At 38.3% G+C, this 72,089-nt stretch overlaps 1 protein-coding gene and 1 long non-coding RNA gene across 4 annotated transcripts in view; both read left to right on the top strand.

Annotated features, from left to right (window-relative positions):
* The window catches only part of LOC131737426 (uncharacterized), a 6,915-nt gene extending 5,352 nt beyond the window's left edge, over positions 1-1,563 (top strand). Inside the window, exon 3 of the long non-coding RNA XR_009329024.1 lies at positions 1-1,563. This exon is cut by the window's left edge and continues 995 nt beyond it. This is a non-coding gene — a long non-coding RNA (uncharacterized LOC131737426).
* Positions 1,564-40,138: 38,575 nt separating this feature from the next.
* LOC117415480 (beta-TrCP) lies at positions 40,139-69,903 on the top strand. 3 transcript variants are annotated; one of them, XM_034025914.3, is made up of 14 exons: positions 40,140-40,353; positions 42,182-42,289; positions 50,794-50,871; positions 59,219-59,450; positions 60,841-61,027; positions 61,614-61,710; positions 61,987-62,124; positions 62,351-62,469; positions 62,972-63,221; positions 63,618-63,736; positions 64,087-64,197; positions 64,403-64,481; positions 65,977-66,174; positions 67,329-69,903. In XM_034025914.3, exons 1-13 carry the CDS (start codon positions 40,309-40,311, stop codon positions 66,136-66,138), a joined length of 1,725 nt encoding a protein of 574 aa, XP_033881805.2. In that variant the 5' UTR covers positions 40,140-40,308; the 3' UTR covers positions 66,139-66,174; positions 67,329-69,903. The 3 variants fall into 3 exon arrangements, with proteins under 3 accessions (XP_033881809.1, XP_033881805.2, XP_058882121.1); XM_059026138.1 differs by lacking the exon at positions 42,182-42,289; XM_034025918.3 differs by lacking the exons at positions 64,403-64,481; positions 67,329-69,903 and having other exon boundaries at positions 40,139-40,353; positions 65,977-66,162.
* Positions 69,904-72,089: the final 2,186 nt, after the last annotated feature.

Raw genomic sequence — 72,089 nt, 5'->3', positions numbered from 1 at the left:
TACGAGTTACTTATACTGGGGGTGGGACCTGCTTTGTAGGGACTGTTTCCACATCCTGAAGGGGTATCATTCAAAAGCACATTTTGGTCCATTTCCAAATGATTTGTAATTGCATTCAATAGACAGATAAAATCAAGAAATAAATCAGCTGCTAACATAACTACAGTGGCACTCCGAGTTCCCTTTGTGGAGATGTTATTAGTTTGATTGATACCTGTTATTATCTGCTATTGTTGAACTGAGGGGGTTATTTTGTTACTGGTGTTCGTCAGCAGTGCAAGCATCACCTCTGAGGGTCTTTAAAGTTTGTCTGTCTGGCTGTGAGTCGTGATTTTGTGTGCATGTTTATGGTAAGTGCACTTAGGAGTTGCATAGTTTACTTATTAGGTACTGCCCTACAAAACACTGTTTTCTGCTTTTTTATTGACTCTGCCTTACATGATAACTGTGTAAAAAAAATAATGTGTATGTGTATTAATGTGTATGTGTATTTTTTCAAGCCAGATTGCATGGGCATATCCCTTCCTTCATGACAGTCTTGACCCCCCCCCCCCCCCCTATCAACAAGCTATATTTTACAAGGGAATGATGCACTGTATCTATAACAGAAACCTCAAAACAACCTATTACCGGGCATTCATGGTAATATCATTGCCGCTTGGTCAACAGGTTGAAAATAAATAATGGGGACATGCAGTCCTCACTGTACTGTACAGTTGTATATGAAAAAAGGGACATTTTTATTGTTGTGAATTAGCCTTAGGCAGGACACACCAGTATACTATATCATATTATGTTTAATATTTGCTGTCCAATTAACCTAGTCGAAGAATTACCAAACTGTGAAATGCTGTAACACTGAAGCAGTGTACTTTCAGAGATCTCCCCAATCTCCATGTCAGAGAAGCAGAGTACTCCACTGGGGGGTTTCTAACAGCTGCATACCAGCGGATGGCAGTAATTGAAGGGGTGTGCATTCGCTCTAGACAGTCTGATAAACTTACCTGCCACACCTTGTTTGGGGCTCCACATGGAGCACTAAACTTCCCTGACATGCAGTTTAGGGAGAACCCTGATACTTCATAGCCATGTTGTTTATTACAGGCTTTTCTTAGATCTTAGCCTAGGTTGGTGTGCTCGTGAGTCACCACCGGCTGTATCACATGTACTCTGTTCTGATGCTTTGCAATCTGACGGACACAATTCAGTATGGCGTTTCCATCAAGCCTGATATTATTTCCTCAGTAGGAATCACATGACTGCATTTATCATTGAAACTATCAAAAGGCAGCAGCATAATTTCCCACAAACGGCATGTTGACATTTTACACCAAGGTCCCTAGATAACTTTGAGACCTTGGCTACAGCCGGTCATGTTGAAGGGGATTGTGAATTATGAATGCAGCTCATTTTACGATGAACCGAATTGTAAACAGAACATCAAAAAATAAATGGTGACCCACAAACCTTTTGCCCTTGGTCATTCATTTGGAGGTCTCCTATAACATTTTTATAGACAGTATTTAAATAATGGAACCTTCTTTTATAACTGATATAGAAGGCTCTGACCTTTAGCCCTTGACCCTAAACTGTACTAATTGGAGGGAATAATGTAGAGACTGTTTACTGTCCAAGACAACTTCAACAGAGAAAAGAGCTGATGTCAGGAATAAAAATGGGGTTTTTACTTTCACATTTTCTTAGTATTACATGTGAAGTATTCGGTAGTGTGCTTGTCCAAGAAATTGGGAGGTGTGGTTGTTAGCATCATTAAATATGTGTATACAAAATAAATAAATACACTACTCTCAATATAAACAAGTACATGTCATTACAGTGTGTACACAAAATCCACATCATACGTCCAATACATTCATTGTTATAAAGCTGGATTTCTTTTATAACAAATTTCTAGCTACGCCTAAACAATATACATTCCAAATACAGAATTAACAATGCCAATGCACTAACATTTCCTTCTGCGTTTGACAAAATACAAGCATCACAGCAGGAGCGTAAACAAAAATCTTACACCTTTAAATCCTCACAGGAGGCATATTTTCTCCTTGGTGTAGCCTGGAGTGCTCACATCACCTGAACGGCTCAAGTCTCTATTGTGAAATCTGCAGCAGACGCAAAACGAGAGATTTATCTGCCTGAGATTAATGGAGTGACCCCAGAGTGTCAGTAGCTATTTACAAACATACCCTCCTCTCTCGTAGGCGTAAACACTTCAGCTAAACCTCCACTGCAAAGCATTCGGCTTTAACAAGAGAAAATCATTGCAGATCAACGAGGCTAAGGATTATTGATGAGCAACCTATTTATGAGATATATAACAAGGACGCAAAGGGGAGACTTGATTAATGAGCATATGCTCTTTGCAACAAAATGCAAAAAAAAAGACAAAGCATTTTAGAGTGAAGGGTGAAAGCAAGGTTTTTCCGTCGTGCAAAACATTTTGAATTACCACATTAACTTGTTTGTATCTGTGGATTTGTGAACGTATGGGTTTTAATGAGTAACAGACTTGCGGTCCACAAACCAGTCCTTTGTTGTGGCTGGGCCATCAAAGGAAAGGAGATGGGCTCTGTTTGCATTTCAATTGGTAACAAATAAAGCTGAGCACTTTTTAATTTGTTACAAGTGTTCATTAACAAGATTATTCGCAGCCCTTGCTAGGAATAATTAAAAGACAAAGCCCCCCCCCTTCCCATACAAGGAGCACCTGTAGGCCACCACTGCCTCTCTCTATTTAAGTGAGAGTGCTGTCAGGACTCAATCTCCGTTCTCATCACAAAAGCTGCACTTTACAACAGCTTCATTGCTCTTCAGTTCTCTGACATGCCACTCCCCTTCCATCTGTTGATAGACAATGGCATTGCTCATGAAAGGTGAGGGACAATAGTAATGTCTCCATTTGATCCCTGAGGTGCACAACAGTCCTGACCTGAGCACCAGTCTTGGACCGCTCTCAAGAAGAAAGAGGCTTTTGTGCTGAATTGTGTGATGTGGTGGTAACTAAGACCTAGTGTGAGACTACCAGACTCGTTTCACTGGATCTGCGTTTGAACTAGGCCTCCACAGGTGAAAAGAATAACAGGCAGTGAATTAGCCTGCTGTGCCAGCTAGCCCTTTTAGCAAATATAAACGTTTTCGTGATAATGACTTTATTTTTCCTTGGCTGCATATTTACACAAATACATGGGAATGCCGGATTAGAGAAAAAGCAACCGAGTCCCAGTATTAATTAAAATGGATGTTGAGATTTTGATTTATAAATCATTCACAGGCCAAGATTAAATTAAAATTGAGGCACTGCCATAACCATGGTGCCTGGACCAAGAAGGTGTGAACCTAAATGCAGTCCCATCATCAGAGAATAAACTTGATAAGATTAAAAATGAAAACGGATATGTGGAGTGAAGTGTTGTAATGAATTGGCATGGAATTGGCTGGAGTGAATCGCAAACCAAGCGGCTCAAAGACAAATGTCTTACCATTCAATCAAGCAGCAAGCTCCGTAGTTTGTTGTAGGAGTTCAGACAGGCAGATATGCAATTCTGACTCTGTCCTAGAAATTGCAGGAAAAACACCAGTATTTTTAGCATTAGTGTTTTTACCATTCACATCTAGTATGTTCTCTTATATCAGTACAGGTCACCACCCAACTCATCTGGCTCCCAATCACATAATAAGTGACAACTCCGCCGTCATTTGCAATCAAATGAGAGGGTTTGTCCTCTGGCAGGCAGCTCAGTGAATAACATGTCAGCCACGGCGAGATTTAGGAAGATGTACGATCCGGGGGGGGCCAGGCGCATGGAGCAGATGTTAGTGCACATCCGATTGAGCCGTTAATTTAACGGGAGTTTATTGAATAGTAATTAGAAGGAGCTCACTTACTATACAGAAGCGAGTGTTGTTTTCAGGTTAGCTGAATCTGCCGGCTTCCTTTTCCTGTGTTCATTGGGCAGTGTGGCATAGTTTGAAAGAGGTGCTGATTTGGAATCCCATCTCACCTTATCCAATGGAAGCATTGCATTGAGCTGCGCACACAATATCAGTAACATTTCATGCAAAGCATTGGTAATCCATATATCCTGTAACTATGAATGAGCTGAGCAGGATTTGTCATTACTAACTACTAGAAATATCAATTCGAAATGTTCCATATGAAATATTACAGTACTATAGTATATCTTTGTCATTTGAGGAACGATAGTTTCTCATTCTTATTTATTCATAAAAAACCTACAGGTACAACTTTCAATTGAACTTAATCCTAGAAGTAAAGGAATGTTTTCTATAGTACTGTCATATGCTTATTCCCAATGTAAAATCAATATATTTCAGTATTGCCCTTGTCTCTTTCATCGCACATGCATCCTATGGGACTAAAGATTCTTAGATTATCATTGTGTGCCCTTATATAGGTTTTTTTTTTTTTTTTAAGTGGCTGCTTATTTTGAGACGTTTAATATAACACATAACATTGTGTATCACATGACATATGTTGATAACCTGTAAAAGCTGATATTTATGGAATATCTAGGAAGTCATCTGGTTTGGTGTTATGCTGGTCAATGGACAGCAGCTCTCTTTTAAAATCAGCATTCAGCACACTTATTTTGTCACTTAAAGCACAACTTTCCCTTAATATAATGAAGTGTACAATGTATAAATCTGTTAGATACTGTAGATAGGCAGATAGATGGATAGATAGATAAATGGATGGCTACGTTTGCCCATGTAAATGATTTGTGACCATTGTCCCAATGTGACATGGAGCACCTGGTGTGCCTGCACTGAGGAATATGGCTGCTGCCTCCCCCATGGAGTTAAATACATGCAAACATATGCTGCCATTATTGTGAAAATGAGTTCTGTAAACATGAGTCTCTCTTCATTGACGTAGCAGCCTGCCTGCCTCCCTGAAGGGCCTGGGTCAAGTGGGAACATACTCATCACCTTCCCCAGTGGGACCTGCAGAGGGAAAGTGAATTAGCTCCATCAATGAGGGGTTAACCTGGGGCAAAAACTATACTGACCTTTCATGATTTCTTAATGTGATGGCTTTATTCCTCACACTTAACCAAATGTGCGTGAATGCAAATACTTTTCAGGGGCAGGACAAAGCTTTTGTTTAACTACACTCAAGGCTTGGTATCAGACTGGTTCTTCCAAACCAGCTTTAGTTATTTATTTAGTTAATTACTTCTATTTTTCCAGGATGTGTACTGAACTGAAGAAATGAAATATAGTTTTGATCATTTAAACCTGGATTTATTATTTAATAGTCATTTCTAATATTTTAGATTATTTATTTATTAAAGGTATTTATTTTTTCTAGCTTGCTTGCCTGATTGTTTATTTAATATATAAATATATAGATTATTAATGGTAATCAAGATAATACATTGTAAAATGGCTGCGCTAGTTAGGTAAAGACCAATGCTAGCCCTTATGAGATATTTCAACAGGAATAAAAAAAATACTCGGAATTCATGAGGGAATTCATCTTTTAAGTTAAAAAAACAGACCCAAAAATAACTGAATGTTAATGAATCAGGTTGACAAATACAGGCATTGTTCCAGCTGCAACAGTAATTCACATCAGCTTCCCAAGCTGTGGGTCTTGAATCTATTGAATCTATTGAACCCTCTTTAACATGGGTTGCCATTCTTGTATCATTCCCAGTGGTTCACCATGCTCACTTGTGCTTTTCATGTTTTCACTACAATGTAAATCAAGTGATTCAGGACTAGACATACATCGTATGCAACAGAAACTCATTTTAGTAAGTATATACTTTACACAGTAATGTTTTTATTGGTAACACTTGTGGTTTTGTGCATCTGGTCTAAACTAATTTAAATAAACACTAATATTGTTTAGTGCTATACAATGTTATACTATATTGTGTTTGTAATCAGTCCTACAGCATTAAATTCTTAAACATTTGGTTTTAAAATATATGCTTTCCTCTGCTTTACTACACTTTGCTATCCTTTGAAAATTTAATTTTATAAGTGACGGTATACATGTTTAATGTGTCACTGTGTTACAATTCTATAACACAGGGTGGGGGGGGGGGGGGGGGGGGACCTGATTCCATCTGCACAGCAACCCAGTCCTCTGAACAGCACTTTGCACACTTTATCAGAGATTTATCAGAGAGTCCGTCATTCCTTTGGAAAATAGATTAAGTTCAGCACACAACAGTGAGCAAACTTTTAATACATGCCGAGCATTCGGACATTACGTTGTGACCTGGCCTGTCAGACACTAACAAAGTGTTGTGTGCTGGACATCATTCAGTTCCACACAAGCAATCAATAATTATTGTGTCATGGCTCAGGGTTTTAATATATAAAAAAATAAGAAGCGCTGTTGACGAAAACCCATTTTACTTACTGTTATATCATTCCTTAACTCATTTAAAGTTAGCTTTACCCTTTTTCTGCTCTTGAATTTTGAGAAATTGTGCCCTGTGGTAATTTCAAAATAACAACACACTGGAGGGTAAAGAGTGAGGTCTGTGACCTTTAACCCTGATATAATTGAACAAAAAGGTCAGTGTGTGCTTTCTCAGCTGGATATTTGAGCAACGTGTCCATTGCCGTCTCTTGCTCTATCATGTACTGCTTATTCTTGCAGCTGGATATTGAATTGTAATTTTTATGTAATATTACATCTGTCAGCAGTAGATATTAAATACCGGTACTATAGACTGATGAGGATCTTTTAGCCAATCAGAGTGCATGTTTCACCTGCTGTATTCCATGACAGGTCACAGAGAAACACAATTCATGACATAAACTGTACCATTTAAAAAAAGTAAAAATACGTGCTGTAGTCTCATTATTGGTATGGTTGACGTCATCTGCTTTGAAAAATCATACCTGAGGCACTTCTCAAAATTCTATTGAAAAGTCTATTCAAAACAATGACATATTTTCCTGCTTTACAATGAAAATCACAATGGACTCAATAAAGGAGGGTCATGTACAGCACTGTATAATAGAGGTGAGCCATTGCTTTTTAACCTTATTTCAGAAAGCGCAAATATTTCAAATACAACACTATGAACAGCAGCATCCTGGTGCTTTTCCTGTGGGTCACCTGGTCTGATTGCTGTTGGATTATTGGAGTGAGTTTGAATTTCAACACTTGAAGTGATTCAGGACCATGAAGGAGCAGCAACTTTCTGTGTTGTCTTTGAAATATCAGCATATTCCAAACTGATATATAGAATACAAGCAATAAATCAAAAGATCTTCAAACAAAGAAAAGGGAGACTTGTGATATGGGCACCTAGACCTTTTTACGTAGAAATGTGTGGTCAGATTCTCCGAGCTATTTACTCCAAATCGTCATTAACATGTGTTTTGTTATTCCAGATAGCAAAAACACACCCAATAACGTTACCAAACGTGAAATAAACAGCTCACACATTATTATAATGTTTTTTAATAAACAGCTCATACTTATTATATATATATATATATATATATATATATATATATATATATATATATATATATATATATATATACTGTGTGTGTATGTATATATATATATATATATATATATATATATATATATATATATATATATATATATATATATATATATATATAGATATAGATATAGATATAGATATATATATAGATATATAAATAAACAGCTCACACTTATTATTATAGTGGTTTTTTTTCCCTTAAGACAAAAGTTGCTCTGATGACAATTTGGAGTATATAGCTTTGAGAATCCACACTGTCGTGTTTGTTTGGTCCAGTTAGATAAAGTACCAGCCCTCGTTGAAACTCCCTGTGGGAAAAAAAAGCATCGAAGCCCTGCTCTAAATTACGTAGTTAGGTAGATTGATAGTTGGCACGTAAGCATAAAAATGTTTGAGGCAGGTGATTGAATGCCTCGGGTTTGTTGTTGATCCAAGCCTGCTGGTGGCAACCTTAAAGTCTAGAAGATGTGCAAAACGTTTATTCTTTCAGAGTTAAGGGGTAACAGAGTCTGGCATTTGTAACTGGACAAAGAAACAGACTGACACGCCAACATGTGAAATAACTGAAGGCTTAAAGCTGCTGATAAAATAAGTTAACCCTGAAAATATTGTCATCTCTGTAGCAGCTTTCTAATTCAACCATTGTAAAGCCTTACCAGGTATGCCACCAAGTAGGCTGTCAAGATGAATAAATAGCCATTCAAACTAAAGGGCAGGGATTGCATGCAGATAGGTTAGGGAACTGCACCATGTGGCTATGGTATTGTAGCCACACAGCATAGTCCTATACATGGAATCTCTTGTGTGCTATCATATATAACCTCAGCAGGATGCCTGCTGCCACTCAGTGGTGATCTGGGAAACACAAAGGGAATACTGACTGGCTCACAGTCAGTTATGTGGGGCTTACTCCACCCACAGTACTGCTTACTGACTAGAAAACGTGTTTAAGAGGCTTTACCTTCTAGGACAGCTATACTTAGGTTACTTAAGGTTCCTTTTTTTAAAATTGGATTTTAAAATGTGTTTTCTTGAAGATTTTCTGCAAGCTAAAAAAATCTAACTATAAAAGAAATATATACTAGTACAATATATGAATTAATATGTTAGTTTATAAATCAAACTTCTCCAAGTATAGTAATCAGCCCTTCATTTCAGATTTAATGTATGAGCTTTTAGTTCAATTACATGTGTTAATCTTAGAAGACATGGCCCTTGTGAAAATGTACTGTCAGTAGTGTTTGGGTAAAAGTAGAAATGGGTAATTATAGGTGCCTCAAAAATGATTAGTTCACATTAGCATAGTATCAGTACCTTGGACAGAGATGTCTGTACAATCTACCTGTCTCAGTGCATACAACGTAATTGTACCGTATTGAGAACCATTTCATAAGAAACAATACCTAGTTCTGTATTCATGAAACATTAGCATGCCGATAAAAGTTTAAGACCCAAATGCATTTAATGACGTCCTTATGCTTCGGACAGATGCTTTAATGACCTTGTAACCCAGTGAAAACTCTCTTTATTGATATATCCTATCCTCTATCAAATTCAGTGGTTTATTTTTCATAGTGCAATGCTGTCTGCTGCAATATTCTCCACTACACAAGGTTCCTTGGTTGGCCAAGCAGAATCCACCCAGATAAAAGTGTCCCTCTGCTGTTTAAGCGAGAACAGGCAGAGTAAAACAAATGCGACAGGTCCTGGCACTGGGAGCCAAGCTTAGGGGGACTGCTTTAAATTCTTCTCTGATTGAGCCCAGGCCATTCCCATTCAGCCGAGGACACAAATGCGTGCACTCTCTCTATATAAATATCTCTGCTTCTCTGGATAGCTGGGAGATTTATTCCACTGCCAAGCCTGCAGAAAATTGACTTGTTTCATGGAGGCAGGCTATTGACACATTACCGTGAGGAGGGTTAAGAGAGAGAGAAGCAACACCAGCTCCCCTCTATTATACGATAATGTAATCAGCAGTGTGGGAAATGGCTATGAGTAAAATGGCACAGCTGACATTTATATTAGAGGATATTGATGGCAGGAGCAGAGACCGCATCCATCCTGCCTCCCGTTTTCCCAGATTGACATAGAAGCTCTTGTTGAGTCCTTATTTTTTTTTATTCTTTTTTATCTCTTTTTTTTAAACTTGCCCACTAGCAACCGCTGTCAACTGCAGGTAGGTAATTGAAAAATTGATCTTACCTTCGTCTTTTTTTGTTGTTGCGAGGGAGAAAAGAAATAGAAAGAAAGGGGTTCATGCAATTACTAAAAGGGTTAGCCACTCAATCTCAAGGCATGGAGACCGAATAAGAGATTGAGAGGAAATTGGATTTTACATGGCTCTTTTATTCTGCCAGCCTTGACATAAATAAGAGCAAAATAGTTGTTTTTTTCTCTCCTCACTAGCAGGGTTAGGGGAAGAGTGAGTGAGCCAGCGAGCAGGAGAGGGAAACATGGTGAGGCGTGCAAGAAAATACTGCTGGAATCAGCATTTGGGCCTTCAGTGGGTGAGGGTAGGGGGGGTTATTACTTAGCCTCGGCTAAGCCCAGGGCCAATATCAATCTTGAATAGAGGCCCTGGGTGTTTATTAAAGAGGAATTCTGACTCCAGCACAACCATTTCTGCAGGCAACCAGCATGCTTTTGCGTTATCAGCTCTTTAAATATCATGTGGCAAATTAAAAGTGAGGGGCACTAATCCCTGTGTGTCAGGAGTGTGCTGTCCATTCAGAGATTGGGCACAGCTCAACAAAACACCATGTTCATTTCTGAATCCCTGTGTCCGTACCCGGGTTTACACACCCTTGTATAAAAGTGAATTAATGGATTGGATTAGAACTCAATCGGCCCACATGCAGGCATGCCTAATTCCACTGTGGTACACTGAACCGTTACCTTGCGTGTGTGGAAACTACAGTTACAACACAAAGAAATGTTTTATTACAAAATGTATTTAAAACTGAACCTTTATTTACATCATACATTTACAGTCAAAGCATGTTTTATTTTGATGGATTTGAAATTCAATATTTACTTGTTTAGAATATTTTTTTTAAATAACTTGCAAGCTAAAGCTTTTAGCTAAGTGACTAATGTAACTGGAATATGTAGTAGCTCTTAAAATAGCTTACTGTTTATAAATATATATATTAGGATTTTGGAACAATATAATGTTGCTTTTCCTTTTAGGAAAAAGGGATCAATGTGCTTGACTTTAGTTAATTGAATGCATCCTTTCCTCCAATTAAATTATTGGGAGTAAATTAAAGTAAATCGCTGGTTTTATTTAATTGCTTTTGTATCTCAGGGAAGTATAGAACAGTATACAAAGAGATTATGAATGGCTGTTACTCCAAGCACATCAATCAGCTGTATTATGTGGATGATGACAGATTGTCCGTGGCTTTGGAAGCTCATGAGCCACGTTCCCAGGGAGGAGGAATCCAGTTTCAGCTCATGTGGACCACTTGTTCACGTCTGGAGGTCACATGATCCCTGCATTTCGCCTTGATCTATGTCACCGTCCCCCAGGCCGTCCAATCAGGATGCTCGGTTCCACGCAGGGTGTCAGGAATGAGGAGATCTCTGCAGCATCTGGTGCACCCGTGATCCCCCCATAAAACACAACACCATCTTCTGGAGGGGCTCTGTTTTCAGCCACCTGTACTGACACTGCCCAGCCCGCATGCTGGGGAATGAACAAAGCATGCCAGACCTGCATTTCTGAACCTGTTTTTTTTGCAGTTTTGATGAAAAGTCATTTTAGTTCTGCCTATCAATGTAACTAGACATTTCAAAGCAAAAAAAAAATGGGACACGGTTTAAAAAGGTGTCAAAAAATATATTTCCCCTTTAGTTACACCAGAATGAGCTCTGTATTGGGAAAATTCCTTTCATGTTTTTTGCTAAAGTTTTAGAATTGTTTTTGACATCTGAATAAAAAAAAAACCATGCACTTGCTTTGTTTAGTTTTTTAATATTGCATATAATATGTTGGCTATATAGAATAGAATATATTACAATATGTGGCACCTGGGTATTCAGGAACTCTTGTGGTGGTTTCTTTGATAAATTCACAGACTTCGATTCTCTGTACTGCTGGTTTTTGAAGGAATATTTTCACAAGTGGTGTTCTATCAATGCAGAGATTCTTAAACCCAAAGAAATGCAGCCTGTATGTAAATGCTATTATCCCAAGTCTGTATTCATTGCTTGTCCCTAAAAGATATTCATTACATTTTTAAGGTTGCATGCAAAAAAACACATGTTACTAATACATTTTTTTTTCAGTGGCCCCCACTTTCCTTGCATGGCCATATGAATGGCACAAAGGGCTGCCCTTTAGCCCTGTCTACTGTAATTCAATCAGTGCTTGAGCCATGACACAATAACCCTGCTTGGCAGGAGCTGACCGGACACCGGCGCGATACAAATACGCCTCTAACAGCCATGACGGGCCCTTTCTCATATCCCGCAGCTGATTTTTATAGCAATAACACAGATTTATTGCAGCCATTTCTAAATGTTTGTCTAAAAAATGTTCATAGGGCAGCCAGCTGACATGTTACATTAAGTGAATGAATGACTTGACGTTTGTACACGTTCATTTAAAGGGTAATGTGTATCCAGGTTGGGAGTTTGATTACCAAAGACTTTGTGTTTAGAGGAGTAAATCAAAAAGAAAGTTTGTTGGGCCACTCATCAGCATATGCAGGGTGAAGAGCTGTGCTACAGTATCGGGAAGACATGTTGCTTTGAAACTGTCATTTTATTTGGAGATAGAATGGAAACATTTCTTCCAAGATTATTTAATAATAAATAAAGATGCCTCCGTGCTGAGCTTTAATGGAGTGTTGATATTAAACTAGAGAAATGGTTTAATTTGCACATGGATAACGTGCTCTGAAAATGTCTAATCAATTTAAAGTAACCAGCCCATTCATTTTCTACATAAACTATGCACATTGGGAGGCCTAACTTGTGTAAACCTAGTTCCAATGAGAAATCAAAACTAGTTTTGTTCTGACACTTTTAGAACAAAACTAGTTTTGATTTGTGCAACAAACTATGACAGCTGCAGTCTAGCTCCAGGGTCTGCTTCAGCATTATAATTCAATATCTGTATGAAAGGAGATTCAGTCATCTTCTACCTTCTAGGTTTATGAGCATTTTCCCCCTTCTAGTCCTGGGAGGTTTATAATGTATCCCATCACTGGAAGTTGTATATGATATGTCAAGTTAGCTAGCCGTAACCCATGCATACGGTATCAGGAGCTTCCTGTAACTATTACCCGATGTACAAATAACGTCAGAAACATATTACCAAACAAGGAGCTACAAAAAAACACATGTCAGTCAGTTCCTTGGAAGACCATTAACAGTATGTGGAATAAATAAATGTCCCATGGCAAATTTTAATTCAATGCCGATTGAATAAGCTGTATTCAAAATTAAAAACTCACAGCTATGGCCAAATGTTTTGCATTATCTAGAATTTTAGGATTGAGACATCATTTATTTTAAAAGCTATATGAACATAATTTAGATATTTTATTTAACAGCAGGTAATCAAAGAAACTACAAAATGATATCGCAAAAGTCTACCGGAAGCCATAATAGTAGTACAGTATTTCATGTTAGATTTTGAAATGTCACATTTTACCATTTTTGTCAGTTTTTCATTAAGTATATGGAAAACTACAAAGAGGTATGTAATTCAATATGTTAACATAGCATTATTCAGCAAGTTTCATTGGATTTTATGAAGCAAAATTAGTTAATTCTATAGGGTAATGCAAAACTTTTGCCCATAGTTGAAGGTTTGACATACATGGACAGGTGCATCTACCATATCCCCATCGTCAGGAATTCATTGTTTGTTGTTACTAAGCTCAACCATCTTGCTTTTGTTTTTGCTTCAGTGAGAAAGCTGATAAGGGAGAGTGACCAGACAGCAACACCAGGGTGACTTAACTTCCTAAAGCCTATCTGTGCCAAAACCGTGTTATTTTTTTTAGCTGTGTTGTGCATACTGCCCACGAAAGACTAGAAGAGACATTCTAATCATGTCTAAGTCTCCATCAATCCCAGGAACACCTGCACAAAGGCGACAATCCGGGACCAAATCCAACTGATCCCCCATGAGTTTGTGGAGAGAGGGATTCTATAGCACCATGCTGAGGCCGCCATGGAGATCAAACATCCAGACGGGATAGACTCTGGGGCATAACGCTCGGTTTAGACTGTCCACTCCACCACAGAGGTGTTTATTTGCCTGGTATCGCTGTGATATGTTTGTTCCATGTCATGCCTGGTTGTCCTGTCTGGCCCTTGGTCATGGTCTTGGCTGGAGAGCGTGATAATGGGATTATGGTGGGTAACTGGACACTAGTTTTGATCAACCGACCTCACCTTTGTCCCTGACTTTGATTTGTTGATCCAGTTGCGAGTCGTGATGTTCCATGTTATTCAAATAATTCTCCCTCAAGCAGGCAGAAGAGTGGATGGCATGTATTTATTTGAAATCCACGGCTGTCAGTTTCACAAAGTGGAGTTCAGAAGGTAATTTTTAGCTTTTATAAAGCTGTTACTGCTTGGCACTTTGTTTGCAATAGGTGTTCAGAGTTTGAATATTCGTCATTTCTTTATGCTCTTCTTGCGCTGATTAATTTTTGCTGTTGTGAAAGATAACACTACTTGTTAGCATCTGGTTGGGTTATTTCCAGTTCTCATACATTAAGGTGTTCTTTCTTTCCAGAAAGCCTACACTGCCACTGTGAAGACAACAGGGGTCTGCATGTATCTCAAGATAACTGCTTCAATATTGCCTATGGTTTCTTTAACCCAATTCAAACATGACCATTGAAAATCTGCTTGGTAATGTTGTGGTTCACCATACTATTCCCATGCTTACACAATACATTTACCAAAGTTTATCAAGGTTGGTCTCTGTTCTTTAACATACTTACCTATGCTTGACCATGCTTTAACTTTCTATGTTTAATACTGTCTGCTACAGTACCTCCACATACAAATACAGTATCTCTGAATAAATCTAGACTTGTGTTGTGTGGGAAGTGAAGGACGTTTTAATTAAACCATGATACATTTTTCATCTACAGTATATGTACTGAAAAAGCACTTTAAAACAAAAATAAACATGATATAAAATGTCCACTAGATTTGACACGGATGAAAGAATTGGGCAGAATGTTTGTTACTTGATTTAGTTTCATATATTCATAAAGTCAAAGGCAAATTAGTGTCTGCATCATAGACAGACGCTTATTTCTACAGGTTGGAAAAGGGTTAACCAGAAAGATACAAAAGGATGTAATGAAAAGCTCTCAACGTATTGTTTTAACTGTTGTTATTGTCTCATCTCTGGGGAAAATACTTGAGGTGGCTACAGATGACAATGACTAAATAGCCTTGAGGAAAAAAGAAAACTGCTTTTGCCATATAATAGGTTACCGTCAATCTGGTGGCAGATGTTAAAAAAAACGAGTTATTATTCATTCTGATGAAACCTATTTTTAAATACGCTTATTTATTGTGCTGTTTATGATGTCAGCATATTGTCAGCAATCTGTGTGCTCCACATTTATAACTTACTGTACCTTTCGAAATGTGTCTCTCTCTTTTACACATTCTCTCTCTCTCTGAGGCATTCAGGATGAAAGCTAATCAAAAGAAGCATTGCATCTGAATCCTTATGAAGGGGAGGATGGAGTTATACAGTAGTTATAGTTTTAGGAATAAAGTTGTGGTATTGGGTTTAGGCTACTAATATCACATACACACCACCAAATATGTTGTGTTTTATGGGCTAATACAGGGAAACTGAGTGAAGCTTATTTTCGTTAGTCATTCATGCATTACTCCACTAAAGACATTACTGAAAAGAAAGTTACTGAAAAGATTTTGTTGATGTCTTTCGTTTGTTAGTTTTTGACTAATACAATAAAATAGAAAGATGCTGCTCAGCAATAAGCAGGTTGCACGTCGACAAAGCTGCCTTGTCAATCAGAAACGGATGCTTACCGTGGATCATGTGCAGGCATGCTTTTACAATGCTTTCCTCTGCTTATTCAGCCTTTAGTCTTGGTTGTGCTTTAAAGTGCTTGTACTGTACCTAAGCTTCATCATATACTGTACCATGTTGTACTATGCAGCTATTGTACTATTGTCCAAATAAATATCTACATTAAAACCATTGGCAGTTTTCTCTTCTGTGTCAGTGTACAGAGGTTGTTAAATTCCTCAGGGCCTGAGCTGTGACTCCTGTGCGGATGAAGCTCCTGCGTTACTGATTAACATTTTAGAAAGAATCGAAAACTCTGCTTGGCTGCTGATAGCCATTGAGTTTCAGGTCTAATAGGGCAACAGGACAAAACATGAGGACCCCCAACTAAAGTGAGGATCAGTAAATCTACCAAAGGAGCCTGTCAGTGACGGGAGTGTAGGGTTTAAACTTATGGAAGTCCCTTGCATATCAGTATCAAAGGTGGTCTGGATGACGCCGAGAAATAAACTGACCCAGAGCTCTGAAAGGGAGCCAGAGTGGCATAAATAACCAGCATGGGATACAAATCTTATCATTTACATGGGGTGAGGAGGCATGTTTTTGAACTGGGTTTTATTTGCAGCTGTGTACATGACAACAGCATGGGATGCCCCAAGCTGTTCTGTAGAATTGTAAGATATATACTGTGTATATATATATATATATATATATATATATATATATATATATATATATATATATATCTTACAAAAAAAACACAATAATATATATATTATTGTTTTTTTTTAATGTACTATAGCATCCCAAGAGGCAAATTATAAAATATTTCACACACACATAATTGAAAAGGCTAAAACAATATTTCTTATATGCATTTCACAAACTATTATTATTATTTATATTTTTCAAATGAAATTTTCGTACTGTAAACCAGTATCTGATTATAATGTTTTGTTTTTTTTTTTGGTCAAGGAGTATCAGGGTTACCATGCAGCCCTTCAGAGGGGCTTCTGGAAATCTGATAGAAGATTAATTTATAGCAATGTGTAGTAAACTAAACACAAAGGACAAATATTTAAGTGTAAAACTTCACAAGATTGTGGGACAGATTGAATGAGTTAATGCAGTGAAACTGCCCTGCTCATTTGCAACCCTGTGAGTTAGGATCTGGAACAGGATTTCAGTTACTTACCACTGACATCTAGCAGCACAGAAAGGCATAGCAGCAGCTCACAGCCATGCATGTCTCTGTCTGTACAGTATGGCAGACTTAAATGTAAACATTCATCTAGAGAAATACTAATCCATTTGTGATTAAACTTGATAAGGGCCTTATTTAGTATCAGAATATATGGGGAAACTGAGGTTGTCTGTCTGGAAGATCAACTCCCCAGTCCAATTCTGATGAATTATTTTTTATTGTGTTTTGTTTGTTTGTTTGTTTTCATTCATAATTTTGGGGGTTTTATAGGGGCTGTCTTTCTGTTTAGATGACATACTATCATATATTAAAACATTCTTTATCACAGCTTTCATCTGTATTATAATTATAGCTCATACACAATGCTTATATTTGGCGCTGGGACCAATCAATCGAAAAAGCATTTTAGCCCCAAGAAGACTATAATATATAATATACATAAAAAATAAAAAATAGAGTGCTGAGGAGAATAAGAGTTAATTAAAATAAGCGATTAATATTAAAATGAATTCCATGTTCAAGTGCAATGTTTCATGTTGTTAGCTGGCTGAGGGGCACTTGCACAGATGCAGCCCCCTCCTCAAGGTTCACCGTCAGTCAAACTCAGGACCCCCCACTCCACCCCTGAAGGGAAAGAGATTTGTTCAGGGCCAAAGTTCACCAACATGAGGCTCCACTGTTAACACTATGGCTTGGCCCCATGGTGGGATCACAGCTCTGGGGTCTGTAAGTTGGAAGAGGAGGCCAGGAGAATGCTGAGAACATCCACACTGCAAGAGCGCTCAGTGACAGACAAAACCACAGGGGCTGAACTATTGAGCTCACAAAGCAAACACCTACACCATGAGCTTGACCAGCGATCTTTCATACAGTGGGGTTTTTTTTTTCAATTGGTCTTTGGTGTTTGCACTTTTTTTATAGGTCATTTAATTTATGTTTGGGGGTAAAGAGCACACTTATTATGAGAAAGGATTGGGGGATGTTTGTAGTGTTACTTAGGGTATTCAATAACAGATGTTTTGTAGTGTGACAGGCCTGACAGAACATTGATATGAGTGGAACATTGATATTTCTTGTTCACATCACATTTTGCTCATGCGTATTTGTGTTCACTTACTTCCCAAAACCAACTCGAGATATATATTATTGTGTGATAATATATTCTGACCAATTCAGTATATTATTCTACTTATGTCCATACTATTATATATCTACTGTTTTTTCTTTTCTTTTGCTTTCGTTTTGCTTGTGTATTGTTTTTTATCGTGGGCTTGTTTTGTCACCGAGGGTTAGGGAGTCCTGCCCTGAACCTATTACAGTCGTCCCTGGAGTGCTAACTTTACGGTCACTCATTCTGCAACAGACTCCTTGCCACAGATCATCATTTAGAAATTAACTCTGTGGTTTAATTCCAGGGCAATTATTTGCTCTCATTTTGCACTGGGTAATAGAGCTGTTATCCCTGTTAATTTTAAGGGCTGTTTGAATTCTATTAGAATATCAAATTACCCAGTGCCTTGCTCAGGGCAAGAGTCTGTATGTTACCCTGACAGAGAAGCTGTCATTGGCTGTCCAAGTTAGCCATGTTTAAAAGCAAATGTCTTTGTTTTATTGTGGAGGAGAGAATCGCCTTCTCTCTTTACAGAGCCTCTGTAGAGAATTGCTGACAAGCTAATCCAGACTGCACTGAAACATGGCCCCAAATCTTCACAGTGCTCTTTGTGCTTACGCTACTTATTAAACTTGCCCTTGCGATCAAGAACAAAGTTACAGAAAAACAAATCAGAAATTATAAGTAAAATGGTAAGCTGTTAATAATAAGTAGAATACTCTTCTAATAATCTAAATTACATTTTCAGATAGTGTAAAAATGCAAAAAAAAGTCATTTTTCTTAATTTTGTGAGGGTGATTATTTTCCAAATTTCCTGTGGGGTGCACAAACACTAGAAACACCCCAAGGGTGAGATCTTGTTTTTGCTCTTGTTCCAGCATTTAATAACTGAATTCACCCCACCAACAAAATGCAGTCGTTTTTTCTGTGACTCTGTAAACAGTAGTAATTCTAGCAGTAGATAAAATGAGAGTATGCTAATTTTTTTGAAATATCACACTAGTCTTTCCTCACCAGATAGTTATGAGCTGCTACTCCTCAGGCTCACGCACACATTCATAACATCAAATTTATAATGTAATCTCACCTCCTTAACATATTTATGAGATAACTTGATGGGTGTTTCTATGCAGGAATGGGGAGTGGGGAGTCAACGCATCGCCCCAAACCACTGTAAATCCGCTTTGGTTACATCATTGACAGCAACACTTTTCTTTCATTACACAAGATTTAGCAACACAAGTCCTGGAAGAACTCTGGGATAAATGACTCTCAAGGACCTGCTCATTAACAATTGAAATCGGCCCCTTTGCTTCCTTTCCTGCAGTAATCTCTTTCCTTTTCCTTTTGCTTTTGACGCAATGAAATAAAATGAAAGCCCTGAATGGAATGATTTTGAATTATTCAGGCCTAGTTAAGCTGGGTTTTCACAAAACCGAGCCATCTTTACCATGAATTATGACCATGCCAGCCTGCACCGGCTCCACAGTCTTTAATCACAAACCAAGTTCTGCCAGGTTGGAGCGCATTCATTTTTGATTGTTTAATTAGGTTCAGATAGAGGCTAAAGAAGGGAGAAGTTGGCTAGGGTATGAGAAGGCTCAGACCTTCTGCAACAGCAAAACAACAAAGTTCTGCACCAAGGGTTCATATACACGGGCAAGTTCCTGTTTGTATTTGCAGTTGTTCTGAGTAGTTCTGAGTGCTATTGCTTGAATATTTTTGTTGGAGTCAAATCTGTCGATTTATTGGTTGAGCTGATGGCTGGACCAAATATAGATCCCTTATTGACAATTAAGCATATGACTTACAGAAACTGTCACAAGAAATTAGGTTAAATGGGTTTCTCATATGTTTTTGTAGCATATATGTTTATAAGTAGTAGTAGTAGTAGTAGTAGTAGTAGTAGTAATAGTATATTCAGTTATTAAATTATATATATATATATATGTATGTATCCAGACTTGCAGAGTGTGCAATCTATTAAACATTTATGTTCTTGCTGACTTAATTTTTATATATCATTCATAATCAATTTGAGTTTCTGGTATGTATTAGTATCTCTTGCTATATTGCCTTCAGTTTAAATTTTTCAGAGCAATGGTGGACTGTGTGATGTCCAGTTTAGTCTATCCACTGTCTATGGTTTTGCCACCTCCAACTGGGCTAAAGATGTTACTGGCTATGGGATCAGTCAATCAGTTTTAATAGGGAGCCAGAAAGGAGATGAATGGCTGCGTTGAACCCATTAATGAATCAAACACAGCCCTGCTATTTACACTAATGAGGTCACAGCACATTACCCTCTCAGTACACAATGGTGCACTCCTGTGATTCTGCTTGCCAGTGCTGGGCATCAGAGCAGCGGAATAAATCGAGGCGCTTCTGATGCAAACACATTTAGATCAGGTCCATTCTGGTAAGACCTTTGGATTTTTTTTATTACAGTATCTTGAGGGGTTTTATTATTATCATTCTCTGCCTTCTGTTAAAAATGTGGATATGGATGTGGAAGCGAAGTTGTTAATCAGGTAGGTTTTTGCAGTTTATCACGTCTCAAACCTGTATGTGGCTAATGAAGGAACAGAGACAGTGGCTATGTTATGTATGCATTTTGAAGTGTAGAAACTACTTTCAATAGAGTAAGAAAAAAACGATTGGCTCCTGAAATTCTGCAACTTGTTCCCTTGTAATAAGTATCAACTGTTGACTATTTATGGAAAAATAGTTTACCATACAGCTCTGTCACCATGATTGGTAGCCTTGTATAAAGGATTTTAATTGATACATTTATGGAACAGTTGTGGGGAAAGGGGGATATGAAACTTGACAAACTGTGGATCACTCATCCTAACACTGCCATTCCTAGAGGATATCTTCAACTTCTTAATTCACTTTGTATTCTGCGTCGCATGCTGCTGCCCCTTTTCTCTTTAGGAAAAAATTGAAAAATACAATTTTAATACCAGTGTATTACCATGAAGAAACCCTGTCCAGCAGCAGACTGTAACATACCCAACACAATAGATCTGGATTATAAATTACACACGCTCCAGATTTGCTTGTGGACTTGCACTGATACGGCTTATAGTTTGTGGTCAGATTTTGTAAACACTGGTCATGTTCATTTTATTTATTGCACTGTGCAAGCAAGTGTTGCCTTTGGAAAGATCAGCTCTGTCTAACATTGCAAAATCAAGTGGAAAAAGGAGATGCCCTTGACTCATGCTATAGACTCCAGAGGCTGGTGACATTCTATGAACACCTTGATGCCTTCCTATTAAAGGCATTTTTATTTGTTTGTTTCATATATATGTGTAACTCAACCAGAATTCAATGTAGACAACAATGAATCTGGCACTATCCTTGCCATGGAAGCAAATGCCAATATAACACTTCCAATATAGGAGAGAGAGCAGTTACAGCAACCTCTAATTCAGGCAGGTAGGGAGATGTGATCAGAGCTCTTCACAACCTCACGGAAAGGGGGAAAAAAACATCATGTTCTGAGAAACATGATAAGTTACATCCCCTCTCTCTGTTGGCATCCAGGGAATCAAAGAATTCCTTAACTGATCAAATTTACCTGAAATAATATGCATATGGGTTTTCTGTGGCAACAGCTGCTGCTGGCGCTAAATGTTATTAATTAACCCTGTGGAAAGAAAATAATAATAATTAGGGTTTATGCCCTGGACAAGTTTTTTAAAAACTACAAAAAGAGGGGGGGGGGGGGGGGGAGAGAGAATAAAGGTAATTAGCAGGATTAGCCTTTAATTTCCTTTCTGCTAACGTTCTATAAAGAAAAATGAGCCGAATTGCGGCCATAGAGGCAGGTGGATGTTTTGGGATCAATTGTTAGGCTGTGCATCTGTGGAGATTATTTATGAGCATGCAATACGTGCTTTTTGGCGCAAGATGGAGGCTGAGTAAAATGCCACTCATGCAAGCGTTTATTTTTTGTGTCTGCAAACATATGTTCAGCATAAAGTTGACAAAGAAACCAGATCTGCATCCCAGAGGAGCCTTGAAACCCTCGCTGGCCATTCTGAAAGAAGGAGAGATATGAGGAGACACAGTGGCTTTGAACTGCACGCCTATGACTTATTTTATTTACAATCCGCAATGGTGTGAAATTGTCTTGAGATCCCCTCTGTGTGTTTCTTATGTCAGTCTTGGACTCAATTACAATATGTTTGGGAGTTATCGCAACATGATTCTAATCGCCTCCTTCCCTTCAGGATATCAGAAAGGAGCCCAAAAGTCTTGAATCCTTTACATTCAAATTATCCATATACATTTCTCCCAACAAATTGAGTTTTTTAAGCTAATGCTGCATTTTATATCAAGCTCAGCCTTTAAGCTCCTGTATACGTCTAAGGGAATGACACTTTTGTAGCCAGACCCTATCTCACATACGTTACTGTACATGCACTCACCCATACATACAGACATACACAAACGCAATCTGCTAACATACAAACACACAAACTGAGAAGGAGATAATATCTTAAAAATCATTTGTAAATTAATTGTCAGTTGAAACCTTGAGAAAGATGTTATTTATATGCCGCTCCAAGCTGATTTGTAATAAGTAATGCAAGTAATATTTAAAAAAAAAATAATAATTGGGAGCTTATCTGAAAGTGAACATCTGTTACTGGATGTCTTTGAGCTTGTTTTAAATACAGTTAAATAAATGTCAGGGCTAAGCAGCGTGGATTTTATCATTACAGACATGTAGATTGACGTGACTTTTAATTTGAGGCCTTTTCTCTTGTAAGCTTTTGCATTGATTTATTGATAATCCTGAGGAAAAAAAAATATCAAAGAAAAGGACATGCTCTATTTGAAGGCTAGAACACCACTTTCTGTTTGCCAACTGAAAAGAGAATCATTTGTAACCTGCTTGTTATTATACTTACAAAGTTGGCTAAAATGTTTGTATGACTGAAAAGGCCATGGGAACACACAAATAAATTACCATACTAATTCAGATTTTTAAAACATGCTGTTTGTACTTTGCAATTACTGTTTCATTTTTCTTATCTTCATTTTGGATCTCTACCCAAAGTAGAACCAAGTGAAAAAACAGAAGTTAAAAATACATGTATTTTAACTGCAGTTAAAGTTCGTTATACTCAAATTAACTCAAATGAACCAACTCCCCAATAATGTTGTGGAAGCTGACACCCTGGGATCCTTCAAGAAGCTGCTTGATGAGATTCTGGGATCAATAAGCTACTAACAACCAAACGAGCAAGATGGGCCGAATGGCCTCCTCTCGTTTGTAAACGTTCTTATGTACTTATGTTCTTCTGTTAATTGCTATTAGAATGTAGTTAAACCACATTGTAATGCTTGTGTTACTTCACAATCTGCAGTTGTATCGAAGTTTAATGCAGTTTCACTGACGTTACATTTCATATGGGTTTACCAATATTTACCAACCAGAACTTTTCAATATTTATATTATTCTGAGTACAAATGGTCAACACTTTACAACACAGACATATTATTAATGGAAAAAAAAACATATTGAAAATAATATTCTCAATATATTTGTGCATATTACTTTTGATTTACTCAATTTTATGTAATGAAAACTATAATCCATGTATAGACTTAAATATATTGCTTTACAGGGTGTGTTTTTTTTTTGGATAATATATTTGAATTACAATTGGACAGGGTGAAAATACCCCATGATGTTTGTTGTACCATGATAACTGCTAGAAGAAGCTCATGTCACAATATAACATGAACTAAAAGACATCAGAGAACAGTTTCATGCTCATGTAATGAGAGATTAATTTGTCTAGTTAATTATATCAGAGTCAATCCTCAATCCAGATCATCGCTGCCATGCAGTCTATTCCAACTAGAGATTGCCGGCTTGCCAAATTGTGTGATGGTTTTGTCAGATTAACAGATATCTACTGAATTGCAATGATATTTCACTTTTTACCTAAATCCCTGTAATTCAGTGCTTGAGAGGTGACAGGAAAGGGTATTGCCCTACTTTGACACCAAATGCTGTGTGACAGTGTGAATGTTTTCCCTGTAGTGAAATTTAACCTTAAAAGTTTCTGCCACTGAGAAGAATAATACTGCTTTGTGTGTGTGTGCGTGTGTGAGGTTACAATACATGTTTCGTATTTCTAAAACCAGAGCATGCAGAAATGTATTAGTTAAAAGGCATTCATAAAAAATGATATATAAAAGAACAAATCCCTTACTGAGAGGGCAAAGACCAAAAAAATTGTAATAAATCCATCATCTGTAATAAAATCTGCACATTGTAAAAATAAATAAAAAAATAAATAAACTGGAAACTGTAATTGTAATCAAATACTGGACTCCATCGCAGTCTCTGACAAACTCAGATGGAGAGAATTACGAGATGCCAAAAGATGTCTGACAGTGAGCAAAACTGGCAAATTAAGGAGCTGCCATTTAATCCGTTTTATGTTGCATCTGCAGTGGGGACCTCAAAGAGACTTGCAGGGTATGTGCTGTGAGCCGTCATGAAGGGTTTTAGTGGAAACCTTGTGGAAAATGTATTTTCATTAGGCTTTGGGCACTCTAGTAATTATACTCTAATTCAATCTAATTAACAGGCTCAATTACTCTGGAAAAAGCTCATTAAGATTACTGGTGGGCACGCAGAGATTTGAAAGTTTTTTTTTTTTTTTTTTCAACCGAGATCTGAACTAAAGTGCAGTCATTTGGATATAACTAAAATGCCAATTTATTTTTATTCATGTTTTTCTACACTAGTTTCCCAACCACCAACCGCACCCCCCCAGCCCTCCAACAACTCATATTAAAAAAAAAAAAAAAAAAAAACTCAAATAGATCTCGGATATAAGGGTTCCAGGGTTGTATTTTCATGTGGGCCTCTACCAACACCAGAAAACACGTCTGTTCATTAAGTAACATGCTTTATTGTGAATTAGGATATTAGGAAATAATGTAGTCAAATAATAAGTATTCAAAGAACCAAACCACCTGATGTGTCACATGACTGCGTGGTGTGTAAGACCTAGAGTGGTTAGTTATTCGAGGCATGATAGTTTATTCATATAGTTTATTCCACACTGCAACAAAATCCCAGAAATAACTACTGCTGTCAAAAGCAACAGGTGGATGATTTAGGAAGATTATGGCTGCAGAGTAGTGTAGCTGATTAATATGTACACTAAACCTTTAATAAGGTAGATGAGAGATATGGGGAAATGTGCTTTAAATTAAAAAGCAACTCTACAGTAGCTAAAGAAAGCACGGTCTCTGTGAAGCCCTGAGAGTCACTCTATAATAAAAATCCCAGTATGGGTTAAAAACTGCTAACTTGTTAAATTTCACAGCTGGGATGGAGATCTGTTTGCAGAGAAATGAGAACCGCGTCTGTTATTTCACTGCTAGGTATGCTGCATTCAGCAGCTTTAGCTGAGCCCTTCGGGGAGCCTCCGTCAGTGTAGAGCGGCAATACCCCCTCCAATGCTGGCCCTGTCCATTACAGTGCAGGTAACTGAAAAACGTAGCAGCAGATCATAGTTAATAGAACACCGTAGTCTAAGGATTCATTATAAATAACTACCATAATTGTGCGTGTTATAAAGTATGCAACAACCAAAAATGCCATCCAAGTATTAATAAACAGCCTATAATAAAACTGTGTTAAAAAAAAAAAAAAAATCTTGTGACTATAGACTCATGGCACATGATGTTTTGTGCTAGTGTGCAAGTCTCTTTTAATAATAATAATCAATGCTTTTAATGAAATGGTAAATGTATTAAATGTTGAAGGATCATTAAACAAATGGAGAAGCGTAGTTCCAGTTTCATTAAATAGACGCTAGACACTAGAAATGTATTGTTACCTGGTCTCACTCTCTCACTTTCATAGGGTGCCATTCTTACTCTGGCAGACTTCAGGAGTGGGACACAGGAAGGAGCAATAGTGTGGTACTTACAAAACCTTCAAGAATACAAAGATATTCAGTAAAACAACAAGCGACCCAGTGATATTAATACAAGGTAAGAACATGTTGTTTTCAAGCCGTGGTTATCAGAGCAGCGATAAAGAGAGATTGGTTTAAATTTGTTTAAGGAGGCCTCCTGTGGCAAGAGCAGCCAGCCCTGAGGACAGTCATCCAGGTGTGCAGACTGGCTCTGAGTCACACCGGAGAGCAGACAACACACATACTCGGCTCCCACTCGCCACCATTAATTACACATCTGTGCGGCGAAACAGACTTAATGACAACAAAAACTCAGGTGCAAACAGGTGACAGAAAGAGCTGATTGGATAGAAAACGGGTCCTGAGAGACACCTGCCTCTGGCGGAGCAAGGGTGATTATTGTGGTCTCTCTCTCTCTCTTTCTCTCTCTCTCTTTCAACTTTAATTCTGAACCTTCTGCATGAAAGGCCTGGTTTGCAACTGGTGTTGCATTTCAGTACTTGTATTCCTTCATTGAAATCTGCCATGTGTTGATACAGGAGGTGGCAGGTCCCTTGATTATAATGTGTTTATTGTTTAGTAGGTGTATATGGGGAGGTTCTTGTGGAACCTTGCAGATGTATGACAGCTCACATTTAATATGGAAAGTACCAGTATGTGACTGTAGGACATGAAGAAACATCACAATTTGATTCTCCTTAATCATATTTAGGTGGTCTTGCGTGCTTTTCAAGGAAAATCCAAGACTGGAAATTAACATTTGTGTTTATGGTCCCTTTTCACAAAGTGTGTCTTGATGGATTCGATTCTATTTTGTAGTTTAATTTTAAGATACATTTAAACAAACCCTATAAATAAGTTATGTGTTATCAAATCTTTTGACAATTATTAACAAGGAATAACAGTTTATTACATTAGCATTGCTAGTGTAAAGACTGGTGTTATATTATATTAAGGTGTCTTATAAAAGCCTTGATTTCATACTCATATAACACAGCTTGTAATGTATTTATTTTTGTAACAACTGTATCATATTTTTATAACCACCTTAATAGCACATTTATAGAGTCATTTGTGACAGTTTAAAATGGACACTTTGTTAATAAGGAAAATGGAAAATGGATTTGAAATAACACCTCTTTAGAATGTCTGCTATAAGCACTGGGAATCCTAAGGCAGAGCATTTGTTGGGGGAGTATTGATGACTTTTGCCATCTCAGTTGTAATCACCACATTTGTCTACTTTCACACACCATTAATCGTCAACATTAGGGGTTGGAAACCCACCTTATGTATGGTATATATTTATAGATAGTAGAACTCATCTCAGGAATTGTCACCACAGATACAAGGAAGTCAGATACCTACTGAGATTGACTTACAGGTGGTTTGCAGTTTCCATGACAATACATGGGAAGACCATCTAATTCAGAAGGAGAGTCCAGTCATTCTCAGGGCTGAGTGACTGTGTCCCCAGAAACTCAAAGTAGTCCTGGCTTCCTTACATAGACCATGAGCCAGGGCCTGTCTGCCTGCCTCCGTGCCTGCCTCCATGCCTGCCTACCTCCCTGCCTGCCTGCCTCCCTTCCTGACTACCTCCCTGCCTAATTCCCTGCATCCCTCCCTGCCTGCCTGTCTCCCTGTCTGCCTCCCCGCCTGCTTGCCTCCATGCCTCCCTACCTCTCTGTCTCCCTCCCTCCCTGCCTGCCTGCCTGACTGCCTCCCTGCCTACCTCCCTGACTACCTCCCTGCCTAACTCTGTGCCTCCCTCCCTGCCTGCCTGCCTCCCTGCCTGCCTGCCTCCCTGCCTCCCTTCCTGACTAACTCCCTGCCTAATTCTCTGCATCCCTCCCTGCCTGCCTGCCTCCCTGTCTGCCTCCCCGCCTGCTTGCCTCCATGCCTCCCTACCTCTCTGTCTCGCTCCCTCCCTGCCTGCCTGCCTGCCTGCCTCCCTGCTTGCCTGCCTGCCTGCCTGCACTCTGCTGTAATGAGGATAATCAATGGAGCCTCTGACAGGAGCCGGGTGAAACGGTCAAGCAGGCGTTACCAGGCTGATAAGAAACATAATGAGGCACGGTGGATGATAATTTTCATTGTCTCTCTCACTCTTTTTCCCTGCAGAGGTAGCACTTGTTTACCATGTCATTTTGACTGTTTTCCTTCACTAGGATCCTAAAACACAAGATGTCTCTCCAGGGTGGATCTGCAAGTTATATCCTTGCACTGTGATTGCACAGGGAACATATTATAGCTCTGTAAAATATTCCATGCTCTGTTTAGTAAGAATACAATCATTACACTCTGAAACTCTCAATGCTTGGAGTCATAAAATCTGCGTCAGGTTGAAGGAGCATCACAAATGCAGTTGCTGAGTTGTGTTTCTACCTCAAGAGAGGTAATGTAAAGCCCTGTATCTTTTTTAAATTGCTTTACATTACCTTTCTTGAGGTAAAAACAGTTCACAGGAGTGGGAATCATTCAAATAATCTTTAAACATTCTTAATTAAAGGAAGCTGCCATAACAACTTTTCATACAAAGACAGAAAAATGACAACCAGTAATGAAAATGAACTGCATATAAGGCTCACACATACAAGAAGTATTGAATTATAATACTAAGGAATGCTAGAACACTATGTTTAAATTGAAATAACTTAAATATCTCTGTCTCACTAATTCTATTCTGTTTAAATAATTATATTCATCTCTGAAAGCTTGACTTGCCCTCACACTTCACTTCCCAGATGACTCATTTTCTAAATTTGAATCTATACCTATTTTGGGTTTGCTTGGGCTTCCTATTAATAACTAGCTCTTGTAAATCTGCTTGAAAGTTGGCATAGAGGAATCTATTGTATGGTTCTTATATGGTGTTACCATTCTGTTAAACCGATGCCAGTGTGTTTGTCTCAGATTTCTTACGTTAAGGAGACAGGGATATTGATCACTCTCACACACGGCTCTCAAACAAACAGGCATCTTTCGTCACACTCTGTCGACCACTGAAGATAAAAACGAGAAAAAAAACAATCTTGATTGCCTTCAGATCGTATCTCTGCTGTTGAAGAATTACCCAGCATTAAGTCAGGCTCTTCTCTGAACTGGCAATGAACTTTGCTTTCTACATATAAATACAGCACGCGCTCAGCAGCCAATCAGGGGGCTGGCTCGGGGGCATCATCTCAGAGCGCTGACTTTCACATTACGATAATGTGAATCTCTCTCAGCCTGTAATAACGGAAGCCATGAATAAAAGACTGTCTTTCCTTCACTCGTTCGCTCTCCCAGCAATGACATTCTTTGCATACTAATGAAAGGGAAGCTGTGGGCTGCCTGGGGAGATGAGTGCTCTACCTTGGCACCCAGCCATGTGCAGGATTGCAGAAACAAGGGTGTCTCCAGGATCCAGGAACATTACATGGCTTCGTACTTCCTTGCCTTCTCGCATTCAGAGTCAGTCAGTGTCAAAACCAGGACGGACTGGATGTGACACCTGTGTTTGTAGCACTACCTCGCCACTCCACTAGAGGCTGACACACAACACTGGTGGAAATTTCAATGTCCAGGTATGAGCAGCCGATATAAAGGCTGAGTTGTTAACAAAGAGGCTTCTTTGCAGTGCTGGCCTCTGAATTCTACAATTTATGAATGTGAGATTACACCCCTTAAAATGGCCTGTTTTGCTTGGCCTTGAGGTGTACATTCCACTAATTATAAAAACATGAGTACGATGTGAATTATGAGAGCTGTATTTATGTACGTGTCATATGTTTTAACTTATGAATCACAACCAACTAGTGGAAACTTTTAAATTCCAATGCACATCGAACCTCAGACCAATGCATGCCTTGTTATGAAACTCAGACCAATGCATGCCTTGTTATGAAGCTCTTACAGGTCTTCCGGGCAGCAGTGTAGAGTAGTGGTTAGGGCTCTGGACTCTTGACCGGAGAGTTGTGGGTTCAATCCCCAGTGGGGGACACTGCTGTTGTACCCTTGAGCAAGGTACTTTACCTAGTTTGAGGTAAAAACCCAACTGTATAAATGGGTAATTGTATGTGAAATAATGTATAATGTGATATGTTGTAACAATTGTAAGTCGCCCTGGATAAGGGCGTCTGCTAAGTAATAAATATTTCAAATATTTCATTTCCGGTCAAAGTGGAAAGCTTTGACTGATTACATGTATGTTGATAACATAAAAGTGGCCTCCAACAGCGTTTGTTTGATCTGAGTGTCATTTATTCCAATTAACATGACCTAACTGTTAAACTCAATCAGCATAGCAAAGAAGGAGCGCTATATTTTCTTTTTAAATACACAGATAACAGATATGAATAAGCAGTATATTATTTTTTGAATGTGATCAGCTCCTGTTCAGGGCTCAAGCCTGTATCCCCCTTGTATAAAGTGACCTGTATGCCATTTAGCTGGTGACTGCTGAAAGGTGAATAACACAATATTCTGCAAATGGAACCTTCCCTGTTTATATTACTGGACACCTGGTCATTGGAACCATTCCAGATTCTCCTATTAAAATGCGTTTTTAAATACAAAGAGATTGGCAAAGTGCCGTCTCCTTTCTGCCAGCACGTCAACCTATCAGAAATGTCATGCGTAACCTTCACAGTGCGGTTTAATCTCAGCGCAGCGCTGCAGGCAGCGTTTTGACATTTTAAACCCCACAAATGACAACAGCACTTAAAGTCGTTGTAATTCTCAAACAGCCAGTTCTCAGAAAAATAAAACACACACACTTTTTATTTCAGCCGGTTGTATTTCTTAACTTAACAGCTTTGACATGGCCATTGCAAACAATCCAAAATATTGCCTCTTCAAAAATGTAGGGATGCGCTTTCATTTTGTGTTGATTGAATCTTAGTGTAATCTCTATGTAATTTATGTAACAAATAACAAAATTGCAACATAAATACAGACAAATAGACTGGTGCCCGGAACACTTTAAAAAATATTAATAATGTCATATCCTTGATAAATTAATCACTAAACAATAAATAACAGCTGAAGATAACAAACTTGTGAAAGGCCTGAGAAAAATGCAAGAGTCATCCTCAGCTTTACATATAAAATTCCTGACATTGCATAGTCCTTATAATATATCATTGATGGATATCTTTAGGTGTGCAGCATAAAGCTTGTATGCATGAGGAGGGGGGTTCATTTCGGATTATGGATGAAGCGCGTCATACAAAAGAAACATTTAACATTGCCCAAGGCGTTATCTAAGGATGAAGCTTCACTCTCAGTCAACAGAAGGGCCATTCTCTCAGGTAAGTGTCCTCCTGCAAGGTCTCAGCAGGACTGTTCACAGGCGTGCTGAGGAGAGAGTGTGGGGCAGCTGTCAGCTTGACGAGCCAGGCAGACAGTAAACGCATTCTCACAACTGTTCAAGAAAACTGCAGCATGTTTGGGTAGGTATTCATTCACAAATGGACCCACTCATATATGCATGCATACATGTATGCATACATACATATATACAGACAGACAGACAGACAGACAGACAGACAGACAGACATGCATACATACATACATACCTACATCCAGACAGACAGACATGCATGCATGCAGACATACCTTTATGAAACATTTATAAATGTGTTATTAATGGTTGCTGATACCGTGTAACAATTATTATTTTTTTTTTTTTGGTTCCTGGGTAGTAAGTGTTATTTCCTAATTGCTTATGCCTCAAAAGTATAGAAAATGGCTATTATTCCCCACAAACTTTGCTTTTGTGACCAGGACAGTGATATTTTGAAATTTACCTATTTTCCAGAACATTCCAGATAGATTCAGTGCTGAGTAAACTTGGAGTAACTTCTAGAACTTTCTAGAACTTTCCAGTAATATAAATAGTAATATAAATACAGGGGCCTTAAATCCACCAGTTCAGTTTAGTTCCAGCTGCCTAAGTGGATACATATCTGCATTTTTCTGAGATGGCATCAAGGTCATAGGAGACTTCAAAATGGTGGCATTCCTGATGGCGGTTTTACCAAGTTTCCCTGCTATCTTTGCCTTTGGGACAGCAGGGACACCAAGGCGCACTACCACAGGCGGGGCTGGCCACAGCGGACCGAGTTCTCTGTGGGGAGGAACAACGTCAAGTGGGAGCCACTGGTGGACCCCCCGGAAGGTGCTGATGCCACCACTGCACATCAAATTGGGCCTTATGAAACAATTTGTCAGAGCTCTAGATAAGGAGTCGGCAGCCTTCAAGTACCTTCAAGACTTCTTCCCTAAGCTGTCTGAGGCAAAGGTCAAAGCCGGTGTCTTCGTCGGACCACAGATAAAGAAGATCCTGGAGTGCAATGAATTCCCCAAGAAGCTCACTAGTAAGAAGAAAGCGGCTTAGAACAGCTTTGTCACAGTGGTTCGGGGCTTCCTGGGCAATCACAAGGCCGAAAACTATGTGGAGCTGGTTGAGACTCTGGTGAAGAACTACGGCACAATGGGCTGTAGGATGTCCCTCAAAGTCCATATCCTTGATGCTCATCTTGATAAATTCAAGGAGAACATGGGAGCGTACTCGGAGGAGCAAGGCGAGCGCTTCCACCAGGATATACTGGACTTTGAACGCTGCTACCAAGGACAGTATAACGAGAACATGATGGGAGACTACATTTGGGGGCTGATTCGTGAAAGTGATTTACAGTATAATCGTAAATCTCGAAAAACTACTCACTTCTAAATCTTTTGTAGTCATTTTTGTATTACTTTAGTATAAATACATGTTAATTTGGATTCATATGTTGTTTTTTTCTGACTTTATGTGAACGAAAAGACACAAATTTGCCCGTTTTCTCATTGGAAATAGGTCAATTTCAAAATATCACTGTCCTGGTCACAAAAGCAAAGTTTGTGGGGAATAATAGCCATTTTCTATACTTCTGAGGCATAAGCAATTAGGAAATAACACTTACTACCCAGGAACAAAAATTGTGTTACATAACATTGAATTACTGTATCACAATATTTACGACAATAATAGTGTAAATCTTTACACAATAATGTTATTTATAACATCATGTTATTAGTTAAAAGGGTTGCTTTAAATGCCTTAGTAACATGTTTTTGTAACACTCACACTCAGTCACTAATAATAATAATAATAATAATAATAATAATAATAATAATAATAATAATATTGTTAGATATTGTAAACTGTTATTTTGTGTTAGTGGTAGAACTATGTACTGCAATTGGAACATTATGTTTTACTCAGTCAATAAACAGTAACACTTATTCACTGATTATCCGATAGGGCAAGGTGTCAATACTTGCAGAAAACACCACATCATGTACTGTATGCATTCAGCGCAAGGCAGTGCAGGATACAGCGTTGCTTTTAAATTACACATGGGACTGATTGCACTTGCCTGATTAATAGCTTGTAAGCAATGCAACATGACACTCACTTGATGCTTGTTTGCCTCCCTTTCTCTTTGCCTGTGTTACATAACGCATTGACATTCTTTACATATAAGGTCCTTCTTTATGGGCTGGTGATGTTCTGCTGAAAGAGAGAGTTCTGCAGTAAATATATGGAGTGAATTGATACAGGACGTTACCAGTATTGTCACTGCAGTCAGGATGCTATTGTGAACACAAACTACACAGTTGCTGTCCAATGCTAGAGTATAATCTCATATTACTTTGCTGTTGTTTATAGACAATGGATCTAAAAATAAAAGTAGCAGTGGCCTATATTCCATTTTTTAAAGGGTTGTGGGTAATCCACTGACCAACGGAGAGACACAGGAACTGATGTTGTGAAATTGCACAGACGACCAAGATTTTTTATTCACAAACTAATAAAGTGTAAAAAGTTGTCAGAATGTTAACAATGAAAATAAAAATTCCAGGTACGTTATTTAAACAGTTGTAGCAACACGTGGGGATGGGTAACGTTATATTTTTCAGAACCCCGCTACTTATGCCTCAGAACCAAGCCACCTGGGACCGTACCGAGCTCTCACGGTGTGGTTAAGGAGAGCCTGGTTTGTTTTTCCACTGGAGAGCCGAGCCGTGCCACTGACCTCACACGCAATGAAAAACAGTTGTTATTAATTATTGTTATGAATAAGCTCAATTTGTGAAAAGATGTGCAAACAAATAGTGTTCAAAAATTAATAGACCAACGGTACAGCTGTATCTTGTATATTTTGTAAATATATTCAGGAATTACTTTATAATCCACAAACTCTACTGATTATATCAACTTAATAAAGATCGATTAGTTCTGCTGAAGGGGACAAAAGAAGGTTTTAAAAAATATGATTTGCCAAAGATATCCCAGATAGTTGTTGTTTTTTCTAGAGTTGTTTTTTTTTTATTTGGGTGCTTAAAAAAAGAAGTTGTGCGAGCGCAACAAGAGCCATAGTTATATGTATGGTACAGCTGGATTTTGTTTTACTATATTGTAACGGCAGATCCCGAGGCGTGTTGGTGAGATGGGCAGGGTCAGCACGCTGACTGCTTGTTAACAACCCGGAAGAGCGCACCCCGCGGGTTGGGGCGTGGTCAGCCTGTACTTTTCCATCCAGCGAGGTTAACCGTGGTCAGGCTGGGGCCCCGCCCCCTTTCATTTTTCCGATCCGTGGGTGTTCAAGAAGGAACCACAGGAGGAGTCGATCTTCTCTCCACTGGCGGCGTGGAGACCGGCATCCGAAAGGGAGTTTGAGTGTGGGCTTTCAGGACCAAAAGGTCCGCTAGAGGAGGAAATGGGGCAGTGGCCGACCCGACAACGCACAGCGGCAAGCGGAGTCGAGTCAAGACCCCCTGCTTCAATGGAAAGGTCGACTGGGACGCTTTCCATGCCCAGTTCAACCTGGTGGCCCAACTTGAAGGATGGATCAGGGGGGAAAAGGCTAGCCAACTTGCCGGGTGTCTGGCGGACGGTGCTCCGCCCTGCCTACTGACCCTCACCACAGAGCAGCAGGCTGATTACGCGGCGCTGAGTGAGGTCCGGAGTCAGTTTGGCCAACAGCCAGGGATGCTGCACAATCAACTCTGAGGCCGGACTAGGAGGGCAGGGGAGTCCCTCCAAGAGCTGGCGGCTGCCATAGAGATACTAACCCAACGCGCATTTGTCCACATGCCTTCCAATATACAGGAGGAGCTGGCCAGGGACCAGTTTGTGGAGGCTATTGGGACCGGAGAACTACGGGCGCAGGTTTGTCTACTCAGGCCCCAGAGCCTCCAGGAGGCCGTGGAGCTAGCGCATGAGTGGTCTGGGCTACGGAGAGGCAGGGCTCAGTGGAATGAAGTCGACCAGCATTGCGGACGACACAGCTTGAGACAGGGCTGTTCGTCCCCAGTGAGGCGCCAACGGCATGGCTCCCAGAGGTGGTCGCTCTTCTTAGAGCAGTAGTGGCCCATAACCCGGGAGCCAGTCCATGGCAACCTCTCCTTTGCTGGGGCTCTGGACGGCCTGGTCATCACCGCGCCGAATGGCTGACGAGGCCCCATCCTGAGGGACCTATGGGCCCCTGTCCGATGCCGGAAAATTCCCAGGGGTCCACTTGAACAGGAGAAGGCGGACCCTGCCACATACCCCTGTCGCAGCGGAGCCAGTCAACCCGGTGATGGTGGTCAGGAGGACTTCGGTGGGCGACCACTGTCATGTTCCGATCCGTATCGAAGGGGTGCCCTGCTCCGTCCTGGTCGATACAGGCTCAACGGTCACCCTTGTGCGGCTGGACATCCTACAATAAAGCCAGTTGGGTCCGGCTCCGGCAGAGGTGACCACTGCCCAGTTGCGGACAGTGATGGTGGAGCTGGTGCCGATGGGGCGAAAGGGGACATTGACATTTTGTCCTTCTTGACACCGCCACAATATTTTTGTAAATAAGTTTAGAATTGTTTTATTTTACTTTTTTTTATTTATATTAATATAATAATGGTCAAGGATGAGAAATTTGGTAGAATTTTGTGTTTTTAAGTGTGTGAGTGTACCGTACCCGCGGTTTATATCCATTTGCTTCAAATCGTCAGAAATTCAGGCATAAACGTTCTCATTTCTGACGCATGATTACAGATCTTCTTGAACACTTCTATCTGCCCACAGAGAAACTAGAGCCTGCACTTTTCTCTCATCACACTCGCTGCCCACCATGTTGTTTGTTTGTTTAAATCCTTAACCCTGCCCTGGCCTAGTTTGGCTCTGAGTCGGATTCAGATGTCTTGTGAGGCTGGAGTTTCACAGTTTGGTTCTCGCTCGGCTCGACAAATAGCCATTGGAGAACCACCCGTACCTGTACTGTACCGAGCCCTCACGGGTCGGATATGCCACTGTAGAAGGGTGAGTAATGGACTGTCAAATTTGACAAATAGTATTCATTCTTCATTCATTCATTATTATTCAATTAAGAGTTTAGGAAAGTATTGCTAGGTGATACTCCTAAGAACGACAAACACAGTATTGCCAAAGCTCTCCTCCAGGCAAGTGCATCAAATTATTTAAAAAAAAAAAAAAAAAAAACAACAAAAAAAACATTCATGTCATAGTCTCCTCCCCAATTTTGACAAAATCCAATGTTTACCGCTGGGGTTTAGTGACTAGAGCAAGAAATTGAAATTCTGGAGTAATGCCGCTCCTCCATAGAAAAATAATTATTTTGTGTGAATGCATATTTTTGTATATGACTCATGGTGCAGTTGTCTACTTTTTCTTAAGAGGGTATGATGTGGGCTAAAAAAAAAAACTCTGAATGGGGCAGCCATTTATAGCTGCAATCTCTCTCTCTCTCTCTCTCTCTCTCTCTCTCTCTCTCTCTCTCTCTCTCTCTCTCTCTCTCTCTCTCTCTCTCTCTCTCTCTCTCTCTCTCTCTCTCTCTCTCTCTCTCTCTCTCTCTCTCTCTCTCTCTCTCTCTCTCTCTCTCCTCTCTCCCTGACAGATGCCTGGGAGCCTGAGGCTGTGGTTAAGGTGACGAGATGCAGAGATTCTTTATTAACATTTCATTCCTGCTCACTACACGACGTAAATTAGATGGGGTGTTAAATTCAGCCGATTGGAGAGATATGTCACCGAGATGCCAGCCGATTGGACAGGCTGGGTAATCCTGCAGTGAATTCCATTACCACTTTTATATTGTCCGAATTAGCGAGTTGACAGGGATTCTGATTGCCTTTTGCTGTGGGTTGCACTGAGATCTGCAAGCAGCATGGATTGCTATTAACACAGACAATTGGCACGTGACAATCAAAATCAATAGATACCAAGATTGGGTTTGCTTTCTCTCTCTGGGTGTGCACTGAATGGAAATCACTTAAATGTGTAGCTGTCACTATTTAAAGTGGCTTCCAATCAGAGAAACTCCATGGGTCATTTATTTGTTTGTTTATTCAAGCACCTATTGAGGAGACCAGTATACTGTAGATCAGAACAGTAGCTTATTGGTTAGAGGTGTAAGACAAGAAGATGTGGGTTCAACACACATTTACCATCATAAACCTAACATATTAGTGCTAAACATGACCTTCACCATCTGATAAAACTAGGTTTTACTCCATTCTCTCTTTGTCTAATAAGTAACCATGGTAACGCTAAAACTGAAATTTCATCGTAACAGAAGTTCTAATTATGTACTCTCCATTTCATCTCCTATTTTCTAAAGCTAATACACAACAGTGTGTAACAATAATGTCACAGTGAGTACATTTCAGTCATTAACAGCGAGTGTCAGAACCAAACTAAATGTGCTTTCAACAATGTGTGTACATATGTGTGAATGAATAGTGGTATGTCAGAATGTAAAGATTTAAGAGAGAAGAAAATGCTTTATAACCTAATTCCGAATGTGGCTGTATGCTACTGTATGCAGTGCTTACATATACTAATATATATGATTTTCCCAGGTTTCTAAGATACAGGCGTTCCAACTCAATTATGTTTCAAACATTGATCAATATTATCTTCTACCCATTTTACATCCAATTAACTTTCAGCAAACTCCTCCAGTCTTTATTTATCACAGAGTCACACAGTCCATCTCCTCTGCATAATATTGTCTCAAGATCTGGCCACTTTACCTCCAAACCGCTCCTAATAATGTGCCCATAGCCTGTACATATACTTGTCTTTTATCTGGAGCTGTGTATATGGCTGTATTTATGTTAAATTATGCAAGGCAAAGTCTTTGTGAAATGAGTTTGAAGGATCATTTTCTTCAGTCTCCTGTGGTGAGGTGATTGCCTAACAAATTACATTTCAGTTTAAATTTACAATTCAACCATGAGAGAAAGCAAAGGATTTTGTGAGGTGTGCAGCCAGACACATCCCACTCATACTGAGCATGTGAGTGTACATTCTTGTGCGCCTACAAAGACACGGGTTCAAGCCAACTTTTGTATTGGAGTTGTGACGTCCAGGCTAACCCCCCTTTCCCACTACCTGGTTCATAATAAACTACCTGGGGTGAGATTGATTCCTCGACTGTTTCCTTTAGGAAAGCCAAGTTTAGGGACATTTCTAAATGTTTAACAATTGCTAACATTAAACATTTCAACTTTAAACTTTTAACATCTCTAATTGAGGCTGTCAGAATATATGATTCATTCTCTGTTCTGTGTCCCCATTTATATATTGCTTAATGTAGCATTATATGATCCTATATTCTTGTTTTTCTATATGACAGTATTTTGTTACCATAAAATGATTAAACATGAAAAAATAGAAGCATATGCTTTCAATTGGTAATCAATCCAACAAAAAAAATGAACACTGCTTTATTAAGCTGATATGAAATAACCTCTAGCTATGCAAAGCTGCACTCTATAATCGATGAATGAGCTGAAAAAATGCATATTTTATGCTCTGTGCTCACTGTGTAAAAAAACAGAACTGCGGAAAAAAAACACTCTGTATTTGTCTGTTAAAAATGAATAGGCTGCTTGCCTATGCATATGATAAAGAGATCAGCTGTCAACTGAGTTATTGTGCTTTTACAGTTCCTGGTACGTGAGCGCTCATTTATATGTAAAGGAGCCATTAGTCATAGCTCTGTTCCTGCGCGTTTCTGCTGTACAATCGGATTCCTACAGAGGATGAATCTTCCAGCACAGCTGCCCGGCTATAAATAATCGAATCTTCTGTCGGCATCAATCAAGAAAAATCATACACCTCATTTTGTTGATTCTTTTATAAATGCATTGTTTTTTGCAGGTGGATCAGCTACAGTTTCATGAGGCTTCGCTTTTATTTTATTCTTTTTATTATTTTCAACACAGATATAGTTATATGCTGGCCTAGCAAGAAAAAAAAACATATTTGCTGTTTTGTGGAGATCAGGTTGGAGTATTTTTGCACACTGTACTACAGTCACACCTGAGTTCACTAAATATCTTTGTATGCTCATTGTGACCAACGTCCACTATGTAGAGTACCTGTAAAAATATAAGCTTGACATACAGACAGGCAGACAGATTCCTCCATAAACTGTACCCTCAGATTCTGATACCCTCAGTAACGAATGCTAAATTAAACCAAGTTTCACCGCTACAGAAAAGGTGATCCTGTGTATTGCGTACACCCCGGTGCATTGTGCACCCTTTGTATAATGCACACCCTTTGTATAACGTGCACACCTTTAAAACACGCAGGGGAGTCAAGCAAAGCATAATACTGTACTACTCAATCATACTTTGAACTCGGTTTATGCATACTATATTATTAATGTATCAATTCATCATAAACTGTACACTTTCTATAATGCATTATATATATATATTTTTTTTCTCAAGCATAAATAAAGCCTTGACTATAACTATAACGGCTGACAGCTGAAAGAAAAACGGGTAAAGTATTCATGATGTAGATTGTGACTTAAAATACACCTGTAAACTGCACTCTCAGTACCACGTGTACCTCTCCAGAACCTGCATCCTGTGGTGGGCCACCATGCTTCTACAATGTGTTTGTGCTGCGGTGCCACTGGCGCTCTGCCACTTATTTTTGTACATAATGTCAACATTTTATTTTGGTATTTGCATTTTATTAATACAGAAACGTTTTCATGGATTCCGACTGCAAGTCACATTCACCTAATTAACATTAGTTATTCGCTGTGGCTCATTGAGTACATAGAAAAAACAAAAATAAAAAATGTATTATATTATCTTCTGATCTCGACATAAGAGTCAACATTTGTATTCCCAATCTTGTTTCACGAAAATGAACATGTACATTGTAAAATTGCAAATTTGTCAATACAAAAATAGAAAACACTACAACTCCCAGCATGCCCCGCTTCTCTTTGTAGTGAAACTGGGAGTTGTAGTACCTACTCTAACCAACGAGCAGTTTTCAGCCACTATAACAAATTACAAATCCCACAGTTCCGTTGGAGCGACAGGGAGGTTGAACGGATTTTCCTGTCTGTGGTTGCGGCGATGAAGAGACGCAGATCCCGGGGCTGAGAGAGTGCTGGTAGTCCCGGATATAAGACGGACGATGGAACCAGAGGCGGTGTTGCAAGAGAAGGCTTTAAAATTTATGGTGAGAAGACAACATAGCTATTTGTTTCTGTTCCTGAAAAAAAAACAACACACGCTTTAGTTAGTTTAGTTTGGGTCTGCTGGTTTCGGTTCGTGTTACAGAAACAGGACCGGTGGAGAGAGAAACCCAGCGCCGCCATCTTGGATTGTTCTGCTTACAGGAAAAAAAATTCAAATCTGTCTTTTAATAACACAAATATATATATTTCATTTTTACCTTTAGTATTCTCAAAGCATTACGTAATAGTGGCATATATTTAGGTGTATAAAATAACGTATTATATATGGTTCTCCAATAAACTGAAGCCCCTTTTCATGTTCAGATCAGAAATATCCCATGCCATGGCCTATGATGTTTACCTTTCGTTTTGCTTGCATTCTAAACAGTCAGAACATGTTGAGATGATTTAAAATATTCTACCCAATCCTTTTACTAGAAACATTGAAATCAGAGATACAGATCATCTACGATGGCTTGTTTTTATTTAAGCAGTCAATAACTTTTTTTTTTTTTTTTTTACAAAAACTAAAAATATAACTCTTGTGGCTAAATGCGAATAAACCTCGTTTGTGGTTTTTAAAGGGTGTACGGACAGCTGCGTCTGCTGTAGTTCAAAGTACCTATCCTGTATGTACCGTGTCGTCACTTTAAGGAAGGGTCACGGGGTCAGAAGTTTACAATTAACAGCCTTTAGATAAACGTGACCTGATGGGACAAAATAAATATTCGACAGGACAATGATTTAATTTAAGTACATCATGAATTAATATGAAAAGGTTAAGTGTTTATGCCTAAAAGCAAAGTACTATTACTGTGTTGATAACTGATACCAGTGTTTGTACAAATCTCTTTACATCATGGTGTATCTTAGGTGAATGGTAATGCAAATAATCAGCTGAAGATCAGGGTACCAATGAGTTCTGCATTCTGGTATGTTGATTGAATTATTTAATTGTGTTTCGGAGGACACACTTCTAGATCTGGACAGACTAGCTTAAAAAAAATAAAATAAATAACCACAATGGCTTTGCATTTAGTAATGAACTTTAAATATTCAAATCTTAGCGCCTAAAGCATTTATGTAAAAGTCTTTTCAGACCTGGATTCTGTAAAAAGATTATGGAGAGTAGTTGTCCTATAGCACTATATATGCAGGATCTCATCATTCAGAATTCAGAAGATTGCTAATTCCAAATCTCACAGATTAGTGTTTTCAAAAGAGACCTACCTATATGGTTCTTGATAAACAATCAGTGCTCTTGAATATGCCAAACTGTGGCACACACATCCTAAAATAAACCTTTGGTGAGTCACCATTCAAATCAAAAGTCTTATTTATTTTATTTTTTCTGTGACTGTGTTTTAAGTAGTACTTTGATATATTAGTATCACTTAATCCAGGTGCAAGCCTTGTCTGATTAAAATAGTTCTATGTTACTTTTATATAAAACTTCTGCACATATAAACTTCTGTAATTCAATTTCCAGTACATTTGAATATATATATATATATATATATATATATATATATATATATATAAAATTTTATGATGCAGTGGTATAATGATGCACCCAGTCAAAACTCTCCATGTACAGCCAGGTCATACAGGCTTGTTGTTTTCGAGTTCTCAAAGTGGTTCCCCCATCAAGCAGCAGTAATTATGTATTGTTATTTTTTTTAATGATCTTTTATCCCTTCCAACTGATCTCCCATATTTGTTACTGTAGCTGTATGAAAGTCTAGCTAAGTGAGGCATGCTGACTGTAGCTGTGCTCTTGCCACTCTCTCTTTCATTCTATCCCATCTCATGCTTGTCCTCTCTCTGCAGTGCTCTGTGCCCAGGTCTCTGTGGTTGAGTTGCTCTAGCCTGGCGGACAGCATGCCTTCGCTGCGATGCCTGCACACCCCAGGGACCGGCACACTGACAGCTTTCCAGGTACTCTCTCCAGCACCCATTACACCCCCACCCACCCCCCACTTCTGTTAGAACAGGCTTTCCTGAGGATAGGTAGAAGTAGTGCAGCAGTCCGTTGGACCAGTATGGGTTTCCACCTCTTGAACGGTCTACAGTATGCCTGTCACGACAAGCTCAGGATTCAGCAGTTTCTAAGGAACCCTTATTAGTGATGCAGCTGATCTTGGTTATTTCTTTTTTTTTTTTTTTTTTAAGGAGGCTAGCATTCATTCCAGTCCCCAAGACCCAGCTGGGAACTTCTCATTGTAATTCGGTGATCCTCACTAGGGAACATGCAAGCCTAGTTTGAATTGATATATAGTGTTTTAGTTCACTTATCCACCTTGCCAAATGCACACATCATCATTCTCTTCCTGCTTTCCTCCTTTCTTTTTTTTTGACTGCAACCCTTCCATCTCATCTCTTCTCTTTTTAGTAGGTTTGGGTGCAGTGATGAATAAAGGTTGTGTTTGGTAGAGGTTTGTAAATATAGCCAAATGAATGTATTGATATGCTGATGGACTTATTTCTTAGGTATTTTCAGTGTGCTGTATTTAGTTTTGGTTGTATTTTTTTTTTTTTTAAGTTGATATGTACTGTATTGTGACTTCAGTGTATTATTACACCACACTTAGGTCTACTTCATTTTTTTTTATAGTTCAGTTAATTTCTGCTTATGCACACTGACATGCAAGCGTTTAATTTCTTTGTACTTTATTGCACTTTGTTGTTTGTACTGTATCTCTCCCTGCGGCCCATCACCGTTTTATATGCAATGTAAACAGTTGTGTTGCTGTATGTACCACTGTTTAGTATTAATGTTCTGTCTGAGTATTTGTTTTAATATCCTCAATGCATGGGTACGTTAGTGTTGACATACTACAACTATTAGAGCCAGACAGTCTCCTAGGACAGTTACCTTAGGCTGGAAAATCTTTCCATTATCTTATTCATGAGTTTTGTTTTGTTTTCAGATTTATATTTAAATGGTGAACCAGGAATTAAATACATTTACTTGTATCCAGTGTGAGTAGTATATAAAAAGGAGAGAGCATGTTATGTTCATTATGGCATTTAGTTTTTTCCCCTTAGTACAGATTTGCATACCTGACATGTTTTGAGGAACTTCAGTAACTGTTGCAGGTATATTTAAGTTTTACATTAAATAGGTTTAGAGTGCATTCTTGTCTTTTTTATTAGTTCATTTTCTTTTAATATTATTTTTGTGACAATGATTGACATCAAAACGCAACTTTTAATTCACATTTTATTCTGTGCATTTATTAAGGTCGTTCTTGCAAATTGAAGCGGTTTAGTTTGTTGCCCCAGAATTCTGTCGTCTTTGAATTAAATATATTAATTTGGTGATCTGTTTGTAGAAAAACAGCTGAATAAATGACAAAATATGTGACACAGCGATTTTGTTTTCTTTGTTATTTACAAGAGAAATCTCTGTGAACAGATGTTAAAGCATCTTTGTGTTGTCCCTCAAGGGTTTTCTCTTTTGTCTCTTCAGTGCTTCTTGAGTGTCTTGATTTAAAATTTCTTAATAGTGAGTAAGAGCTGAGTCACAAATTATTTTCATTGGTCAGAGGGACCGAGATGAGCGATCCCATTCATTTCCATCAGCAGCAGATCCTGATCAAACAAATTTCAATTGGTTCCAGTAGTGAGGGGGTTAAAATCCTCCCTGCCAGAATACATGTGAGAATGTGGCTGGAGCTTAATTTAATAACTGATGATTAATTAGGCTCCAGCCACATGGTATATAAGGAAGGAGAAATCCTTTGCCTGGGGGTGGGAGTTTGGGGAGTGTGCACACTGTGTTGTTGGTAAATGTTTAGTAACTTGGTCAGTGAAGGCGAATGCCCTGCCAGACATTAGAATTGTTTTGTTTAAGCCTTTTATTTTGGCCTTGTTCATTTTTTGTCTTTTTGTGTGTTTGTTAAATAAACATGCACATACGCACTTTAACTGCAGTTTCTAGCCTCTAGGTCTCATTCCTGACGCTATCCTGCTACACTCACACTGAAGGGAAAATGTATGTAATGAGCATCCAATGTGAAGGAATTAAGAGGGAGGTATTTGAAAACTTGTACTGCAGGCAGAACAGGGGAATTAATTTACATATGGCAATCATACGAAAATGCAATCTTTGACTTGATCTTTGTCTGCTTGTAGGTTGAATATGTAGTTGATTGAACTGGTGGCAGCCTCGCATTTCTTTTTGAATGAGATGAGATTGCGTTTTAAAGACTGGGTTCATGATGCAGATGGAAATACAACACATGTTATTTCATCAATCCCTTGTTGAGTTTTTACAGTATGTAAAGCTGATCATGAAACCAGGCTGTGCTTTAAGGGCATGTTTATTCTCTGAAGTGATAGTTAGTGCTGCATTTGACGGTAATTAAGCATGTTTCCCCATCTTGGAAGAGGGAAAGGCAAGTCATGGTTGGTGATTTGGCCAGATCTACGACCCTCATCCCCTTTGGCAACTGCATCATACTGTATTGGTACATCTCATCTGCATTTTAAAACTGCTTCCTTGAAGGGTTAATTACATCTCTTGCAGTTTCACTCTTGTCTTCTCATATTGAGATGAACATCATGTCTGCATTATTTGATTGACATGACAGGCCAGGGTCTGTATTAGGGTCATTCTGTCCAGCATGCTTGCCAGTGAAAATGTCAGGACTCTTTGAGTTTAAATGACTGCCCCAGGGCCCAGGAAGCCTTATGTTTTCCAAGATGGAAACACAAATTGGATATGTGCTTCAGTCGCACAGTCCAGGGCTTTAATTTCATTCCATTGTAGAAGCCAACAGAAGAAATGTAACCAATCTAGGATTGCCTGTAAATGATAATACAGGCGGCAACAAGGTCATGCTGGCTGCGTTTCTTCTGTGTGATTGACCTCTATCACTTTCAACATCTCCCCAGTGCTTTGTTTGGGGCATACCCAAAATATGTTTTCCCTGTTTGTTTGTTTTTTGTAATACCCGTGTATCTTCTGTTTGTCTCTCATTCTCCTTTCTTTGTTTGTCTGTGTCCTCCTGTCCCTTGAAGTAATTGGTCTTTGGAATCACAGTCAGCATTATGTACTGAAGTGACATCCAAGGGCAGGAGAAGAGTGTGTTTCTCTGTAGTGTGCTGCTATCTAGTGGTCTCTGGAGCTATTGCACATCTCTTGGGAATATGTTTTTAGTGCTGGGACAAATACCTGAATTATTATTTTTTTTTTTTTACATGTATTCGGATACAAAAAACAGATTTGTATTCTCTTGAAATGACAAATACCTTGCACTTATTTAGTTGCGCGACAGTTTAAAAAATGTTCCATGTGATATGTGAGATTTAATATATCTATCTATATAATCTCATTGGATAGAAAAGACAAGCACGTCTTTCTGACATGGCTCGCTTAAACAGTGCCCAGTATTTTTATTTTTTTATTTTTTATTGTATATTTTTTGTTGTGACTTTGTTATGTGGAATGTATAAACGAGAACCAAAACAGTGATTTTTTTTTAGATTTTTTCCCCCCCATCATTTTACAACGCCATTTCCACTTTTGTTTTATTTGAAGTGTTTAAAGTTAAATTTCAGTTGTTTGCTTGTTCAGCTACAAAAAGGCACGAGAACCTCATGTTATTACTTTATGAAAGTGTGTCTATGGCCACTGTTTTACTGTGAAGAAACAGCAATGACAAGGAATGAAGAAAGTACAAAATAAATAAAATGCGGGTTCAACTTTATGTACTATTTATTTCAGGAATAAACAAAACAACGTTTAACTTGAGCTGCTATTTGGCATCCATTGTGTTGTAGTTAATTCACGGTGGTAAAGTAAGCCCTACACAACCTATTCTTTACTCCTGGGATATATTGTTATATATTTCTTTACTTTAACGTGTTACTCAGTCTAACATCTTGCTGTAAAATAGGCACACACACAGGGGCCACGCCCCTCTGCCCCTGCCTGCGTTCAGAGCAATATAATGGCTTTTATTACTTTTTGAAAATGAACAAATAGTTAAATTGAGCGAATAACCGAACATGAAAATCCTGTGTTCGTCCCAGCACTATTTCTTTTTGAGAATTCTTTAACATATTTCCAATATGATTATTCATTTAGTGTTTCTATTTAAGTTTGATGGAAATTGATTTTTTTAAATTAGTCACTTTTCCTACTGTAGTGTTCCGCGTTTTTGGTTTTTATCTTTAAAAAAAAAAAAAGTTTTTTTACATATATTAAAATGGGGTTAAAATAGTTTTGAATTGAAACATCTGTAAAAATCAGGGTGAAAAACTTTACATGTGGAATATGATGTGTAGCAGTTCTGGTTTCTCATTAGGTTTACTGTCCCTGGCATGTCTGATAAAGCAAATCTGCAAGTCTAAGCCACATTTTCCCAAGTTAACTGGTACTTTGCGAACGTTTGGGCAATCGCTGTGCTGACAAACAGTAACTACAGAAGGTATGAACATGACATCCGCACAAAACAAGCCAGGTTTATTCGCCTTGAAATCATAAAAAGAAAAGATAATTGACAGAACTGGATGGTGCAAGCCATCGGGAGACGCGTCAGAAATCACATTGGACATTTCCATCAATGCATTCCATGTAAGTTTACCAACTAAAGCCGCACCATTTTCTGTCAAATATTTACGATTAGATTGTCGGCGTTAGGCAGTGTTTTAGCATGTGTAAAAGCCACATAAATTGATTGCTTGTCTCTGTTCACTTTCTTGTTTTAGTTTGTGTTTATTTTTCAGTATGTTCTTTTATTGTCAGTGTGAGCATGTACCTCAATGCAGCAGTATTTGCAACGCTATGCATCCTCTTCCTCATCTGACCCACTTCTGCTATTTTTGCTTTTTGTATACTTCAAAACATTCGTTTTCATTTGAATAATCATAAACTGATTTACGTTTTCTCCCCATTCTTCATCCACTAAAAATATAAATTTTTTGTGTAACTATTTCAATTTAGTTTTTGATAAAGCTAGTAGTTACTACGCCCAGCAATTGCCACAATAATCAGACTTTTTGATTGGCCAACGTAATCAGGTGATCGTGTGTTTATGACGTGACAGAGCACCACAGTTGAACGTTATTTGATCCTCTGACGTCTAAACATCTGCTGTATCTAGGGTACAGTGTAGGGCTGCTTATTACAATGTCGGAGTCCAGGATAATATTGAATGATAGACAAAAATCAGGTATAAATCACTAAAAACCGACCATCCAGTTTAAAAAAATAAAAATCCTGTAATTTTTCGGTAAAATTCAGTATAAATTGGCAATGCGGAAAACTGTGTATATGTATTCACAATCAAAGGAATATTTTCTGTATAATGTAAGCCATTAAGAACAATAATGTAACTCACCCTCATTCAAATAAAGCTGTTATTCATTCAGTGTAACAGTCTATACGAGTTTCATGAATATCAAACTTTAATTATTTAAGTCAGACATAGTAAATATCTTTAGATAAAATTAGTCTTTGTGAATAGGGTGCTTCTGCAGTACATGTTACTTTCATAGCAGAGATAAGATACTTTAGTTAGTTTCTGCCACCCAAGCTCTTCATTTTAATTGCCCTGTAATGGGTTTAGATGAAAAAAATCAGTTTCCCCTTAAATAATGTAGGCTACGTTTGTCAGATACTGTTCACGTTGGGAAAAGAGGGCAGTAATCTACCTTTTTGTGCTGGGAGATTAACCTTTGTATCTCTTGTGTAATTTCTGGCATACACAGACATGCGTTTTTGCCTTCGAAATACTGTTTTAAAAAAAAAAAAAAAAATTCCCATTTGTCCCAGCACTCCTGCCTTTATACTAGATGAGGTATTGCTTCATTAACCCCTTTTCTCATCTGGGCAGCTTTTAAACCCACAAGGCTGCTGATCTACAAATCAGCTCATGCTTCCATGAGATCTTGAGTTGCAAAGATCACGTCATAGTAAGTCCATTTAAAGCAGCTATTTAATTCTTGAAGGCAGTTTTTTTGTTTTTGTTTTTATTTTTGCCAGTTTATGTGCGATTGTGTCACTTCTAGTTGTTTGTGAGGGGGATACATTTGAATAATGCTCCAGAGTAGTCTCCTCATGTAATCACTAGAATAATTGATAAACCAGATCAGATTTAAATAGATTGTAACCTCCAGGGACCCCCTTCATTCAGACAAGTGTATAGTGTATCCCAAGATGAGTGTGGCTTGAATGATCTGTTTTCGTTTGGTTAATGATGGGGAGGGTGTTAAGCTCAAGTGTTTAATTAACCCTACGATGGGCTACCTGTCATCAAATGCCCATTCTCCCTTGATTGAGATCTCTCTCTCTTTCTTTGAACAGGCAATGGAAAGTGATAATGTGGAGCCACAATCCAAGATTGCTTTTTTTTCCCATTTGATGGGTCACTGCTTTGAATTCATTATTGGGTGGAAATACATTCAGCTTTAAGATGAATGTGTGCCACTACCATGTGGAAGAATCATGTGTGCAGGGGTGATGAACATGAACACAGAGCTGTCTCTGGATAGGTTAATTTCTGTAATAAAATACATTGTTCGATACATGTCATTTTTCTCATGCAGATTCCACATCCCCTTTAATTTTTTTAAACAATAAAGAATAGTTTTATAGTATAAATGGATATATGAAAAATGATGTATGATAAACATCACAGTAGCATGCTAGCTTTTTAAAAATGATATTGCATATCCCATGTAATTATTTTTCTTGAATCGATACGATGTGCTAGCTTTTTTTCTGAAATCCATTCAACAAAATAATTACTGTAGTCATATCCTCAATTCTTTGTATGGTTCAATAATATGTTTTATAAGCATTTATTATAATTAATACTGATTTTCTCTGCTTGTACTGTAAAAAAAAAAAAAAAAAAAAGTGTAATGTGACTGTGAAGCACTAGTGGCTGACATTAATTAATTAATTTAGTTTGGTTAGATTTTTCCTAGATTGATAGCAGGTGTATTGTTTAAGAACAGGGGTCGTTATTCTTATTGGAGTTGGGGGGTCGGTAACAGTTGCCAGTGAAAGCAAACAGAGGCATAAACCCCAGAAGAAAAACAACTCCAGGTTTTATTCTTACCCTCTATCCATCTTGCATATTGATGAAGGCAAATATTCCCCCGTAAAGGCTAATACATTTTCACTCCTGCCGAGAATTCTATTAGAATCGTCTGCTTCATCAGGTTAATCAATAGGTACCGTATGGCGGTGGGTCAGCAGTCAGTGTCACTGTGCCTTTAGATGGTGTTAGAAATTTGCTTAAAGCCCACACCAATTAACTTCAGGATGATGAATGTGTGGGCGGACGAGCACAAGCCTGGAGCTCGGAGGGGGGCTTGTGTGCGGGAGAAGCTCAGCTGTCGAGCCGGGGATGCTGGCGAATGAAATTGACTGTCACGAGCGCTCTGGACCCACCCCCTCTTAATGATAATGTCAGTCTAGTCAATACACACACATTGGAGCTGTCAGGAGTTAATCAATCAAAAAGGGGTTGGCAAAGCTTTCAGCAAGATCAACGAACCTGGAACAATAACAAGTCAGATTTGCATAGAGAATTGCCCTGATCTTTGGAAACTGATGCTGCTCATTTTTTTTGTATTGGAGGTTTTGTTAGTTATTTTTGTGCATTTGCTTGAGTTTCCCTTTTTCCAAATTGATATTTACTTTGTTGTTATTTGGTCAGATAGGATGTGGTAGGTGTTTTTGTAGCACTGAAAATATTGTGTGAGGTGGTTCTTTTAACATTTTTTTAATGTATTTATCATGATTTTTTGTCACAGCTTTGTCTCTGAGGTGAGGTTAATACAAACATGTTAGTAGGTCTAGAAGTGAAGTTGTCTCATCAGACAAGTCTGCATTGTAATTTGTACTTTTTTTTTGCCTTTTCCCTATTGAGGTCCATTGTATGTATCCTAGGGGGTGAAAAAAACACTTCAAAAACGGGATTAGCATAGTGATCCTCTCTTGTCTTGGGGAATTGTTAATGAATTTAAGTGATTTGGCCATTCATTTGCATTGCAAGGTTACTTAATTACACACATTTCTAATGCTTGTAAAAATAGCCCTACCCTACACTGTCCCTTACTGATAAACATTCATCAGCTACAGTGTATTTCTACTCCGACACAGAATATTGGACTTTCAGATAATTGGGTACAAAATGATTTGTCATTTTGTGTGTCCATACTTTTTTTCCCATTAGTGCTGATAAACCAATATACCTCTGCTAACTTCATATTCTTGATTTTAGGTTCTAATAAGATGTAAAGCCATTTACTTACCATACAGGCACTGACTCATTCTTCTCCCTTTGTTGGGACATGGGACAGTGTTAGACACTGCAGAAATGCAGGTTTCTAGCAACCTATTTGATTATAAGTGTAAGTCACACAGTGGCCAAAGATTCTGGATACATTTAATTTGTTTTATTTTTTCTTCCTTGAAATAGAGTTCTGATGAGAGAGAAGATTGTCATAATGAGGAGCCCCCTAGGAAGATTATCCCAGAGAAGAATGTGTACAGACAGGTACGTTGATACAGTAATGCCTTTTCCTGTTAGTAGGGCATCATATAAGGACAGAAGAATTATTTTGTTACATGTGGTGGTGTAGATTATCATACTGCTGCTTTTTTGGAAGCGCATACTTTCCTGTTGCAGTTCATTCTTCTACCAATTTTATGCTGAATCGTGCTGGAATTAACCAAATGCTTACTTTTATCTATAGTACACTCACATGTCCAACTAAAAATACTCTTTCGGTAGAATTGAAAAATGTCACTTGAGTGTTTATTTGTAGATGTGACAAGACAGCATATGTGGCAGCTCCCTTTTTCATTTGGGTTCTGTACTAGAAGGGGGGAGGGGGTTGTGAATGACAATGAATACTGATTTGTACGTTTATGGTGGGGCCATCTGTTTTTCTTCCTTTTTGGCAGAAAGTGGATTGTTTTGAATTTGCAATAGACCTATTGTATTGTGACTGCTCCTCAGGAGTGTGCTGCTCTGACACAACAGAAGATGTTGTAATGATGGGAAGTGATTGAATAGTCCTTACAAAGGTGAAGGATGGAAGCGGTCAAGATGACTGGGTCACAGGGCAGCTGTTTGGGGCTGTCCTGAACTTGATTACTCTGCACGCTTTTAAACGGAGGACAGTACGTGCTGTTTACTCGGCTTCTTTCTCTCTCTTGAATAGATGGCAATAGGAAAATGGCTTTTATTTTTTTTCTTCTTCTTCAGGCTTTGTGGCTCTGCCAGTCTGAATGCTCTAAAGTGAAAGGTCATTGGGTTGGCACGGATTATTTGAAAAATGTGTTAAATGTTTTATCCATTCAGGCTGAAAAACCCTTCCAACACTATATGGATACTTTTTTCATTAAAGACAATTCTGACGTCAATACTAAGTAATGTCAATGTGTGAACTCCCTATGTAAATCTGTGAGTTAGCATTAGATTTTTGTTCACTTTGGTTTAATTGCATCAAACAAACTGCCACCAAGGTAAACAATACAATTATCCAGCTAAAAGTGGTCATGTTATTAGTACCGGTACTATTGTATTGCATTTATTTTTATAGATTATTGCCAAAATATCTTTGTTCAGTTGTTTTGATGTATTTTATTTTTTTATGATTTAATAATGTAATTAATTAAGTACTCTACCTACAGTATATCTACACAGTCACTAACAATATAACAAATATAACAAATCCCCTTTAGCTCTTGGGGATGGGCTTTTAGGGCCACTGTACAGCTTTCTGTTAACACATTTAACGCATTTAAATGGACTGTGTTTTGCAGAGGGGGTAGTAAAAACTGGGATCAAAGCACTGCAAAGAGGCTGTGACTATTTTGTTAAAACAAAAAAAAGCAAAACCTTTAAGCAAAGCACAAGACCTGAGTATTCCTTGATGCTGAAAGCCTTCAAAGTGTTCCTTTCTTTTAAAACTATTTCCTGAATGACTCTATTAGAGCTTTTGGGGTGATCTTCCAAAGGGACTGAATAGTTCTTAGAAAGCAGTTCACTTCTTAAGCTAATAATTGCTTTAGCTTTTGTCCACTTTCAGTCTTTATCCAGCCTCATCCAAACCAAGTGGACAGTGATGGATACAGTGTCAAGAAGTCTTTCCAAAGCCCTCTTTTTAAGTAAAGTGATGTCTCTTGTGGATTTATCTCTTCAGCACCCTCCCCCACCACAGCCACCTCCATTCAGTCTCTTAATGCTGCTGGAACCCTGGTGATTTTAAAGGCATGAGGAAGCCAGTGAATGTGAAAAGCCGTATTAACACATCCCCCTGTCCGTACAACACTGAAACCATCTGCCTTGGGACAATGCTGTTCCTAAACTCCTCACACCTCTATAGAGAGGTTGTGTCACCTGCAGTGAGAAGGTCTCCCTGGTTAGAACAGCTACCTCCCCAGCAGTTTTAAGGTGCTGACCCACATAGCTACTTAATGTCACAACATGATAAAAACTAGCTTCATTGTCGGAGTTAACAGCTGCCAGGTTTTCAGCCGCTTGCTGCCTGATTTTTATTTTAAGAAGGGGGTTGGAGTAAAAGCCATCTTCTAACTTTTGTTGTCATTTTAAATATATACTTTCCAGTAAATGAAGAAAATGCCTGCAATTAATCGCTTTTAGTGTGTTCTATGTTTCACCTGACAACTAAAGTCTCTATTGATTAACCATTACTTTGTTGGATAATCTCTTGTCACCGAGGCATTGTAAAAAATGAAACTGTTTAGAAAGGCTCTTAGCAGTACAGTCAATTCAAAAACACTCCTCGTGAAAAACAAATCCTTGCATCTTGCAATTACAGTGGGTGAAGTCCTGAATCACTGCTTTGGAAGAATTCTGTTGGTTTGAGAAGAACTTTCTCTTTTAGATCTCATTTTAGGACCAGAACGGTAAAGGCAGATGTTGCTTTTGTTTTACTCTGTCCTCCAATAGCATTTGGAACATTTTAAATAACTAGACAGTGTGCATTGCTTTTCAATTACCTTATCTGTCTAGATTTGACGTGATGTACAGTAACACTTTGCAGGGGTCACCCTACCCTTGTTACTGTAGGCCTATAAAAATGACGAAAGAGCAGCAGAAATTAAACCTGATGTATTGAAATATTAATAACGATGGCATAAAGAACCGTTTTGGTTGATTTAATCAATGTAATAAATGTTCCTGTTTCACATCCAGCAGGAGCTGCTGTAAGTGATTGGATCTGCAAGCTCTGGTCCCATCAGAAGCAAGAATGTTTTGACACAAATAGTCAGCTTACCAGGGAACCTCTGGTGAATTGGACCGATGGCAGCACATTGTAATTTAATTCACTGTTTAAACCTGTAGCCATGCAGTATAAAGAAAAGCAAGTGCTGCGGCTTTTCCCAGCCATGCACATCGGATAGGCTGCTTGGAGAAACCTCAGTGGCTTGGAAGGGCCAGCGATTAATCCGCCTCATTTTGGCGCGGTACTTAATGCACAGACACTGCAATCGGCAGGGCTGTAATTGTGTTGTTAGGGGCCAAAAAACAAGCATGTCTCTCCAAGAGACAGCTGGCAGGAAGAGAGAGAGGCATGTTGTTAGGAGAGAGAGAGTGAGGCAAGGCAAATAAAATTACTGCTAGGGTTGTGAGATCGGCGGGAGCCCTGCCTGCCTAATCTCACCGATGGGAGCGAGCGGCTGTTGTAATCCAATTATAGCAGCATAAGCAATTTGTTAGACACTCCGCATAATGTAACAATTTCCCAATAAACTCTGACTTGTAATAACATTGTTGAGTGCATGCATAAATCTACAGGAATGGAAGTGGGGCTGGAGCATGCAGCTGGGGGCATGTAATTGGCAGCATCAGCGCATTCTGGAGAGTGTGTTTAGTTGGGTCTTTCCAGTGCAGGAATTTTAAGTGGCTCAGTACCTCATTGAAATCTGCACAAAACACCACGACATGATATTTACCAAAGTTATCCTGGCTACACACAGTTTGTCTTGGTTGATGCCAGTTTCAGATTGTGTGATGTAGAGCACATGGAAACCCATCACAAGGCATTTGCAAGGAAAATTTATAGTTTTGTTTTGTTCCAGCATTCTTACTGTATAACAGCTTGGTTGGTTTCTTTTTATGCATGATAGATGGAATCGGTGCCTCCCAGGTGCTGCAGTGTTTTAAGGTGATACATTGATGTGCTGATCTGAGACCAATATCCAGCAAAGCCTAAACATAATAAAATAATTGTGATCTAGCAGCTGTGCTGGTGCCACATGAAACAGACACATGTGAATGTCCAGTGTGTTAAAGAAAAAAGGTACCCTTATTTTCTTGGGACAAATGAACAGACAGCATGAGAGGTCACTAGGCCAAGGATAGGGTTAATGAAATAGCACTAGCAGGGAGGCTTTTGGAGGCTGAGTTTATAGCACACTTTCCTGCAGGCCAGTAGGTCACAGGTTCGTATCCTGCCGGGAAATAACCAGGGGTAAGAATTTTTGTAGAATCTACCTAAACCCCAAACAGAGAGCAGAAGCGGTGAGTGGTGTGCTGTTAAATTTGTCAGTCTTTTGATGAGATGTAAAATAAAGGTCTTGCATAAATTCCTTTGTACAGTAGTAGTAAAGAAACAGGTCACTTTGGATATTCCGGTATGCCTCAGAAGACACCTATAAATAACTGCACCACGAAAACAATGCAATCTGTTTTAACGGACGTAATGCTATCACTTGAAGTCTTGCTAGCATTGCGTCCAGGTTTAATGTCACGCATGTCAATTTTAATTCTCCCTGCAATCATGACATTATTTCACCCTGATGGTACCTTAGGGATTTTAGTAAACTTTTAAGATCCCGAATTTAGATTGATTTAAGCCTTTCGTCTCATATCTACCTCTCCATGCTCTTGTTAATGAAAATAACACCACTGGTCATAATGGACATTATTGTAGTAATAGGATTCCATCATTATATCCTCAGTCTGGTCATTTCCACATGTTTTGCAATCTAGCTAATCACTGATGAGTTCTGAATTGTGCAGGATAAGCAAAACCCCTTACTACTTTCAGTGAGGTTACATTGTTTATTTCTCACTTGAGGGCAGGCTTTTATAATGTTCTTTTTTTTTTTTGCAGCTCAAGTAAGTATTGACTTCATTTTAAGGGAGAGAATGCTGTGTCCTGTAGGCAAACATTAAACATAAGCATCTTGTTTCTATAAAGATGGTAATTAAGTCAGGTTGTCTTATCATTTTTGAGTAGGGTATCTCAGCAGTGAGAAAGTGGAGGGATTAATGAGATTTGAAGTTTTTATCAAATGTCTCGTACAAATCTCATCTCTGTACTTGCTTGACCAGCTTGTTGTCTGTCTGTTTTTAAAGCAGTGCTTATTCATGACAATATTATATTTAGGAAGAAACTACACCTTAAGGTGTACATCTTTTTAAAATGAAGTTTATCTGAGCACTTAACATGTTTATTGATATAAGAATAAATAAAACGGATGCAAAAATCATCGGCATTGATGGTTTCTTAACAGACTTGTCAGAAAAGGTTGGGCTTGAGTTGTAAGCAACATATAAATTGATAGGTGGCATTTTAAATTTTTGTACCTTTTAAAATAATGACATGCTTTATCACTACAGTGAAGAAAAGACAGCAAACGTGATTACGACATGTTTGCGTCTAATATATCAACATGCTGTGATGCTCTTCGTGAAAAGCACTCCCTGTCTGTTTATAACTAATGACTGGTTTGTATTGCTTTGACAGGGAGCTGTGTGTGTTATTTTGTCCTGATATTGTAATAATAATGAGAGCAAATTAGAACAATCAATTTACACGGATAGTTCTTGATTGGAGAAGATGGGCAATATGGCTGTGGGTAATCCATCTTCAGCCTCCTGTCACATTAATGTAAGTGCTTCAGACAGGGTGGGCTGGACGAGTGCAGCATCTTCCAATCAGAACACAGCAAAACAAAACACATGGGGTATCATTCTGTGATCAACCGTTTAATTAGCACGAACAGACAGATAGGATGATGTATGCAGGTTCACAGCTGCTGCCTGTTTTAACTGTCGGGGATTAAGGACTGTGTTCATGTTTTAAAGTGTGTTCGTTTGTTAGTTTATAACCAGCATGCTTTTGATATTTAAAGCACAGTTCTAGTAATTTTGCTTTTGGATTTTAGGCCACTTATTTCTTTGCTTCCTGACTCATTTGAAGATACGAGATCATAATATTCTTTAAAAAAATACAGGTGTATTTTTGCAAATGTATCCCAAAAGACCCACTTGTTCTCTCTTGCTTTGAATGCTCTCTAAGCCTAGTATCTGTTATTGGCTGTTGTCTAAATTTAAGGGTTTTTTTGGGGGGGGGTGTTTCTCCATCTTATTCGTATGATTCTGCTTGACACACGCATCCACAATGTTTAGAATTCACATCCTAGCCTTTTATTTAATGTATTATGCCTATGTTTAATGCATTTGCATTGTTTTTTTACTGTTGTATTTAATATGCTATGCCCTGTATTTCACTGTATTTAATGTATTATGCATTGTTCCTCACTGTCTTCTAAAGCGCTTTGTGATGGTGGTCCACTATGAAAGGTGCTATATAAAATAAATATTGATTGAAGTATAATATTTCTAAAGTAGTGTATAAACCTAAACAGATTTATGCTGTAGGTTACAGTGTGTATATAGTCACCAGATTATACCCAAATGAAATCTGAAAGATCTGTATAGTTGGTTTTCATTTTTTTTTTACAATTGATTTTATATTCTCCAAAAAAGCTGATGCATCGATCGTTATGAAAGGGTTAAAAACAATACAGCAGTAATACATGTGGAGCTGTGGATTACTGTGCAACATTGGTAGTAAAGGTTTAAAAACTATTATACTGATTCGATTATATCAGTTTGTGCATATGGTAACCAAAAAAAAAATGATTTTAATAATTTGATTACCTTCTATGTGTTCATTTGTGCAAGTTGGGGGGGTCAAAGCAAACCCATTGATTTTCAAAAAAAAAAAAGTTGTTTAAATCCAGTCAGTTTAACAACCAGTCCAGAGAACAAGGTAACTAATTTACAAAAAGTGAACACTGTCCACAGCAGTTCAATAACAGTACTGTCCATGCATGGCTTATATTTTACTTGGGCACCTTCTTTCAGCAAGGCTTTTGGTAGCCGGGTGCAAGATTTGTAACCAGTTTTTGAAACGCAGCTCCCTCAACAATATTTCCAGGCCTTACAATACATTTTGCGTCACTACATGCAGTAATACTTCTAATCTGCTTTGCTGTGTCTCCATTCAGATCTGTCTTTTTATTTATTTATTTAGTTAGTTAGTTTTGTAGGATCCATCTCATTTAAATGGTCTTGAAAATTAGTATCCCAGACGCTTGTCACATAGCTGTACATTACTTTCTTGCAGTCTTCTACTTTAGAAAACAATTGCCAAATGTCAGAAGGCATTGTACCATTGTCAATATTTGCTCTGTTGTTCTCTCTGAAGACTCCCGCGCAGATGTGATCCCATCAGTAAAAACTCACGGGGGGAGAAGGTGAGCTCAATCGCACGCAGATTCAACGAGTCAGACCTGAGGCGAGCAGGGGAAACTCGGCTCTACAATCTAATAAATGATTGACGATTCCAACAAAAATAAAGTCCTTTTGCTTAAAACCTTTACACAGATACGAGACACAGGTTTGGCTATCGATAGTGTTCAAACGATACAATGGATCGATGCATCGCCTCAGCCTTAGTAAAACTCAAACCTGTCAAATCTGTTAACAATGAGCAACAAGCTGTGCACATGGCCTTAACTGTTACAGTAGCCTTGCACATTCTATTCCCAGTGGGCATATAGGGGAGGCATGCTGGATGGAAGCGCCCCGGCTTTACCTGTTACTCTGAGAGTAAGTTTTAATGAGTCTCTTAAAAAGTAAACTGTTTACACATAGTACATTTAAACTGACAATTACCCAATTATAAGCTGTTATTCTTTATCTTTTCCCAGAAAGGAGGCAGCATTTTTGTTCTGGCAGGCTTTTACTGTCAGAAGCTCTATTATATTTATCTTGTGGTTTGCCTTGGGGTGAAGTTATTAAGTTTCAACAGTAGACATCGATCAGATTCACACTTAACAGGGTAAAGTCTCTCTGATCGCAGGGAGACAATGATTTCTCTCAGTAATTAACTAAATGAGGAAGTTGAATCTTGCTCTGGAGGATTGAGAGATGAGAAGGGAGAAGAGATTGTCAGCTTCTCTGTGGAAATTAGAAGCTGTTCTCCACGCTCCCAAAGCTGCTGCTCTGTCATATTTTACACCAGCACTGAAAATAAGTATTGTAATTAGTGCTGTCATTGAGGGTTTTTTTTCATCCATGCACCAAATTGAAATAATTTATCACATCAGACAGAAATGATTTGTTTCTAAAATAAGTACAATTATAACTGTGAATTAAAGCATTGCTAGTTAAATGCTTGGATGCTGTTCATTGTAGTAAAACCGTGAAATGCTTCAGCTATGCATTTCGCAGTTAGACAACTCAAAAAGGTGCTTTGTTCAACCTTAATTTTATTTTCGGCTGCAGGCAAATCATTTGACCTCATTCTGTTGCCCCATTTACTACTAACTTACACCAAAACTATATAGGAAATTAGGTAAGTTAAGCATGAGTAATGTTTTATCTCTGGCATACTGTTTTATGAGGGTCTGAACTTGGTCACAAGTTAGATAGATTGCCTTGGGGTATTAGGAGCCCATGTAGAAATATGAATCCACTGTCTTCAGTTTCATTGTGGAAAATTAAAATATAAACCTTAAACATTTTAGCTAGCCACTTTGAACCCCAAGCTGATTTGTTTTTTGTTAACCAGACTAAACTTGCTAATGGAACATCCAGCATGATCGTCCCCAAGCAGAGGAAGCTGTCTGCCAACTATGAGAAGGAGAAGGAGCTCTGTGTGAAGTATTTTGACCAGTGGTCAGAGAGTGACCAAGTGGAGTTCGTCGAGCAGCTCATTTCCCGGATGTGTCATTACCAGCACGGACACATCAATTCTTACTTGAAGCCCATGTTACAGAGGGACTTCATCACTGCACTACCAGGTACAGAGAGACACAAGTACAGAACATCTGTATAGGTGTTAATAGGTTTCTTTCTTTATACAGACCCAGCAAGTCCATTGTAATACAAGGAAGTTGTGGAAGCTCAAGCGTGTCTTTGCATTTCCGCTGGTCACCTCTTAAACTACACCATTAACTCGTATAAAATGAGAGCCTTTTGGGGGAGGAAGGAGCTGATGCACAACTACTGAAGGAGAAGAATCAGCATTCTTTTTACCACTAGTAGAGTTCCATTCTTCGAAATAAATAGACTTTGAATGATTTTAGTTATTGCTCATGTACATGTCTGTAGGTTTACTTTAAGAGATGTCCCGTCTGGATTCATGTTGATTTTTTTTTTTTTTAAGACTGATTTCCCTTGTGTTGAAAAAATGTGTGTGAACTATTAGTGTTGCAGTGGTGGTCAGGGCCTATAAATAAACCCATGCTGTTTGAACACGTGACTCCACAAAGCCCTTATCTAGTTCTCAGTAAATGGAGAGATTACTGGAATAAGCAGGAACCTCATGTTCATTGTAGAAGGGGCTTATTGTGACTTGGAGACCTAGTCAGTGATTTACAGTCTTCATTTACTGTATACGCTTCCCTGTATAACCGACCCCAAGTCTTTATATACCAAAGACATAATCAAAAAAAGGACCTTGTTTCAGTTCCATGCCTTGAAAATGGAGTGAGCATGTTTATTTCACCAGTCTAATACGTGTTGAGCTTTAAATGCCACATTAGGCTTCATCAATATGCCCCAGTAGTGTATGGGGTGGGGGTGGAAGGATACAGGCTGTATTAAATGCATTTTCCTGCACGAGTAGCATTTTGTAAAGTGTAATTGGTTTTATAAAGCTACGTGGTGTCTCAGTTTCCATTGATGAAAGTCAGATGGTGGTTCCTCTTGACCTGCATACACGTGATTGAGAGCAGCCAAGCCTGATTTCATTCTTCCTCAATTAATGCTCTGTAGTACAACTTCTACTGAGTCTGATTTCATTCTTCATTCATTTGTTCAACATGATTGCTGAATAAAATATAGTAAAGCAATGTATTACATTTTTACAATCTAATTTCACATTTGATTAGCAGACAAACTTCACCCTTTCCCCAAAAAGCTCAGAGAAACAAGCCTGTGTTGCATGTATATGCATTTAAGCAAGGGCCATAGACGCATAGCCTCCATTTACAAAAAGAGTATTTTAGCAGGTATCCCTGTAAAAATAAAACATTTTAGAAAAGTAGTCAGACTTTTTGCTTTAAGTCTCCTGGTCCTGCTCCATTTTAAATAGCTAAGGGGAGCAGTAGACTTTTTGTAAATATTGTTTCCTGTACAAGAGACAGTAAATTTATTATAACTTATTAAAATAAGTTGTTTTTTCTTCAGCTCGGGGTCTGGATCACATTGCAGAGAATATCTTGTCCTACCTGGATGCCCAATCTCTCTGTGCGGCCGAGTTGGTTTGTAAAGAGTGGTACAGAGTGACATCAGATGGCATGCTGTGGAAGAAACTGATTGAGAGGATGGTCAGGACAGACTCTCTGTGGAGGGGATTGGCAGAGAGAAGAGGATGGTAAGTGCAATGTGAACGTTTGCAATTAGTTGTCAAATTACACTCTTCTGGTGTTCAGGTGGTTTTTCTATGATAGTGATGAGCTTAATTTCTGATTAAATTAAATACCGGGATTATTTTCAACTATCAAATCGACCTGCACTCCTTTCTCAAAGTTCTGTACCATTTTCTCCTGCAGGAAAATCTCACCCTTTTGAAATTAACTACCAACAGTACATTTATAATGAGAATTATTTTTTTAAATCAATTAAAAAAAATTATAATTTCACATACGACTTGCTGAAAAAAAAAATATTGTACAGTAATGAGATGATTTTTTTTTATTGATCAGTTGTCCAAGATATTTCTGCAATGGTTTTATTCCTGTTTTAAATCTCCGTTTCCAAAGATTTTGTTTCACCAAATGTGCAGTATGTAAACATCATTTTTAGTGCAGTGAATGGCATGGAGCAGTGGCAGCAAACTTTTGTTTTTTTGTTTAGAACACTTAAATGAAAGCTTTGAAAACTACAGAAAATGACAACTTGAATAGAAAACATTATCTCGCTATATAACCTGTAGCTAATGTTTCATTTTGATGTGTCAGGGGCCAGTATCTGTTTAAAAAGAAGCCGCAAGATGGGAAGACCCCACCCAACTCATTCTACAGAGCACTTTATCCCAAAATTATACAGGACATAGAGGTAAGATGAGTAAGGTTTAATTTGTAAACTTGCTATTACGGCTACCACATTTTTTTATTTATTTATTTATTTATTTTTTTTATATAAACCACCTTCAGAAAACTAATAACTCCACATAACACATATGAGACTGATGCCCACTCTATGTAGTAAACCGGTATTACTAATTAAATTTGCTAGCAGGCTTGTTTACATTCTATTAAAAATGATAACACACATGTTATCATCCCAAGACCCTCAGTAAAGGAACAAATGGTGTCTGCTTGTGGTTTGCAGACAATAGAGTCAAACTGGCGTTGTGGAAAGCACAGCTTACAACGAATCCACTGCCGAAGTGAAACCAGCAAAGGGGTATACTGCCTGCAGTATGACGATCAGAAGATTGTGAGTGGTCTTCGAGACAACACTATAAAGGTATGTTGCAATGCATGTATGTTGTGCACGTGGTTAATATGCTTGATGTATTACTATAACATATTTTTAGAGGATCTTACAAACCTCCTCTTCAAATAGATTCAAGGGGCAGTAAAGTTTAGCTGACAAAACTGTTTCTGTTAATGTGTGTGCCCTGTTACAGGCACTTCATGATAACTATGCAACGTAGCTCAGGTTACTCGCATGTTTAATTTTCCTGTTCTAGATTTGGGATAAGAACACGTTGGAATGCAAACAAGTTCTTACAGGACACACAGGCTCTGTGTTGTGTCTGCAGTACGACGAGAGAGTCATTGTCACTGGATCTTCAGACTCCACTGTCAGGTACTGGGTATATGTCATTGTCACTGTATCTTCAGACTCCACTGTCAGGTACTGGGTATATGTCATTGTCACTGGATCTTCAGACTCCACTGTCAGGTACTGGGTATATGTCATTGTCACTGGATCTTCAGACTCCACTGTCAGGTACTGGATATATGTCATTGTCACTGGATCTTCAGACTCCACTGTTGGGTACAGAGTATATTTTCTTGCTCAGTGGATTAGTCAGAACTGGGACTGACCTGCAGTAAAAGGGGTGCAGTGTCACATGTATGTGATTTGATCGTGAGAGGCTTTGCTTTGTGGCATGCTATTGAGTAACAGTATAAAATCATATCCTGTAAAACCATTGAAATTAAAAATCTGCTTTCATTTTTTTTTTTTTTTTTTTTATTTAAAGCGGGATGTACCACATGGAGTACAGTACTAGTAATGCAAAATAAGGGTGTAGTTAAAATACTGGTAGCCTTTATTTCTCTAAATGTGTTTTTCTTTGTTTCAGAGTGTGGAATGTGAACACAGGCGAGATGTTAAATACATTAATTCATCACTGTGAGGCGGTGTTGCATCTGCGCTTCAGCAATGGCATGATGGTGACCTGTTCAAAAGACCGCTCAATTGCAGTGTGGGACATGGCTTCCCCCTCAGACATTACTCTCCGGAGGGTGCTGGTGGGGCATCGGGCAGCAGTCAATGTTGTTGATTTCGATGATAAATATATAGTGTCTGCCTCGGGAGATAGAACTATTAAGGTAACGGTCTTATGTTTGCTATACAGATTTGTTTGGTAGAAATTGGAAGGATAAACTCAACTGATGAATGTTTAATGCTACATTGTGAGATTCTATAACCTTTACATTTTATAAATGTAAAAACTTTTGAGCTGCAGAGAACTTTGCAGGGGTGTTCAAAAACTGTTGGCAAAAAGGAACAATAAACTGAAATCTCGTACTGCTACAATAATGTAATCTAGTAACGTTTTAGCTCATAGAAAGACTGTCTTTCTACATACTGTGAAAGGGGCATTCTTGATAATCACTATTCTGGTGATAAACTCTTATCGTGTGGTATAACATAGCTTTGTAAATCAGCAAAAGGAATTGTTAAATATTACGTTTATACACAAACTACCCTATTGTTTTATGCAGGTGTGGAATAGCGGTACATGTGAGTTTGTTCGGACCCTAAACGGACATAAACGTGGTATCGCCTGTTTACAATACAGAGACAGACTTGTAGTCAGTGGATCCTCTGATAACACAATCAGGTAAGAAATGTTGTTTTTCTATAGAAGTATTAATACTTTAAGAATGGTGTCACGTGGGTGCTAAAGTCACTACGCATTCTTAATGTCAAACATTGTTATCGCCTGTCCACGAGTACATAGTGGTGTATGTAATGTACAATATCACACTTTTAGTATTATTGAGAACTACTTGGCAAATTGTAATTCAACTTGGTAAGTACATTCTAAAGCACAGTCTGTCTGTATATATGTATGTCATACTCACATTTTCACATGTACTGTGTAAACAGTGGATGCAGGTCTTGGTGATACTTTCATGATCCTGATGGATCAAGTTTTGTATTTACATGCAATTGTCTTTCTGCCCCCAGATTGTGGGACATTGAGTGTGGAGCTTGCTTACGAGTCCTCGAGGGTCATGAAGAGCTGGTACGATGTATTCGCTTTGATAACAAGAGGATAGTCAGTGGGGCTTACGATGGGTGAGCGGCAACATTTCTATTTACATACATGCTTAACAATTGCAGTCTTTTTTTTTTTTTTTTTTTTGTAAGCCAGTTACCAGAAATTTGATTCATACTGAATGGAGCATTTGCAGGCATGTGCAAGTTGGTTCTTCATTGATCTGTTCTCTTTTAAAATGTTTTGATTCGACTCAAAACCAAGTCCTGTGTCTATTTATAACAGAAAAATCAAAGTTTGGGATCTGGTTGCTGCCTTGGACCCCCGAGCGCCTGCAGGCACTCTGTGTCTGCGCACTCTTGTGGTGAGTGAATGCTCTTTCCAGGCTACACAAGACTAGTGTTCAGTCGTTTTGAATACATTTGCCATGTTTCAAACTTCGAGAAACAATCAAGAGCTTTAGCATGTGTTGTGTGTGTGTGTGCGCCAATAGCCTTTTTATCTGCTTTTGTGTTGCCACAAGCAAGAAACAATTACATAATAACAAGTTATACAATGTGCACACTGAAAAAAAAAACCTTTGCTTTATGGCCAATGCAAACACTTACAATACAAATTAATTGAATGTCTTTATAATCTCTTGGCCTATCCTCAGCAACTACATAATTTAACCCTTTCAGGACCAAGCATTTTTCAGTGAGGTGCTCCCCCAGGTCCAGGTGTTTTTTGGCTGTAGTTAACCCTTCCTATAAAAATTTACTACAAATCTATTTTTTACAGTAGCATCTTGCAAATGGTGTCCTTATGATCAGAACACGCTGGGGAACATTTTAAAGTACTTCAGAAACCCTATAAACTTTTTGCTTTTTTCTCATCACAATTTTGTTTTTCTTGTTTTTCTTGTTTGTTTGTTTGTTTTTCAAGTAATTTTTAATATGTATTCTGCTTAGAGATACATGTATAAAAACACATATTCTGTGACCCAAGGGAGTTTACAATACCTCCTGAAAGTTTTGTTGAAAAATATTGATGTTTGGGCAAATTACAAGACATTGTTTCACCTGAGTGATTGCAATGACATAATACATGTTTATTCTCGGGGTCTTTATAAACAATAATGGACACTACTCTCGATTTTATTTTTTCAAAATAAATATTTATAAATAAAAATAAGTTACTCATTATGTTATCATAATAGGGGGAAAAAATTTACCTGATCCATTTAGTTCATGAAATAGTATATGCTTATATCAACTCGTTTCTTGATATTTATAAATGTTGTAAAAACAAATGTGTGTGTGTGTGTGTGTGTGTGTATATTTATATATATATATATATGTGTGTGTGTAAAATATATATATATATATATATATATATATATATATATATATAAAATAAATAAATTAAAACACATGAGATGGAATAAATGTTGTAATATAATTAAGTCAAATACATCAGATTTAGTGTTTCCCCCTTTTTTTTATTGGCTCTATACAAGTTTCTGATGTTTTGTTTCTGCTTTTGTCTCTTCCTGGCTGCTGTAAAGAGTCTCTTTATACAATAAATGCCCCTCTCAGTGATGTCACATGAAAAAAAAAAAAAAAACGCATCAGGAAGTGAACGTCAGCCCCTCCCCTATCCATTGATGTGTATTTCAAGCCTGTACTGCAAAGTACGCTGGCCCTGTAAGTCATCAAAACAAAGTGCTTTTTTTTTAATCATGTTTACACAATCGCGGTCCTAGAAGCCCACCTCAGTATGATCGTGTTAACACGATCCCAGTGTTTAAAGGGTTAAGGGAGAAAGGTGAAATGATTCAGGAGAAATTGAGAAAGCTTTCCTCTTTGCTTGCCTGGCAGGAGCATTCAGGAAGGGTGTTCAGGCTGCAGTTTGACGAGTTCCAGATAGTCAGCAGCTCTCATGATGACACAATCCTAATGTGGGATTTCTTGAATGACCCAGACACACAGGCAGAGTCCTCGTGCTCCCCCTCCCGGACATACACCTACATCTCAAGATAAATGATCAGCGCTACCCCGTACCTCCTAACTGCACAGGTAAGAGCAGCAAGACTTCCACAATCTGCAAACCAAGGTTGGCGATTTTTTATTTTCATCTAGAATATTGTGTTCAGTTCTGGTCACCTCGTTATTAAAAGGATGTTGCTGCACTAGAAAGAGTGCAAAGAAGAGCAACTAGAATTATTCCGGGTTTAAAAGGCATGTCATATGCAGACAGGCTTAAAGAACTGAATCTATTCAGTCTTGAACAAAGAAGACTACGCAGTGATCAGATTAAAGCATTCAAAATTCTAAAAGGTACTGACAATGTCGACCCAAGGGACTTTTTCGACCTGAAAAAAGAAACAAGGACCAGGGGTCACAAATGGAGATTAGATAAAGGGGCATTCAGAACAGAAAATAGGAGGCACTTTCTTGCACAAGAGAATTGTGAGGGTCTGGAACCAACTCCCCAGTAATGTTGTTGAAACTGACACCCTGGGATCCTTCAAGAAGCTGCCCGACGAGATTCTGGGATCAATAAGCTACTAACAACTAAACAAGCAAGATGGGCTGAATGACCTCCTCTCGTTTGTAAACTCTTATGTTATTATTTATCATTGTGGCATCCTCTAAATGTGAACTACAATATGTGAATTACAAGAATTTAGCGATGGAGTACACCAGAGAAAAATCCCCCTCTCGTTCTTTTACTTTTCTTTCTTTGATTGTCTCCCTGTGTCAGTCCAAACACATGCAGTTGTTACCTAGGACTACTTTGCTTTTTATAGTGTGTTCAATTGTTAAAGTTCCTGATTGCACCACTAAATAAACCTGGTTTCAGCCCGTCTTAACACAGTGCTCATTGCAATGGGACCCCATTGCACTGTCATCAGAATTGCTTCGGTGTATATGTTAATGATGGGGCAGGCGCTCTGACCTCGCAAGACATGTCTTCAGAAAATCATTTCAGTGCAGTAGGTTTTTTTTTTTTTTTTTTACGTCTTTGCTCCATTTATGCGCCACAGAATCGAGGGCAAGAGTTTAAGATGTTTGTGTTAATAAAATGTTTTTAACCCATACTTTCCTGTGCCTGTGCAACATTTTTTTATTTAAAATTCCTTTATCCTTTATGTAGCTCTTGAATTTGTCTGTGCTACCAGAAATAATGTTATGGGTAATAATGTATTATTTTTGTATTGTTTTCTCAGGACTCCTTGCGCTATGGTATTTAGATAGTATTGAAATGCCAGATACTGTCAACTCAACCAGGTCTAACCTGAGGAAGAGGTTTTCACCCCAGCAGGCAAATCAGCTTGGGACTACGTGGACTGAAGGATTTCTAAAAGTGCTGCTAATGAGAAATTTCTGTGTCCCAGAACATGAGAAGAATTTTTGGTCTTTTGAAAGTGTCAGCCCCCACTTCCCAGAGTGTCATGTATGAATAATATTTATTGTGTAAAATCTGCAGCTTTTCCATAACTGACCAGCATGGGCATTCTCATCTTTTAAAGGGTGAGGTTACAGAAGTAGTATAGTCCCATCTTTTTGTTGAAGTGATGCACATTAAGCATGTTATGTGTGGGTGTTTTACCAGCCACCCATGCACCAGCGATAATGATAAATCATGTCATTTTTGCTTGTGTAATACACTACTAAAGTCCACTGTTTTTATAATGCATTAAAAAACAAATATATATATATATATATATATATATATAGATTATAATTTAATAGGCTTTTCTTTCCTTTACCCATTCAATGTGATCCCACAACAAAGAACATGAGTGAAAGGCACATTCAGACTCATGTCCTGTATTCTAGGATGTTCCCATGTGTTAAACAGGTTAAAAATGGCTTAATCTGAGTCAAAGTCAATGTAAAGTCTGGAAAACAAATTTCAACAGCAAACCAATAAGGGGGAGTTCCAATTCTTTGCCAGTGTGATGTATGAATATATTGTAGAATATACAGTGTGTACATTTGTTTTGTGCTTAGTCATGGTTTAGTAATGGCTTATGAAACTTGAGATTCCTCGATTTGAAACGCACAACGCATACACTCAAAGCCATGCTTTACATCCTTTACTACCTTATTCTCCTCCTTCACCCTGTCTGCCTAATACACAATATATATTTAGATATGTATATTTATTTATAATTGTTTGCACACCATAATTAACTGGGAACAAACCAGCTTGTATAGACTAGCATGGGAGCATACCTAATTTCACACAGAAGTTCTGCTGGTTTGGACTGCAGTGTGAGTAATGAAATTAAATTTAATAGTGAAACGGAGCATCTCCAATTTCTGTTGTCAGAGAGCCGTCTGCCTTTCGAGTTGTATTGCCCCTTGCGTTTCCCTTAATCCCCATACTGAGCAGTTCAAGTAAATGGCTCTTAGTGTTAATCCCTTTGCTGCAGATTTTTTCTTTTTGATTCCACTACATTATATGGGTCATTTTCCTAGAAATGTAAAATGTGTTTTGTGCTTGTCTGGTCAGTTGCCAAAATGAACAATTGTGAAGGTGGATCAGTGACATGCTTATCTGTAAAAGTGGACTTGGTATTTAAATATTGGAAGAGACCTAAAGCTATTGGTATATTTTTTAAAAGTGCATGGAAATGTCAATAATTAGCACCCTGGGTTTTAGAACTGTACTTTATTTATTAACTTTTGTAAAAATGTAATGTAAAAAAAAAAAAAAAATGCAACAGTTAAATCAATTGTAATTTGTTTTCTGCAGAGTTGGCCAACATGTATATAATAAAAAAAGAAAGTGAATAACTTTGGTTTAAATGTTGTCTTAAAATACACCACTTTATTAATTACATATTGTCAAATTAAAAGCTTTTTAATGCTTTATCTTCCCAAAAAGTGAAAAAAGAATTGGTGGTTGAGAGAACTAAGAACATCTTTGGTACGTAAGACAATACTGTATAGAAATAAGTCAATTTATTTTTAACAATGCATTTTAATTTCTGGTAGCTGAGAGTTCAACATGAATCATAAAACAAAATCTGACAAAGCATCTGTTTACCAAGTTGAACCTGTTTTTGTATAGTGATCTAAAAATGTAGGTGGGAGCTGGGCATATGGTAAATTTGAAAATGCGAATTATTTGTAAATTTAAAAAAGTTACATATTTATTATATAACATCATAATATAATTGCATACTTTAATAAGAATTATGTGTTATAAGAAAAGCATCATCTGGATTTAAAGTAGTAATGTGAATAATAGTACAAACAGTGGGAGCTGTATTATACAATAAGTAATATACATTCAGTGGGTGGGAAACTTTTTATTTGGATTAATCTTAATTTAATTTCAATTGCTTTTGGGGGGTGGGGGGGTTACCCATGGAAAAGGGATTCTGTAATGTATTTAAGGCTCTACCTTAAAATGTTTGAGTTGGTCTAAAGCTGGGATCTCCAACCCTGGTCCTGGAGAGCTACTGTGCCTGCTGGTTTTCATTTCAACCAATCTGTTACTTAATTGAACCAATTATTGGCTTAATTAGTCAAGATTAACATGTGTTCCAGATCTTTAGCCACTGGTCTAAGGGGTGCAATGTATCCCTGTTTTAGCCAATGAAAAGACTTGAAAAAGGGTTACTCTGTCTTTGTAAGTTTACTATATTTGTTCTATAGGTACTCCAGTAAATGAGTGCTATCAATTGTGTGATTTTGTTTAAGGTAGTGATGTGTAGTTAATGTACTAATATGTTCATAAAATGTTTTTTAACTGTCGGTAAAGAGTAACAAAATATAAAATGAAACTTGTCTCATGGTTGCAAGGTGTTCTTAAGTTTGCATAAAAAGACAATATTGTTCATTATTAAAATATTTTATACTGTGTAGCACTTTTGAGAATTAGTTCATGTTCATTCATGATTCTTGGATTGTGGACATTTGTTTACATCAGTGGAATCTTAAGTCCACCAGAATGTTGTGCCAGTTGTCTCTTTAATACCCAACTAATTTAGGTCCTTTGTAAATTCTCTTCTCAACTGGAAAAATGAGGTCAGTCTACTGCAGAATTAGGCATCACATGGTGAACTGTTTTGGCAGTCGCCATAGCAAAATCTTGTGCATTTTTTTTTGCATCTATTCAGGTTACCCTGATAATGAATAATGCTGTTGCTGACCTCTGTATGTTGTTTAAAGAACATTTAAGATCACTTGCATGTGGTATTTATTCACATAAACATCTTTATAATGTACATTGTTCGCTGAGCACAATAACTTCCTACAACGAGTACCTCTTATGAATACAGCATTAAACATGTATACTTTTTAGAACCTAGATTATCAAAGTGTATTCTCTGAATGGTGCATACTGTAGACCAGGGGTCTCCCACCCTGGTCCTGGACAGCCCCTGTCCAGCAGGTTTTATAGGTGTCTACATCATCAGTGGTTAAAGATCTCGAACACTTGTTAATCTTGCCTAATTAAGCCAATAATTGGTTCAATTAAGTAATAGAGATTGGTTGAAATGAAAACCAGCAGCCACAGTTGCTCTCCAGGACCAGGGTTGGAGGGGTAGGCAACCCTGGTCTTGGAGTGCCACAATCCTGCAGGTTTTGTAGGTACAGGCCCGGCGTTATGGGCAGGCCTTAGGGGACCTGGCCCGTCCAGTGCCCCCCAGTTTCAAATTCTAAATTGATTCAGTACCGTCAGCTTCCAGTTCTAGCGGTAGATGCCCGCTGGAATGTCTCAGCACCAACTGTGAATCTAATTTATAATCAATCTGTGCAATGGCTGGCTTTTTTCTTTTTGATTTGCTGTATTTTTAAGCGTAGTTCACTATTGGACAGTAAATACTAAACAAAGACACAATTGGTCAAAATTAATTTGATTATCCACCAAAACCAGCCAATCAATACTTTCCATCGACGAAAGCAACCAATCCTGTACCTGCAACTGCCGAGAGCCAATTACAGACTGTCAGCTCGACTGGAGCACAGACACAGCGTGTTAGTTTCAACAACAACAAAGCGAGACGCGGACAGTTCGGTGATATTGCTCAATTCATATGTAGATTCAGGAGAGAGGTTTTGGCTGAAGGTTGAAACATGGTGGGTTAGGAGGCATTTAGAGTGGTATTTAATGAGAGATTGTATAGGTAGTTCAGACTCCATCGTACACAGACTGTCCAGTAATTGCTCTGTACATTCCTTAGGCAATGTCCAGATTATAAATAGGGGTTTAAAACGCTAACAAGTTAATAAAGCATTTAAATCGATTTGCCAATTAAAAATGCATGTTTTTTTTTTCTTCATATGTATGTCATCCTTTTTTTTTATTTTTTAAAAGTTTGGGACTATTTTCTTAGAACGTCTTTACTCAGCGGAAAGGTACCCGACGAATCAGTACAAGTTCAAGGTAAATTTAGGTTTTAAGGTGTATTTTTTTATTTTTTAAGAAAACAATGGTAAAATAATGTTCTACTTGAGATAGTGCCCTCTCGATGATGGCTCTACCGTGTGATAACTGACCTTGACTTTTGACTCGGGACGAATAACTCCCGTCGTGGTCAACTATCGCACGTAGAGCCATCATCGACGGGCCTGTGTAGGTTTCTCTTAATCATCAATACTAAATACCTGGAACACGTGGTAATTCTGACCAATTAAGCCAATCATTGAATCAATTAGGGCTTGGGTAAAACAAAAACCAGAAGTGTCTGTGGCACTCCAGGACCAGGTTGCTGTAGAGAATGTGGGCAAAATGATATGGCTCCTGAGCCTATGCCATGGTTGAGGAAGACGGACATGGTAACACCAACAATCATGCCAGTGACAGTCTGAGAACAGTATGACCTTTAGGTATAGGTCAAGTGTTTACCACCCCTGGTCTAATCCTGTGTCTGATCTCCTGGGATACAGCTGATTTTAACACGCTCGATTAGAACTAATCGTGGACCTTAAAGTAACATTAGGTAGTCCAATATTATACATTTGGAAAG

The sequence above is a fragment of the Acipenser ruthenus genome, chromosome 7 (assembly GCF_902713425.1).
Source record: "Acipenser ruthenus chromosome 7, fAciRut3.2 maternal haplotype, whole genome shotgun sequence".
NCBI classification, from domain to species: domain Eukaryota; kingdom Metazoa; phylum Chordata; class Actinopteri; order Acipenseriformes; family Acipenseridae; genus Acipenser; species Acipenser ruthenus.
The sequence above is the reverse complement of the archived record's forward strand: the minus strand, read 5'-3'. Positions and strand labels throughout refer to the sequence as shown.

Coding starts and splice junctions, on each gene's coding strand:
- LOC117415480 (XM_034025914.3), top strand. CDS start 40,309: ATGGAACCAGAGGCGGTGTTGCAAGAGAAGGCTTTAAAATTTATG. Junction 40,354..42,181: donor AGAAGGCTTTAAAATTTATG/GTGAGAAGACAA, acceptor CTCTCTCTGCAG/TGCTCTGTGCCCAGGTCTCT. Junction 62,125..62,350: donor TTCGAGACAACACTATAAAG/GTATGTTGCAAT, acceptor TTCCTGTTCTAG/ATTTGGGATAAGAACACGTT.